The sequence below is a fragment of the Mytilus californianus genome, unplaced genomic scaffold (assembly GCF_021869535.1).
Source record: "Mytilus californianus isolate M0D057914Y unplaced genomic scaffold, xbMytCali1.0.p SCAF_2, whole genome shotgun sequence".
Classification (NCBI taxonomy): domain Eukaryota; kingdom Metazoa; phylum Mollusca; class Bivalvia; order Mytilida; family Mytilidae; genus Mytilus; species Mytilus californianus.
The window spans coordinates 75,421,388-75,485,947 of record NW_026262668.1 but is presented as its reverse complement, the minus strand read 5'-3'; the positions used below and the strand labels follow the sequence as shown (position 1 = coordinate 75,485,947).

The window sequence follows — 64,560 nt, the reverse complement described above, 5'->3', positions numbered from 1 at the left end:
AATACGAAATTAGGAGGTCCATAAAACCTGACAAAATCAAATGCTCAACTAACGGAATAAATGAAAAACAACTGTCATAGAGGGTGGTAAAGGATTATTTTCGTGCAACGTGTTTTGCCATTTTTATTTCACGTGCAGCCGTGAAAAAGGTTCGTTATTCACCGTGTTTCGTGATATCGGTAAAAAGATCAACGTGCAAGAAATTTTTAAATGTTCGTTCATCGTGAAATTGCAATTTTATTTCGCGTTCTTCCGTGCAAATACCCCCCCCCCCCCCCCTTACGCCCCTCGTCATATTCCTGACTTGGCACAGGCATTTTTCTGGAGAAAATGTGGTGGATTAAAACTTGTATGAAAGTTGTTTATAGTTCCGTGATGTTGACATAATATATAGTAAGCAACGCAAACAAACATAATTGTGTGTGTTGCTTTGTTCTGTTATTACCACAGGCACACCATAGGTGCTTGGGGACATAACAATTTATTTTTTTTTGCAGTGGCTATTTTGCCGGCGCTGGCAAAATAGAAAATATGCTATTTTGCAGGCTCTAGGTAAGCGGAAGCCAATTTTGCCAATAAAAAAAATCTTGTTTACAGATATGCATGCAATTCAAAGAACTGACTATTATTTCAAAATAGGTAAGCGGAAGCCAATTTTGCCAATAAAAAAGATCTTGTTTACAGATATGCATGCAATTCAAAGAACTGACTATTATTTCAAAAGCAAATTTAATTTAAACATTTTTTTTATTTTAAAGCTATGTGATTGACATTGTTAGATTGTATAATGTTTTATCAAATTTATATGCAATGAGATTTTTTAACTTTTATTTTTTTACAACGTAGTTAAAAAAAAATTGAGATGTTATTCTTATGCATACACGTAGCATTAGACTGTGACTGGTTTTAGAAGTTAATTCAACATGAACTACATGTTTTGATATGATTTCATTGCTACAAATGGATTCTAAATATTTGTATTTTTATTTCTTTTTACAAATTCTTACTTTTCTATTTGACTGATAAATGTTTTTAAACGATTATATCTGGGACTAATACTAGTATAATAGTAAAACGGCCGAGATTATATGTATCTCAAATACTGATAGTCCTTATTTAACTTGTAATAATTTAATTCTTTTATGTTGACAACATAAAAATAAGAAGCTGTGGTATAATTGCCAATGAGACAATTCTCCATCAGAGACCAAATGACATAGAAGTTTTACAAAACAACTATAGGTCACCGTACGGCCTTCAGGCAACAATGAGCAAAACCCATACTGCATAGTCGGCTATAAAAGGGCACGAAATGACACAAATGTAAAATAATTCAAACGAGAAAACTAATGCACATTTCCGTAGTACTTTTCAAAAGTAAATATTAATCAAAGTACTGAAGTACTGAACATCGGATGACCGCAGGTTCTTGTGGATGGTCAAAAGCACATGTCACAGAAACAGATCACATCTCTATACCTGAAATTGAGGTTAATTTACAGAGATTTTTTTTTCTTATACAAGTTCGTGCTTGGATGATGAATAAATGACAGGAAATTCAACCTCACCGTAATAACTATTATATTGTAGTGATACAAATCAGTATACTTTAGACTATTATACTAATATAATAATAGTTCCAGAGAATACACTGGTTTGTTGTTATATATTATATTAATATTACGGTTGCATGTATATATAATTTTCATCTATATGTATATCATACTATTCTACTATTATTATAGTGTAATGCAAGTGCATGGTGGACACTCTTCTGTAAAAAAAAAATCACAGTCTTAAAGGCTGTAAAAGCAATTGCTGCCATGTTAATGTTTTGTGGACTTTTATTTTTCATCCATATATATAAGAAGTTAAACCTGACAGGGCAGGAGTGTTGACTAGTGAGAAGCAAGACGGTTTTAACTTTATATCAATATAAGACTTTAGCAGGAAATCATTTTAAATATGTTTTATATTTTACAAGGAGACAACAAGTTTACCAGGCTAAAGTTGGGGTTAATTATACATGTGCTGAAACATATAACTGAAAAAAAATCATTATGGATTATCCCCTGGTAGTGTTTGTAACTGGGCAATAATTTCCTTTATTGATTTAATTTTAACCATTTTCATAATTAATTTAAATTAACCATTCAGTTAAAACATTTCAACTTTCCAGACGCAAATGTTGAAAAACGGGACAGAAATAAAATATCTTACAAGACATAAACATGTAAAAAATAAATATATATTTCAGCTTACTAAAAATATTTTCATAATGTTACTTTGACATCATTTCTTAAAACTAAGTCCCAAACATAATTGCTCAGTTGACATGTGTCATCCTCATGCGATACGAGATAACTATAATTCTGATGCAATCCCGAAAAGGGGGGTCATCACAAACAAACATGACATTAAATTGTCATTATACGAACTAGAACAAACAGCTCTATGTTGCTTTGATATTTATCAATTTTCAGGAAACATGTGAAATAAATTTCAGGTCCATTTCATTATAGTGCCTAACAAGATTGCGTGAGGTAGACGAAATTGACCTTAAAACGATCGAATTGTCTTTTGATGTCCAAAAATAGGCAGATCGGACATATAAGGACTTTATCTAATGACTACATAAATTTGGGATTTATCATTATTATAATATTCTAATGAAACTGAAAATTGTATTTTTTTTTAGGATAAACAACAATTTTACCTGGCGTAGCCGTTCATAAATGTTTTTCTGCATTTATCTTCGAAAAATGGCGTATTTAATGGAATAGAACGTTAATACAGTAAACTTTCTCTTTTTTCTCCGCAATAGGCTATCAAAAATAATTTATCTAATGTGTATGTGGAAAATTATGTGAAAAGATAAAAAGTGGCAATTGTTACCTTTCATACCTTAAGTTTCGTTCATCTGATTCTGACCAATGCTTATATACTAAATATTTATTTATATGCCGCTATTATTGTTGTTGTTACCAATTATGTAAATCAATTTTATCTGATTGTATGCCCTTTATGGGCCCTGTAATTTGGGAAATAAAAAAAAAATCTATTCATTGATAAAACGTAATATGGACTGGTCCAGTGTCCAGTTTGCAGGTCATTTAATTTTCTGTACACATTCATGCACGCTCTGATTTAGTATTAGATACAATACAAAGGTAACAAAGAAACAGGCCGGTAACAACCGTTGCCGGATAGTTTTTCTGCACGAGTAGTCAGGTCAAGGTCCGAGGCGATAGCCGAGGACCTTGACCTGACTACAAGTGCAGACAAACTATACGGCAGGTTGTTTCCGGCCTGTTTTTTGTTACCTTTGTTTTGTATCTGACTTGTACGACGTTTCAAGACTGAAGAAGTACATTTTGCATTTAGAAGAGGTAGCAAAACTAAAGATATTAGAAACTTAAATGGCCATATACCAGTTAATGTAAGTTACAGTTTAAACTCAATTTTTTTTCTCACTTCCCTTCAGCCGAGAGTTTTTTCTCAAAAATCTAATAACTTTATAAAAAGAACCATTTCAAGTTAAAGGTGTATTTTATACACATTTGAGACTTTTTGAAATGCAACTTCGCAAGTAAATAATGTATAAAAAAGATTTCAGAGGTAAGCAAGCTACCATTTGATTTTATTGGGGGGGAGGGGGGGTTAAAATAAATTTAAAATAAACAGGCTTCATCCTTTTTTTGTTGAAAAAATGCAGGATGTGCCATGTCCATGTCTTGTTATTATATATATATATATAGGCATATGTTTTGGATTAAAAAAAAAAATGTTCATGCTTATAGGTTTTTATATGTCTCTGATATTGTTGATCAGGATTAAACACGTGTCACTATATGATCCAATCAGAGCTTACCCTCCAAAATTGATTACATTAGTTGAATGATTTTCTTTACGATTTGCTGCATATTTGAACATGTATTACACGGACACTTTTTATTTATAGGATCAATCGTGCATTGGTGAGTTGATAAGGATTTTATCTTTTGATTAGATTTGATTTTTATATATATATTTCCTGTCTTTTTATTGAAATATAAACGTTGGTACCAGCATTTCTTTCAGCATTGTCCAGAATACTATTCATGTCCATATATTGAAAAAAAAATACATTAAATACATTTACGGACCGACCATTTAGCTTTAAAAGGGGGTATGTTCTTTTCTGAGTAAGAAAATTATTTAGTTTTTCAACGCTATCGCCCAAATATCTTTTTTTTCGAAATCAGCACTATTATATACGGTATTCGGAAAATCAGGAGCCAGAACATTATTTTCAGTGTCATCTGCTTGACCATTATATATTTTTTCTCATAAAATTGGGGATCAAATGTGTTTTTAGGAAAAAACCATAACCGGCCTTTTGAAGTTAAATGGTCAACCCCTTAGTGTACTAATATGAATAGTTACTGGAATTGTTTGAAAAAAAAATATAGTTATTGATGCTAACGTAAATATTTTTAATTAAAAAAGACAGGAAATATGTCGGTGAAACAAAAAGTTCAAATCTAATTGAAATTTAAAGTGCCCATGAACTCACTGATCATGCACGAGTGATTCTATTCATAAAAAGTGTCCGTGTAAAAACTAAAAAGTGTCCGTGTATCATCTAAAAAGTGTCCGTGTAACACCCGTTAATGTACTGTTTTTCTATAGCTCTGCTGGGGGCAAAGTCGTACAAATCAATATACTCGTACGAAAAAGCATGAACAGTTTGAAGGTAATCTAATAATAACTTAATCCAATCAAATTGCATAAGATTCAATAACAATGTCAAGTCCACATCATAATGAGTAATAGAGGTAAACTGGGTAGGGAGAAAATGACAGATATTTCAAGTTAATATTTATGCAATAATGAATTAAAATTTGTCAACCAAAAGTTTTGCTACAATTTCAAAAACATGTCGTTCTGTATGGGTATAGTTTTCGGATCTTTCATTAGCGTATTCAGAGACATATATGTCTCTGGCGTATTTAAGGCTATAAAAAGTTTGGGCTTCAAAAGTTCACACAATTATTGACTTTATACAGAAAATTCGTCCTTGTAAAACATTTAATAGTTCACAAATGATACGCGACTTTAAAGTAAAATTATTTCTTAAAACACTGCAAAAAATTTCATTCATATTGACAGAGACATGTCTCTGATATTGATAAAGTGGTATCGTCATAAAGCGCGTTGAAATGAACAGTGGTATAGCAAACATCGAATTCCCTCACAAAATGTTATCACACACTACAGTAAGGGGAGTCAGTTAAGTTTGTCTATTTTTAGATACTATACAGGTAATCTTTTGACACTACGTATACAACCTGTGTGACCTGTGTAGTGATTTTGATTTTACGATAAATTCATGAATGAACGATAATTTTTTGAATGAACATGGGCACCTGACCTCTTTCTTAAACACCTATTAAACATATAAAACCGTATTTAATAAGGAGATAATTCAGTCAAATTTTCAGTACTAAATCAACAACTGAAATGATTCCATTTTTTTGATGAAACATCGTACGAACGGAGAACGGAATCGCAGGTATAAAAATGCACTTTTTTCCCTTGTAATGACCGCGGATCTATAATTTTTATAGATCGGTTGAAATCCCAAAACTAATTTGCATAATGGAAATTTGGGCGATAGCAATACATCGGAGTGACCTCAAGGTCATCCTCTGTAAAAATCGCTTTCTACAAAGAACCGGCACCGGCAAAATTGCCATTTTAATCAGAGCCGTCAAAATAGCATATTTTCTAGTTTGCCGGTGCCGGCAAAATAGCCACTGCCTATATAAACAATTGCGGACCCAGAACTTTTTATTAAGGGGGGGGGGGGGGGCACTGACTCAGTGACCTAAATAGAAAAAAATTTAAAAAAGCATCAGGTGGAATAGTTGTTATTTATAGAAAGAGTTTAGAAAAAAGTTGAAATTCCATAATACTGAGAGTCAATTTGTTTTATGGTTTCAAATTTCGAAATCAATTTTGTCACTTAATTCAGATGTAATTTTTGGCTGTGTTTATGTACCACCTGAAAATTCTAAGTATTCTACTATAGAAGCTTTTGAAGAATTGGAAAATTAATTGAATATCCTAACAAACACTGAAAATTGATATGTTGCCCTAGTTGGCGATTTTAACTCAAAAACTGGGTCTTTACCCGATTATATTATACCTGATGAGTCAGTTGTTAGTATGTTTGATTTAGATTGTGATGCTGATATATTACAGTATTTATATGATTTTGAGAATCTGACTCAAAACAAAATCACCTTGCAAAGAGTGTCTCAGTGTACATGTAGACCTAATAAGTATGGTCATAGACTGTTAGAGTTGTGCAGAAAAAATAATTTATATATTGCTAATTCAAGAGTTGGATCAGATAAAGATATTGGGGAGAAAACATGTAACGATTCGAGTGTTGTTGATTATTTAATTATTTCATCAATGCTCTTCCCTATGATTTTTTTATTTTGAAATTGCTGACTTTATACCGTTATATTCTGATTGTCATTCATTTATACATTTTAGACTTCAGGCCACATTTAGTAAATCAGATTCAATTGTTACCGACAATAGAAATGATAAAACTTTTGTCAGGTGGAAAAGTGAACAGAAATTTGAATACGCTGATTCACAATGATCCCGAAGGTATTTTAACCACTGTTATGCATAAACTGGACGAATTGTCCGTAAATAATGACGCAACTCAAAATGATATAAACAATATAGTTTTAGATATCAGCAAAAATTTTAAAGATGCGGCGGCAGAAACGTATGGGAAAATAAAAAAACATAAACATTTTTACAAACATGAAAATTCAAAACCATGGTTTAATAGAAAATGCTCGATGAGTAGAAAAAAAATTCATAAAGCTCGAAAGAGATATAGTTTTTTGAAAAATGCTGAAAACAGAATTAAATGAGACAAGCTAGTAAAGAACATAAAAAACATTAAATAAGGCTTTTGCAAACTATCAACAGAAGGCTGCTGATGAGTTGCGTAACATTTCTAAAAAGGATACAAAAGCTCTATGGAAAATCCTTAATAATCTAAATGATAGTAAGAAAAAAGATAACAATGCAATATATCTCTAAAAGCATTGTATGATCATTTTAAAATCCTAAATGAAAATGTCGAGCCAGAAAATGACTTCGAACAAGATTTCGACTTTGAAACTTTATCAGACGATGTTGAGTTATTTTTAAATAGTCCAGTAACCGAAGATGAAATTAAAAAGGTCGTTTCGAATTTAAAAAATGGCAAAGCTTCAGGTAGTGATGAAATTTTAAATGAATATATAAAGAATACAATTGACGATTTAATGCCAATTTACGTTAAGCTATTCAATTTAATTTTAGATACTGGAATTGTCCCAGACAGTTGGTCTAATGGAATCATGATAACTATATTTAAAAATAAAGGATCAAGACCCAATCCCGAAATGTACAGAGGCATCACATTAAATTCATGCTTTAGTAAAACCTTTTCTGCTATGTTGAATTACAGGTTAAATAATTATGCAGATCACGTAGACCTGATTTCAAAATCACAAGCAGGTTTTCGTAGAGGATTCTCTACTGTTGATAATATATTTGTATTGTATTCTTTAATTACTATATATTTTTCATTTGGTAAGAAGCTATTTTGCACTTTTATAGACTTTAAAAGCGCTTTTGACACTGTATGGAGATCGGGATTGTGGCAAAAAATGCAAAAATCAAACATTAAAGGTAAACAATTTAATGTGATCTATAATATGCATCAAAATATAAAAACATGTGTCAAGAAAGGAAATGAATTTTCCGAATTTTTTATATCTCACACAGGAGTAAAACAAGGTGAAAATTTATCACCTTTTTTATTTTCTTTGTTCCTAAATGATTTAGAAAGTTATTTTGTGGAAAATAATATAGAAAGTCTAGATAATATTTCAAATCTGTGCTTGGAATCATTACAAATGTATGTTAAATTGTTTATTATACTGTACGCAGATGATACTGCGCTATTGTCTGAAAGTGCAGAAGGATTACAAAAAACCCTTGTGTGTTTTGAAGAATATTGTAAAAAATGGAAACTAAAGATTAACACAAGCAAAACTAAAGCAGTGAATTTTAGTAAAAAGAAAGTAAAAAGAAATCAGAATTTTATGATATATGGAGAAAACATTGAAATAGTTGCATGATTCATACTGCTACCTTGGTATACTTTTCAATTACAATGGTAGCTTTTGTACTGCACGAAAAAAACTTCTTGATCAGACACAGAAGTCTTTGTATGCTCTATACCGAAAAATAAAAAAATATATGTATTCCTGTCGATTTGCAGCTTAAACTTTTTAACTCATTGGTTAGTCCTGTTTTATTATATGCTTCAGAGGTATGGGGATTTGAAAGTAAAGATTGAGAAAATACACCTTCAATTTTGCAAAAATATTTTGAAATTAAGAAGCAGTACACCAAATTATATGGTGTATGGGGAACTCGGAAGATTCCCTTTGGAAACTATTGTTAAACGTAAAATGGTGATGTTTTGGAATAGTTTATTATTGGAGAATAACAAGTTATCTTCCATTATGTATAAATTGTTTACATTTTGTCATGTAGAACTTTACAAAAACTTAGCAATATTTTTAAAAACACTTACACGATACTTATGATTTATATTTGTCTTTTTTGAGTTGAATGTTATGGTAATTTGTAAATTGACATTTTGCTGTATTTTACCATGCATGCATGCATTATTATGTGTAGTGTAAATGTATTGAGTATAAAAATGTGTATACGTGTATATATGATGTCCTCTTGTACACCTATGTGTCTGAGGTTTAATAATAAAGTATTGTCTATTGTCTATTGATGAAAGGGGGGCCGCTCCTGTCATACTTCAGTGATTCCCTATATAACCAATTTTCCCACAATAGGTTATGTAACCGTAGACACAAATATTATTGTTACATTCGTAATTAATCGGTTCCTTACCCAACCCTTCATTCCGGCAATTAGTCTCCAATGTAACAATAATTATTTTATTATTGTTACATTTCCATGTAACCGTAGCCAGTGCCTTTTTATATTGGTCAGGACATTAGTCACAGCAAAGTTAATGTTGGTCAGGTCAAGTTTTTTAACCTTAAAATATTTTTGTTTCAATTTTTTTTTCAAATAATAATTAAATAAATGTTATTAACTTGCTTGATTTCAAATTTGAAGTCAATCCTGTTAAAAATAAAAAAAGTATTTAGCATTTTCATGTCGATCAGGACATCATTAGTTAACAACAGTCAAAATTGGTCAGGTCAAGATTTCTATCTCTTAAAAATAGTTTTTGTTAATTTTTTTCTTGTCTTTATTTCAGAAATGTTGTCATCTTGCTTGGTTCCAAATTTAAAGTCAGTCCTTTCAATAATAAAAAAGTATTTAGCATTTTCATATCTGTCAGGACAGTGTCTAAGTTGGTCAGGTCAAGTTTTCTAATTCTTACAAATATATTTTTTGAATTTTTTACTTGTATTTATTTCAGAAATGTTGTCATCTTGCTTGGTTCAAAATTTCAAGTCAATCCTTTCAATAACAAAAAATTATTTAGCATTTTCATATCGGTCAGGACATTGTCAGGACATTAGTGTAACCCACAGTGTTGTGGTATTAGGATATAACAAAATATTTCCCTCCAAAAATAGAACTCCACGTGGTGCTGAAGAAAGAATGGCAACGACAGGACAACTTGGTAAAATATTTAAATATGAGTGAAAGTAGGACATACCATACACATATTCCGTTCAAATACAAACCGTATAAAAATATTGTTTTACATATTTACAATTTTCTAAAGTGTTTAGACAAAAAACAAGTCTCATAAACCCACAACTAGCCGATTTCAATATTGATACCTTTTCTACAGACACAGTCCACATGAACCCCAAGTGAAAAAAGATACATCGGAAATGTACTTGAGTACAGACATACCTGTGCAGCTGTAAGAAATTTAAGGCCCAGCAGCACCTACATATATGCATTTTTTTATTTTAGAAATAATTGGTTTTTTTCGGAAGATTCATGTTGTTTCATCACTGCAGAGCCAGAAGATGGTAAAATGACACCTGAATTTTATTTGATACAGTCCTCTCAAGTCACACAGTTTTAATCACATAAAGTTGTGCAGATATTCCATATTATATATATAGATTCTTACATTGGTACCAGTGCCAGTGGATAAATCAGATAGTTAAATTATCGAATTTTAAAGTCTGAGCCTTGGCAAGGACTTTAAAATTGACAATTTAGCAATTGAGATTGAATAAATTCAATAATCCACAAATAACTAGGTAAGAATCTGTTTCTCTAATGATTATCATATAGATTTTCATTTTTGAAATCTAATAAGATGGTCCCCCTACATTCGTAATTAATCGAATTGCTGCATACTTAGACAGACAAAGATACTGTTTTTCGTTTCTTTGGATCTTTTGTGATTCTCGTATTTTCTTTCAGTGATACAATGGTACTGGTAGGGTTTCTTGTGTCTGTTGGTACATGTTGACTTTCAGTGCATTCTGGTGCCGGTTGAATTTCAACTTCAGGGCTTTGCTCATGGTGATGATTTTCATGTGTCTAACTACAATTTGATGAAGCAGTAGACTTATCTAACCAACTTGTCAACAAAGTTGAGCCAGTAAGGCGACGTTTCTTTGATGGTTGCTTGGACATGGTTGTTAAAATGATGATTGTTCTTCGAATTTTGCTGATAGAATGGCATCAACAGCAAGTTGTTAAATAAAACTTTGAGTATCATCATTGCTTCACAGAGATTTTACAGGAAACAATAAAAAAAAGTTTACTTGCATTAATTACAGAAGTCGTCAATGAAGAATACCTGACATACAGACATACGGATGACATATTTGGCAGTTACCTGTTTGGAAGCTTAGAGCTGACATTTTATTTCATGACAATTAACTATTTTTTATAAATACATCCCTGTCTGATTTATTTATTACGCTTCATAATTGTGCAAATCCTATCTTGTCCAAGTGAAAGAAATTTCATAAGACACGTCTTTTTCTCGGCCGGGTGGCGGTGATGTGTATTCTTTGATATAATCAATCAGCGACTAATCTAAAAATAACTGATTGTTGTGACCAATCAAAAAATAAATCATCGATGTGAATATAGCTGAGGAAATAATTGCTAAACTTTATTAAAAAAAAATGTTTTGTCCATTCTCGGTGAAATTACGTTAGTTTTATTTTACAATACCAGAAACTATACCAAATTTTAAATATCTACTTTTTAAAGATCACAGTAAAATAACGATGTCAAACACCCGTTTTAAAGGTGAAATTTATACTGGAAAAGGTTAAACTTTTTATTTAGCACTGAAAGATATGCATTGGAGATTAATCTGACTATCTATTTATCAGCTAACTGGCAACTTCTATTATGTAACGAGGTCTCGATGTATAACCAACTAATCAAGAAGATTGTAAAATCCCGGCACGTGCGACGTGATGCATCCAATTATCAGTCGGATGAGTTTAAAACACCTGTGGAGTATTGTCACTTGTCACTTCACTTTCAAAATATCGATAATAAATATTTTACAGTTATAATTTTCACACGTAGCGGGATGCATTGCGGCAATGATGAAAGCATGGTGGTCAAAATTTATGCATAGCGGTACCGCAATGCTTGAAGAGCCTAGGGAAAACACTGCATTTCAATTCAACCAGTGAGCTGATAAAGGTTATGACTCTTAAACTCATCCAATCATCTTCTGAGGTCATCGGCAACCACAGGTTTATTAAATTTTTTTATACAATGGGTTCAGAGAGGGTTAAATTGTCAAAGAATTAACAGAAATTTATATACCTGAAAAAAAGGGGCATCAGAGTTTTTACCCAACTTAGTTTATTTTTACACCTGCAGGAACAATAAAAGGCCCATCAAAATCATGAAATAACATTCTGCAACATAAAATGAATTAAACTTTTATATATCTAGGCGCTTCTAAGCTTTTTGAACATTTCCAGTTCTACAGGTTTGTCTGTATTCAGAGTATATTAAGTGGTGTAAGAACAGCCATTTTTGTCAAATAGTTTAGATGAAGCCTATTAAATTGTCATTTATGGGCTATCCTAGGTAAAATGTATGGAAATCTTTAATTTTTAGATCTAAATTATAGATAACCTTTGCTAAAAAGTTATTTCATAAACTAAATCGTCTCTACTGTCGGTATTTTAGCAATCTGCTGCTGGGTGTCAGCACAGGTAAACATGATTAGCGAGCATTTACCTAATATCCCTGGGGGCATTAAACAATAACTTGTAGGGCCCTGAGTATTATCCTACAATACAGAGTGGCAGTTTTATCACAGGAAAAGAATTGCCATCACGATTTTGTAACTTGTAAAGTAAAAATGGAATATCTGACTAAAGGGCGTTGATAATTGTGTCTGATGTTCTTTAATTTTCATTTAAATTAAATAATTCTTGGCCCACATCCTAAAATACATTGTGGTCAAGGAACTTATAGAATCTGTCATGACTGGTTATTATGACTGTTTCTGGATGTTTAATTAAATAAAATTATGCATTGTAATATAAAAATAAGAAGATATGGTATGGTTGCCAATGAGACAACTTTCAACCATAGACTAAAGGACATTAAAGTCAATGTTGTAACCAGAACACAAGATAAACTTTCCAGTCTCATTTTCTTTTTTACAATCTGTACAGAACACATTGAATTCATTGATCTAATAATTTTGGAAAAATTTTCATATTAAAGTAATCATGGTACATGTATATTGTTAACATGGTTAGGACATTCTGTCTATTGTTGCACGCCATTTGTTGACCTCTTGATGTCTTTTAGTTTTTGTATCTTTAGGTTGCTTTCTCATTGATGTTAACCCCTTCTTCTTTAATTCAAATAAACATCTAACTGTATCTAGCATGCATTCATCTGTTGTAAAATACAGTTGGCAGGAGTGACCATTAAAATAAGGTTCATCTACATGTGGTATTCAATAAACCTTTACTTATTGCATAATAAAAATTAATATTGCAGCTTTGTTGAGTGTGTCAGATAAAACAGGCTTGGTAGATTTTGCAAAGAAGCTATCTTCCCTTGGATTAGAACTGATTGCCTCTGGTGGAACTTCTAAGGCTATAAGAGATGCTGGAATTCCAATTAAGTAAGTATTGTACCTGTGTCAAGACTCTTTTGCAGAGGTTGCTGATCTGTAGTGATGTTCCAGGATGATTCTACTATGCCATATGGCAGTTTAGCTTAGTCAAGTGTCATAAAAACAAAAATGCGCGATCCCGTATTAAGCAGCCAAAATCAAAATTAAAACATGTTTAAATATTCTAATATACTTTTATATGTCCAATATGAAAAATGAGGAGATGTGGTATGATTGCCAATGAGACAACTATCCACCAGAGTTAAAATCAATTATAGGCCACTGTAGGGCCTTCAACAATGAGAAAAACCCATACCATATAGTCCGCTATAAAAGGCCATGACATGAAAAATGTGAATCAATTCAAACGAGATAACTAATGGCCTAATTTATAACAAAACAAATATGAGAGACATGAACCAACTTTAACCACTGTACAACAGGCTCCTAAATGGGGGAGGGTAAAACATGTTTCATTTTTTTTATGTTAATTTTTATCATTCAACATTTTCCAGGGATGTATCAGAAATTACAGGAGCTCCAGAAATGTTAGGTGGACGTGTCAAAACTCTACATCCAGCTGTACATGCAGGTAAGTAGATACAAAGGTTATCAGAATTCAATAATTATTAATTTATTTTTTAATTATTATCTCATTTACCATGTTTACAAAAACATACTTATACTCAAAATTTAGAGTTATTGTTTACAAGATTTTTGAGTCAGATGAGTAATATGTATACTCCCTTAGAGTCTTGTTTGACTCTGTGACAGCTTAGGTTTGACTGCATGTATCACCTTTCAATGAATGTTTTAAAGGGGCACTAGCTACGAGATATAGAAAAAAATAAAATATGTGATTTTTTTTTTTTTGTTCAATCATTCATGAAAGTGAAATAGTGAAATAAAAATTCGCTTTTAGCAGCCAGTTTGGTTCAGTTTTGTCAAAATAAGCAAAGAAACATTGCTAGTGAATTATTCACTTGCAAGTGAATAATCCGACCTCATTGAATCCGTATTCATGTGAACTTCAATTGAACCTCTTAGCTAGAGATGGGTTACGCATGAACTAGGCGTGTTCAGCTAGTAAAAGGAAAAGAATGTCAACATTGAAAGTGAAACAAGGATAAACCATTTGATTGACTGATTTGACCTACAAAAACTCATTCTTATACAGGTAAAAATGATAATTAACATATTGTTTTAACCTATAATATGAACTCAAACAGACCTAGAAAAATCCAATTGCATGAGTTCGCTATCTATTTATATCTATGTTTACGTTTACAATGGGTTATATAACCGTCAGTAGTCTTCGGAAGGTCACCTCGATGGTTAATTAGATGGAGTCTTGGACTAAAATACACACAAAATGCTGACACATAATTTCGAGTTAATGCATCGTAAATTGTTTATTTTAGCCTTTTTTTATTTGAATATACATTTTAGTATGTTATAAGTCGAATGTGAGAATTTGAGTGAAATCGGTGAACATGATTTTGACAGCTAGTGCCCCTTTAACTATATTTACCAACAGAATTTTTTCAATTCGCAGAAATGAGATGAAATTAAGACTTCATTGGATAGCAGAAAAGTGGAATCTCAAAGCTCGGTAATACCCCAAATATATAATTGACAGTGGATTTGCACTTTTTCTTTCTAAATGACTCTAAACACTTAAATTTTTGTTTATTGCCGTTTCCTATTCTTACAGGAATATTGTCAAGAATAACAGATTCAGATCAGGAGGATATGAAGAAACAGAATTTTAAAATGATCAGGTAATGGCTATTATGTATTATTCTGATTGAAGGCTATGAAGAAACAGAATTATAAAATGATCAGGTAATGGCTATTATGTATAATCTGATTGAAGGATATGAAGAAACAGAATTATAAAATGATCAGGTAATGGCTACTATGTATTATTCTGATTGAAGGCTATAAAGTACTTAATTTCTTGGATAGTATGGCTGAAGGCTATTGAAGAATTTCTCTTTGTGTTATAATCTTGCTAATGGCTAAAATTATAAATTTGCTTGGAAAGACACATAGTAATGGGGTGATTTTCAACACTACTAGAAGTTGTGTCCTATACAAAGAAATCACTACATTGAAAGCCATTGTTGAAATAAGCCACCCCTCTAAATATCATGATTATTATACCCCACGTAACACAGTTGTGTAGGGTATAATGTTTTTTACCCATCCGTCTGTCTGTCAGTCCATTAGTCCTGTTATTGTCATCGCAACTCCTCTGAAACCACACAACAGAATTTCATGAAACTTTGTAGATAATAAGGACACATTATGTAGATGTGTATATCGACAGAAAATTATGATTCAATTTTTAAAGGCAGTGCTTTAATGCCTTTCTAGTTGCCGTGTTAATCTTTCTTTACGCGATATCCAACTTATCTACGTGGGGGGTCATTAGGCTCCAAGTAGATCCGGAAAATGTTGATTCTCTCCTCTTCTTATTGTGATATAAAATGTTTTTTGTTTCATTTCATTTACATTGGGGAATAGAGAAACGATCATTGTGTTTTGTTAGTTTTAAAAACTTTTGATATATTTGTATTTTACATTATAAGCAGTCAACCGATTGACAAACTAGAATTATTTGAATTCCGTGTGTAAAGAGGTCGGGTTCTAATAAATTCTATGAATGGAACTGAAACAAAACTTTCATCTGAAATATCATTTACTTGTTTTATGTTGTGTAATTTTAGAACTTGTATTGTGCCAAAGGATGCATAAATAAAAGTGACGCAATGAAGTTTGTTCTGATATATATATATATAAATATTAGTTACAATAACATGCACATGTAAATTGTAATGCATAAAAAAATAAGGAGATGTGGTATGATATTCAGTGAGTTTATCGAACCAAAGTGCATAAGAAATGGGTTAAGCAGTTACAGGTGTTACTGTCACCGTACAATCTCCAACAAATAGAAAAACTTGTACCGTGTAAAAAATTTCAGAGATCTTACAACTAAGTTTGACTTTGGTGAATTGTTTATATCTGTTGATGTAAATATAAAAAAGAAGATGTGGTATGATTGCCAATGAGACAACTCTCCACAAGAGACCAAATGACACAGAAATTAACAGCTATAGGTCACAGTACGTCCTTCAACAATGAGCAAAGCACATACCGCACAGTGAGCTATAAAAGGCCCCGAAATGACAATGTAAAACAATTCAAACAAGAAAACTAACGGCCTAATTTATGTACAAAAAATGAACGAAAAACAAATATGCAACACATAAACAAATGACAACCACTGAATTACAGGCTCCTGACTTGGGACAGGCACATACATGTACATACAGAATGTGGCGGGGTTAAACATGTTAGCGGGATCCCAACCCACCCCCTAACATGGGACAGTGGTGTAACAGTACAATATAAGAACGAACTATAAAAATCAGTTGAAAGAGGCTTAACTCATCAGATGGATAAATACAAATACAAGTGGACGTGGCCGGGTAGTTGTACATCCAAACAACTAAAAGACACTAAGTACAGATCTGAGAGTACTCGCATTTACTGACAGCTAGTTCAAAGCCACTAACAACTGATAAAAAAATCTTGCATCTAAGACTAAATTATCAATCCGTAAGCTCCCTTTAGAATTTTATAAATTTTAGATTTTACATTTCTGAGTTGTGGGGTTTTATTCATTAAAAAAGGGGGGATTTTCCAGTTTTTGGACAACAACTCAAAAATGCTTTAAGCAGTTCGCATGAAACTTTGGTGAATTATTTATAGCTATTGATGTAATCTCCCTATTGATTTTCATAAATTTCAAATATGACATTGAGAAGAAATTGAACTTTATTTGTTTATAGTCTGGCAACAGATTTATTAAGTATTGCGCAACAACACAGTGTATTGCACAACAGCAAGAAATCTTTAATTGAATATAAATTCAATTCATATACCGTTAAATTCGTTAAATAAGCCGCAGGTTTTTTTCTCTGTCATTGTCCCTGCGTGTTATACTCAGGTGCGCTTTGTGTATGTATTTTTTTCAGTTTCAGGGCAAGCGTGAAAAAAAAATATGTATCTGGATTTTTTTTTTATGGAAACCGTCAGATTGTCAAGTGCTTGCAGTGACTTGATAAATTGTTCATGTGGCATATTTTGTTATGAATAAAAATATATATACTTTATCATTTGTTCTTTATTTCATTGTTGGCTTACGAAGTTGATAACCATGTGTTTATTACATAAACAAAGAAAGATAACCGTGTTTGAAAGAGGTACCATACAGGATATTAATTGTGTATTTACAATAAATATGTAATTGTTTGTTGTTATAATGTGTTTTTAAATAAAATCTTCTTTAGAAATAATAAAGGTAGTGATTGTGTTTCTTTCCAATATTTCAAGTCTCTTTTAATGACGATGGTGATAACCATGTACTGAAATGAACCCTTTAAAGTGTTTCATAAACAAAGAAAGATAAGCGTGTTTGAAAAGAGATACCATACAGGTTATACTATTGAGGATTAATGCTTATTGTTTTATTGTTTCAAAATGAAATATCTTTATGAAATATTGTAGCCACATATTGGTGTAAGAAATAAAAAAAATGAATATTAATTTTCATAATTCAATATGCTAAGACATTTATATATTGCCGTCTTATTTGAATTCCCCTTTCCGTGGCCCATCTCACTTTCAGTTAAAAATAGACAATGACTTGCAGAAACTGAATGGTTTTGTTGTAGTTTTCAACCAAGTTTAAATAGAAAAATGTTTGTTACTTATAAAACTTAAATTTTTATTTTATAAACAACAATAAAATTCTTTAGATTTAATTTAATAATTTTTTTTCCTGACTTATGGGTGAACAGTTTTCACACGTGGGTACAGGTAATTAAGTAGGTCATAATCAAGGTAAACAATGGCAGTTTTATGGCTTGGGTAACTTTTAATGAATACCTTTTCAAGATTAATTAAAATCCTTGATTCCAATTCAAACAATAAATGAGCAATCAACACCGAACTAATTTTAATCAAAACAACAAGGTTCAATGGACACCCAAGCTGTCAACACATGGCCATTGTTGACAAAAAACAACTAATGAATCTGGCATGATTAAAACAATAAGAAAATTATAATAATTTTATTAACATTTATTTATTTTAATATGAAACAAATAAATATATACAAAATGTCTTTCAACTTTCTCAACAATCTGAAAATAAAAATGAAACATGTTACGGAGTGAGTTACAAGAAGGAGTGAACATTCATTACGCTAAGGTCAGTAGAATGCATGTACGTTTTCTTCAGGGTGCGCTTTATATGCAGGTGCGTTTTATGTAAGGAAAAAAACAATCCTCACCCCCAAAAACGGCCGTGCGCCTTATTTAGGGGTGCGCTTTTTAATCCGGAAAATACGGTAACCGATTTCAAGTTCTTTGACTACATTTATTCAGAAACTAGAATATGTCAAATATTTAATTACAATCCAAATTCAGACCTGTATCAAGCTTGAATATTGTGTCCATTTTTGCCTCAACTGTTCAGGGTTGGACCTCTGCAGGTGTATCCAGCTGCGCTCAGCGAATCAGTTTATTTCTTAATTAAGAACTCCTTTTTGTTGAGCCTGCGACTTTTGTTGTAGAAAGCTCGACATAGGGATAGTGATCTGGTGGCGGCGTTAGCTAACTTCTTAAAAGCTTTATATTTTAGAAGGTGGAAGGTCTGGATGCCTCATACTTTGTATATGGATGCCTCATGTTACGAAGTTTCCGTCAGTCACATGTCCAATGGCCTTGACCTCATTTTCATGGTTCAGTGACTACTTGAAAAAAAAGTTAACATTTTTTGTAATGTTAAATTCTCTCTTACTATAAGTAATAGGATAACTATATTTGGTATGTGCGTACCTTGCAAGGTCCTCATGCCCGTCAGACAGTTTTCACTTGACCTCGACCTCATTTCATGGATCAGTGAACAAGTTTAAGTTTTGGTGGTCAAGTCCATATCTCAGATACTATAAGCACTAGGTCTAGTATATTCGGTGTATGGAAGGACTGTCCAACTGGCAGGTGTTATCTGACCTTGACCTCATTTTCATGGTTCAGTGGTTATAGTTAAGTTTTTGTGTTTTGGTCTGTTTTTCTTATACTGTATGCAATAGGTCTACTATATTTGGTGTATGGAATGATTGTAAGGTGTACATGTCTAGCTGGCAGGTGTCATCTGACCTTGACCTCATTTTCATGGTTCAGTGGTCAAAGTTAAGTTTTTGAGTTTTGGTCTTTTTTCTAATACAATATGCAATAGTTCAACTATATTTGGTGTATGGAAATATTTTATGATCTATTTGTCAGTCACACAGGTTTTTTTTTTTACCTTGACCTCATTTTCAAGGTTCATTGCTCAGTTTTAAGTTTTTTTGTTTTTGTCTGTTTTTCTTAAACTATAAGCAATAAGTCAACTATATTTGTTGTATGGAAGAATTGTTAGCTGTACATGCCTGCCTAGCATGGTTCATCTGACCTTGACCTCATTTTCTTGGTTCATTGGTCAATATTTAGTTTACTTGGTTAATGTTAAGTTTATGTGACAGTTGTAATAAAGCTTTATATTTAGGACTATCAACATAATATCAATGATTAGTAAAGAAGGCGAGACATTTCAGCGTGTGCACTCTTGTTTCATTCATAAATTACTTTATACTTGGAAATATAATTTTGCTTGGAGTTATAGTTTCTAAAAAAAGTATTGTCATTGAAAGAGTTGACATGTTGCAATGTACATTTATTCTACATAGTTTTATGGTACCAAATCAAAAGAAAGAAGTCAAAGTTTTTCCATCATAGTTTAGTTACATACATTTTTTGTACCTGAGGTCGTTGAATATAGATCATTATATAAATAAGGAGATGTGTCATGATTGCCAATGAAACAACTATCACCCATACATTGTACTTACCAGTAACAAACCACATTTGCAAAGTCGAATAAAATACAGTTGATAACATTTACTTATTACTAAAAAGAAAATGCCAAACTATTCTTAACAGTATTTGACTTTAAACATAGATAAAAAAGGTACAAACTGGACATAATGCACTAGTTCATAAACAAATGAGAACAATCGCCTTCATATAGTGCTCAGAATATGACATTCATAAAACTTGTTCAATATCATTAGAGAACTCTAAATCTTAAATACTGAAAGCCACCTCTGATAAGTACAATGTACTATGCAAGATAATGATATAACTGGACTAAAAATACACACAACCTGTAATTAACTGCCTTTACAGCGCTTTCGCGCTTTGATTTTATGCCCCCGCCGTAGCGGAGGGGGCATTAAGTTTTACCCTTGTCCGTCTGTACGTACGTACGTACGTCCCAAAATTGGTTTCCGTTCTCTAACTTTAGTTTGCCTCAACCAAATGTTATGAAACTTATACACAATGCTTATTACCACAAATCACAGATTAAGTTTGAATTTCGGTGGCGTCACTTTTACCGTTCTAGAGTTATGCCCCTTTACAAATGGAAAAATTGCTGAATTTTTTGTTTCTGTTCTCTAACTTTAGTTTGCCTCAACCAAATGTTATGAAACTTATACACAATGCTTATTACCACAAAACACAGATCAAGTTTGAATTTTGGTGGTGTCACTTTAACTGTTCTAGAGTTATGCCCCTTTAGAAATGGAAAAATTGCAAAATTTTTATTTTCTTCTAAATATCAAGTAATTTTTATATGACCGCAAACAAATTTTTGTGGTCCTATATTGGTATGACGTTGGCGTCGTCGTCGTCCGAAGACACATTAGTTTTCGCACTCTAACTTTAGTTTAAGTGAATGGATCTCTATGAAATTTTACCATAAGGTTCAATACCACAAAAGGAAGGTGGGGATTGATTTTGGGGGTTATGGTACCAACAGTTAAGGAATTAGGGGCCAAAAAAAAGCATTTTTGTAACTTCCAGACATAACTTGTGTGTAAGTGTATGGATCTCTCTGACATTGTACCACAAGGTTCCATATCACAAAGGGAATGCTGGGATTGATTTTGGGGGTAATTGCCTCCAAATTTTAGAAATTAGGGGCCAAAAAGGGGCAAAAAACAAGCATTTTTCTAGTTTCATGACAATAACTTGTGTGTAAGTGTATGGATCTCTCTGACATTGTATCACAAGGTTCCATATCACAAAGGGAATGCTGGGATTGCTTTTGGGGGTAATTCCCTCAAAATTTTAGGAATTAGGGGCCATAAAAGGGCAAAAAAAAAGCATTTTTCTAGTTTCAGGACAATAACTTGTGTGTAAGTGTATGGATCTTTATGAAATTGTACTGCAAGGTTCCATATCACAAAGGGAAAGCTGGGTTTGAGTTTAGGGGTAATTGCCCTAAACGTTTAGGAATTTGGGGCCAAAAAACAAGCATTTTTCTAGTTTCCAGACAATAACTTGTGTTCAAGTGTATGGATCTCTCTGAAATTGTACTGCAAGGTACCATACCACAAAGGGAAGGCTGGGATTGAGTTTTGGGGGTGATGAATCATAAGGGGGTTAAAAAAATTGGGGGGGGGGGGGATTTTTTTTTCCTTTTTTTTCTTAAAAATTTTCCATTTTAAATTGGTTATTTCTGATTTATATATAAAAGCAAATAAAAATGATATGGTTTGAATAGGTAAATTAAAAATTTTTAAGTTCTTAGACCACTTTCATTCTGTGTCAGAAACCTATGCTGTGTCAAATATTTAATTACAATCCAAATTCAGTGCTGTATCAAGCTTGAATGTTGTGTCCATACTTGCCCCAACTGTTCAGGGTTCGACCTCTGCGGTCGTATCAAGCTGCGCCCCAGCGGAGCATATTATTAAAATTGGAGTTATCTTCCTCTGTCCATGATTATAGTTGAATAAACTACAATCAATGCTTTATACAATGCAATGTTTAATTTTGACTTCCACTGATAAAACACAGATCAAGTCGAATTTGGGTAGTGTCACTTTAACCATTATTGAGTTATGCCCCTTTATAAATCGAAAGATTGCTAAATTTTTAGTTTCCATTTTGTAACTTAAGTTTGCCCCAACCAAACATTATGAAACCTATACACAATATTCATTACCACAAAACTAAAATCAAGTACAAATTTTTTGTTTTCGTTTTCTAACTTAAGTTTGCCTCAACCAAATGTTATGAAACTTATACACAATGTTAATCACTACATAATACAGATTAAGTACAAAATTTGGTGGCAACACGTTTACCATTCTTGAGTTATGTCCCTTTATAAACATAAAAATTGCTTTAGTTTGTCTCAACCAAATGTTATAAAACTTATACACAACCGTTCTAGAGTTATGCGTGTTTACAAATAGAAAAATTGCTGAATTTTTAGTTTCTGTTCCCTACTTAAGTTAGCCTCAACCAAATGTTTTGAGACTTACACACAATGCTTATTACCACAAAACTCTGATCAAGTTCAAATTTGGGTAGCGTCACTTTTACCGTTCTTCAGTTATGTCCCTTTATAACTATAATATGCAAACGGGGGCATCATCTGTGTCCACATGTGGACACTATCCACATTTATTTTTCTAGGAGTAATGCCCCTTTGAGCTTAGAAATTTGGCCTATGCTACTGCAACATTTTGTCATCTAATGTCCCTTGAAACCACACAACAGAATTTCATGAATTTTTGTAGATAATAAGGACATACTATTTAGATGTGCATATCAACAGGTAATCGTGATTCAATTTTTTTTCTAATCTCTTTGAACTTAGAATTTTGGCCTAGATATACTGCTGCAACAGTTTGTCATTGCAACTCCCCTGAAACCACACAACAGAATTTCATGAAATTTTGTAGTTAATGAGGACATGATATGTAGATGTGAATATCCACAAGAAATTATTTTCAGTTGACCTTTTTAGGAGTTGTGAATCTTTGAACTTTGGAATCTGGTGAGATTTTTGTTTGCCCAGTGACAATGTGGGGGTGTGGGGTATGTGAGCGTGCTCACAAATGTTCTTTGATTACAAATTAATTTCATTTTCTAATATTGAAAACACCTTAAAGTTATGAGACCAGGAATGATCATTCGACCCTTCTAGAAGGTGTGTTGGATGCAAGGAAGATAACCTAATATTCTAAACTTGTGGTCAAATACAGTCACGTAGTTTATCCTAGCTTCTCCTATGCATGTGGACAAAAAGTGTTTCTGTTCTCTAGAAACTACAATATGGTAAAAAAGAATTTATAGGTAGTAGATGAGACAGCAATACCTTATGTTTGTACTGTAGTGAACATATGAAGCACTTTCAGAAATAAAAGTTTTTATATATTATTGTAAGTCTTTAACAAATGACAACTATCTAAGATTGATTATGAAAGCAGGGCTCACACTACTTCAGAATCATAGGGAGAAGTGACTTCTGATAGGGAGAAGTGGTGAGATTTGAAAGAGAAGTGCTCGGTCGCTCAAGGCACTACAATGTTTCGTCTTTACTATAATATAAAGGCCCATATGTATCCTTTTTATTAGCTCACCTGGCCCGAAGGGCCAAGTGAGCTTTTCTCATCACTTGGCGTCCGTCGTCGTTAGCCTCTTACAAAAATCTTCTCCTCTGAAACCATTGGGCCAAATTTAACCAAACTTGGCCACAATCATCTTTAGGGTATCTAGTTTAAAAAAATGTGTCCGATGACCCTGCCAACCAACCAAGATGGCCGCCATGGCTAAAAATAGAACATAGGGGGTAAAATGTAGATTTTGGCTTATATCTCTGAAACCAAAGCATTTAGAGCAAATCTGACAGGGTTAAACTGATTATCAGGTCAAGATCTATCTGCCCTGAAATTTTCAGACAAATCTGACAACCTGTTGTTGGGTTGCTGCCCCTGAATTGGTAATTTTAAGGAAATTTTGCAGTTTTTGGTTATTATCTTGAATATTATTATAGATAGAGATAAACTGTAAACAGCAATAATGTTCAGCAAAGTAAGATCTACAAATAAGTTGTCATGACCAAAATTGTCAGTCGACCCCTTTAGGAGTTATTGCCCTTAATAGTCAATTTTTAACAATTTTTTGTAAATTTTTGTAATCTTTTACAAAAATCTTCTTCTCTGAAACTACTGAGACAAATTTGACCATACTTGGCTATTATCATTATTAGGGTATCTAGTTTAAAAAATTTGTCCGATGACCCCGCATTCCAACCATCATGGCCGACTTGGTTAAAAATAGAACATAGGGGTAAAATGCAGTTTTTGGTTTATATCTCTGAAACTAAAGCATTTAGAGCAAATCTGACAGGTGGCAAAATTGTTCATCAGATTTAGATTTATCTGCCCTGAAATTTTCAGACAAATCCGACAAGCTGTTTTTGGGTTGCTGCCCCTGAGTTAGTAATTTTACAAAAATTTTGCAGTTTTTTGTTATTATCTTAGATATCATTATAATATCTAATATCCAATACTATTTAACCTTATTTTACATGATTTCAAAAGCATCAGTAAATACAGGTGAGCGACACAGGCTCTTGAGAGCCTCTAGTTTATTTTTTATATTGTTCAATTCAAATCTGAGTGTACAATTAAAGTACATGTAACAGTTGTTTCAGTTTATGTCTTTAATAAATAATCATTTATAGTTGCACAATTATATTAGTCCTCTTGTCAGAAACTACCAACTAAATATCTAGCACTAAAAAGAACTTTTGTTATATCAAAAAGGAAAAAAAAAGTATCATATATCAATTAAAATTCAATTATAAAACTATTCTTTTTATCATGTTTATGAAACTCATTGTTTCTCATTAAAAAGATATTTAAATTTAACAAAGTTAAGCAACTTTAATCAATAAATTGAAACAATGCATATAAATGGAAATATATACATTAAGCAATGGGATCTAACCCAAAGTATGTTATTGCGTGTTAATGCATATTTTTCCCTTTGGGATCATTATTCTTCTGTCAGCTGTGCAATTCTTGTGTCCGTAGTTATTATTGAAGAATCCAGGTTTTAGTCATAGCTGGTCCGTTTCCGATGAATCCCGCCTCCGATCTGTAGTTCCCACAAATATTTCAATGGCGGACGAGGAAAATTTACTAAAATAAACGATGTTTGACAAGCGATTTGGAAAGGAATAGGACGCTTTTAACAGTCAGAGCTCTGACATAAACAAGTCAGAATAAAATGACTTCCATAGGTCAGATATAATTTGATGTAAGTGTTGTCTCCCTTCTTGCACTCAACAGAATATGACTTGTACAGGTCAGTTTATGTCAGACTTTAATTTATCATAAAATGACTTCCACAGGTCAGCTTTTGCACAAAATATTGTGACTTAATATCTTCATATTCTAATAAGATTTATGCCCCTTTTTAATTCATTTTGACTTCGAGAGGTCATTTTTGTTCTGATTTGAAGCAGTCATTACTACCACTTTGTTATCAATCTCCATAAAAATATGGTGATTACTAGTTTCGAATTAAAGAGTTTTAAAAAGTGGGGCTCATCTGACATCATACCTTCTCCTTTCCAGAATCTAAACATAATATATTTATCTCATCACTTTCAATTATTTAAAAATACAAAGAAGAACCAGGTGAGAAAAAATGGATCATACAATTTTCTGAATATCAAAAGATTTACAAATTACAATATTGGATACATTTACTAGTACCATGACAATACTTCAAATCTTCCAAGGAAAAACAAGACACTTATTCATGATAAGACTATGTTAATAAAAGATATATTCTCATCCACTTTAAGCTAAATGTATTAAGAGCAAAACATTTATTATTTTAATATTTCATTGAGGTAAATACTGTTGTGCAAACTGACTCAAACAAGTCACATTATGTTCTGACTTACTAAACGTATTACAACTTTTAAGTCTAGTATTGTCATATTGATTTAAAAATGTATAGGTAAGCCAGATAAAAGACTGAGGAAATTAGGTCCCCATAAGTCACAATAATGATGACTATAAAAAAGTTTATTTGGTATATTCAATATTAAATGTATTTTGTTTTAAACAGGTCAAATCATGTTCTGACTTAAAAGAGTCAGTCCAAAACTAAAATAAATTTATTGAAATATTTAAGCCGGGCATTGCCATATGATATTAAATGAATGTATGGGAACGTCAGATAAAAGACACAGGAAATATATGTTAAGATCCCCTAAAATAAATAACCATTTGACTTAATTGTTTCTAAAAAATTATCAAATAATAAACTCGAAAATGGCAGATTCAGAAGCAGTCTGAAAGCAAGGACTTTCTTGGAATAAAGGAAGTACACCTAGCTTTGATTGGAAATTTTGTTCTGTAAACTGACTTTAACAGGTCAAATCATGTTCTGACCTCAAAGAGTCAGTCAAAACTAAACTTATTACAACTTTTAAGTCTAGTATTGTCATATTGATTTAAAAATGTATGGGAGAGCCAGATAAAAAACAGAGGAAATAAGGTCCCCTAAACAGTCAGAGCTCTGACATAAACAAGTCAGAATAAAATGACTTCTTAAAGTCAGAAAGTGTTTTGAAATTCTGACCTGTACGCGTCAATTTTTGTTTTGCGTAGTTTTCACTCGAGTCCGTCAAACCAGAAGTTATTTTGAATTTGCCGCCGATCTACGACACATACGATCACGTGGTTTTTTGCAAGAGATCACGTGTTTGAGAGTCGTTGTTTTGGAAGTGTCTCGAACGAGAAGTCATTGAATATTATATTGATTATTTACGATTTTTAGTGAAAATCTAGGTCATTGTGGGCATTTTTAGAAAGGTAATTCATATTACCTCCGTATTTTCATGGGCATTTTTATATTTTTTGCCTATAAAGAAGTTCCTTGCAAGTGATTTTTTTGCTGTTTCATGAAGGCGCGCGACCTGTAAATACGGACGCGTGGTCTTTGAGATGACCTGGTGTTTGACAATTCTGACTTGTTCAGGTCAGAAAATGTTGTTATGATAATGAATTGTTATTTTCGGGAGATAACTCGTGTTGTCTTAAACAATATTAACATTATTAACCAGTCAGTGCAATTTAAAAAGTAAAATTATTGCTTCGAGCTGAACATCGTCACGTGATTTTTCTATTTTTAAACTCAATCACGAATTGATTTTAACCTTTCCGATTCGTTTCTCCCTATGAGAAAAACAATCATTGTGAATATTGATATGATGATAATGAAACGAAAATGGAAAAAATTTTAATAAAAGAAAAAGGAAGGGAGGGGTTTAACTAAAGATTTTTTTTTTTATTTTTAAAGTTATAACTTAAGAACAATAAGTGATGCACACACCTGGTCTTCATTTATGATCATGGGACATGATAAAACAAATCAAATGAAATGTAGGGCAAGTCTCCAGGGATCACCCCTATCCCTGTCATTTCTCTATTCCTCTTTATAATGTCAAATTGATTTGAATGAAATATACCGGGCTAGTCTCCAGGTTTACCCCCACCCCCTGCCATTTGTAAACGGTAGAGATCCCCACCCCTAAACCATATATATTCTTGTATGGGACAATTTAACAAATCAAATGATATGTTGGGGAGGTCCCTGGGGGTCACCCCTACCCCTCCTGTTTGAAAACTTGTAAACGGTCGAGATCCCCACCCCTAAACCATATATTTTCTTGAATAGGACAATAAAACAAATCAAATGAAATATAGGGGAAGTCCCTTGGGGTCACCCCCAACCCCTCCTGTGTTAAAACTTTTTAACGGTCGGGATCCCCACCCCTTAACCATATATATTCTTGTAAGGGTCAATAAGACAAATCAAATGAAATAAAGGTGAAGTCCCTGAGGGTCACCCCACCCCCTCATGTTTGAAAACTTGTAAACGGTCGAGATCCCCACCCCTAAACCATATACATTCTTGCACAGGACAATAAAAAAAATCAAATGAAATATAGGGGAAGTCCATTGGGGTCATCCCCATCCCCCTTTTTGAAATGTTCTGGATCACCACCCCTAAAGGTAAACCATATGATATTCCTGTTCGTCATTTCAAGAAGATTTGAATGACATGCAGGGTCAAACCCTAGGCGTCACTTATGCATATCACTTTACTAGACAAAACCAATTTGTACTGGAACTTGCCCAATGTCAGGCAACCATGGGAATGACGAATTATGGGAGCTTTGTTTGGGAGACTTCGTAATAGCATCCTGTTACAATTATTTCTTGTTTATTTTAATCTGCTGAGAGACCACCTTTACATATTATATTTATCAGTGTTTGTGCAAACAGAATTGTCTATTCAGTATTATTTTCCTCTCACATGCATCACATCTTATTAATTACATGGATATAGGAAGATGTGATATGAGTGCCAATGAGACAACTCTCCATCCAAGTTACAATTTATAAAAGTAAACCATTATAGGTCAAGGTACGGCCTTCAACACGGAGCATTGGCTCACACCGAACAGCAAGCTATAAAGGGCCTAAAAAAATTACAAGTGCAACACCATTCAAACGGAAAAACCAACGGTCTTATCTATATAAAAAAAAAAAATTTTGGCATATTTGTTTTCCTCTGAAATTACACATCTATAATTCTTACCCCAGATGCTTAGCCACATGAAGCATTTACCTCTTATTTAAGACATAGATAGTCTTTGTTTCTACAGAAGTGAGAAGAACATTGGAAGTCAGAATGTTCTGACTTAATAAGGTCAGAAAGACTCAGAATGATCTGAAAATACTGACTTTTTTTAATGTTTAGAGTATTTTAGACTATGAATGCACTTGTCATGCTAGTACCATAAGAAACCCTGACAAGATTTTGTTCCCAAACAACAATTTTTAAAGATATTAAGAATAACAAGTGTACAATGGAACATAAATTACAAAGGTATAAGTGTTGTGAAAAAAGCTATTTAAAAAAAAAATCAATAGATAGTTATCTTTCAACTTTTACATGTATTTAAAAAACAGTGAAAATATTATGGATTATATGTACGGCTTCTTGAAGGACAACAAAGTCACCATATTTGGTCTGAATTTGTATGTTTTTTCTCCTCAAAATTTTTTTAACATTAATAATGTCGGCTTTTTTCTTAACTAATTTTAAACATTCTTAATTATAATTAAATTTCCCAAACATTTTGCTTACAAACTCTTTAATTTCTAAAGTCAAATTGAAAGTTGTCTTCACAGATTCAATGTGTCTGAAAATGTTATATTGAAAAAACAATACTTTTAAATCCTCAAATAAAATGGGCATACCATGAGTTTAATGGTCATGCAGATATGCAATCCAGGATGTTAACAATCAGAGTTTAGATTACAGTCATATAGTAATAGGCAGAGTTTTTCTTATATAATCAATAACCAGAGTAAAGATAATTGATTAATAGAGGTTTAGTTTAATATAAGTAATAAACAAAGCTATTTAATACACTTGCAATCACATACATGTAGTTAAATTAGTAAATACAGAATATTCATACAAAATTCAGACAGAAATACTGTAATAGGTCAAGTCATTAGGGACGACATCAAAAGTTCAATGTAGGATAAAAAACTTAACTCACATCACATAGTTTTTTCACTGACCCACCTACCCCCCTCTTAACTTAATTTGGGAAAGATTGATTGACCATTATGGATTTATGTAAAATCGATTTTGGATAAACAAAACTTGCAGCAACTTTAACCCCACCCCCACCCCCAAACTATTTGATTTAAGTTTTTTTATCCTACATTGGTCTTTTGATGGCATCCCTTAGAATGTGCTGACTTTGTACATGAATTGTAGTGATAGTTATGGCACCCATACAACATGTAGGAATCAGTCAAAAGGAGAGAAAAATTCCCAAAATTTGTCACATAGTGACATTTGTGAGTCGGAATAACAAAATATAGACTCATTAATCTCTCCATCTTTTCAAAAATTATGAACCAGATTTTATGCATATCCATATAGTTTTTGACGGACTCTTTTAAGTCAGAACATGATTTGACCTGTTTGAGTCAATTTGCAGAACAAAATTTCCAATCAAAGCTATGTGTTCTTCCTCTTAGCCCCCTTCTGAATCTGCCACTGTTGAGTTTATTAATTGATTTTTCCATACATTATCATTAATATCAAATGGCAATGCCTGACTTAATAATTTCAATAAATTTAGTTTTTGACTGATTTTTTAAAGTCAGAACATGACTTGACCTGTTTAAGTCAATTTGCAGAACAAAATTTCCAATCAAAGCTAGGTGTACTTCCTTTAAGCCCTGCAATGCCCAGCTTAAATATTTCAATAAAATTATTTTAGTTTTGGACTGACTCTTTTAAGTCAGAACATGATTTGACCTGTTAAAGTCAGTTTACAGAACAAAATTTCCAATCAAAGCTAGGTGTACTTCCTTTAAGCCCTGCTTCTGAATCTGCCATTTTTGTCGAGCCTTCGACTTTTGTCGAAAAAGCGAGACATAGCGATCCTACATTCCGTCGGCGGCGTCCACAAATATTCACTCTGTGGTTAAAGTTTTTGAAATTTTAATAACTTTCTTAAACTATCCTGGATTTCTACCAAACTTGGACAGAAGCTTGTTTATGATCATAAGATAATATTAAAAAGTAAATTTTGTAAAAAAAAAATTCCATTTTTTCTGTATTTTACTTATAAATGGACTTAGTTTTTCTGCCAAGAAACATTACATTCACTCTGTGGTTAAAGTTTTTGAAATTTTAATAACTTTCTTAAACTATCCTGGATTTCTACCAAACTTGGACAGAAGCTTGTTTATGATTAAAAGATAGTATCCAGAAGTAAATTTTGTAAAAAAAAAATTCCATTTTTTCCGTATTTTACTTATAAATGGACTTAGTTTTTCTGCCAGTTAACATTACATTCACTCTGTGGTTAAAGTTTTTAAAATTTTATCAACTTTCTTAAACTATCCTGGATTTGTACCAAACTTGGACAGAAGCTTGTTTATGATTAAAAGCTAGTATCTAGAAGGAAATTTTGTTAAAATTTTGTTCAATTTTTTCCGTATTTTACTTATAAATGGACTTAGTTTTTCTTCCAGTTAACATTACATACAGTCTGCAGTTTAAGTTTTTAAAACATTTATTAGATTCATAAACTATCCTGGATTTGTACCAAACTTGGACAGAAGCTACTTACAATCAAAAGATGGTATAGAAAAGAATATTTTTATTAATTTTTTTCCTCGTTTTTGTTGAGCCTGCGATTAAGAGCAAAAGTAGGCGAGACACTGGGTTCCGCGGAACCCTTACAAATTTTCAAGTTTATTATTTGATTATTTTTTAGAAACAATTAAGTCAAATGGTTATTTATTTTAGGGGATCTTACATATATTTCCTGTGTCTTTTATCTGACGTTCCCATACATTCATTAAATAACATATGGCAATGCCCAGCTTATATATTTCAATAAATTTATTTTAGTTTTGGACTGACTCTTTTAAGTCAGAACATGATTTGACCTGTTTAAAACAAAATACATTTAATATTGAATATACCAAATAAACTTTTTTATAGTCCTCATTATTGTGACTTATGGCGACCTTATTTCCTCTGTCTTTTATCTGGCTCACCTATATATTTTTAAATCAATATGACAATACTAGACTTAAAAGTTGTAATAAGTTAAGTTTTATTTGACTCTTTGAAGTCAGAACATGATTTGACCTGTTAAAGTCAGTTTACAGAACAAAATTTCCAATCAAAACTGGTCTTTTCCTCTAAGCCCCCCCCCCCCCCCTCCCCTAATCTGAATCTGCTACTGTTGAGTTAATTAATTGATAAGTTTGTTTAGAAACAATTCAGTCAAATGGTTTTTAAAATAAGATTTTTTATAACCAAAATTTCCATATGTTAACTTAACAGAAAAATAAGTCATGAAAATGCAGAAATAGAATAAAATTTTAAGATAATTTGATGAAATTTGTAAACAAAATACATTTGAATATTAAATATACCAAATAAACTTTTTATACTCCTCATTATTGTGACTTTATTATTGGGTGTCTTTTATCTGATTTTCCCATACATTCTTAAATGCATATGACAATTCCAGACTTAAAAGTTGCAATAATTAGTAAAAGTATAGTTTTTGACTGACTCTTTAAAGTCAGAACATAATGTGACTTAATGTTCAAGTCAGTTTGCACAACAGGATTTACCTCAATGAAATATTAAGATATCAAATATATACCAAATAAACTTTTATATAGTTCTAAAAATTGTGACTTAATATTTGTGATCTTTTTTCCTACTTGTATCCATACATTCTAACAATCACATCACAATCATGACAATGCCTGACTGTTACAGTTGCAATCCATTTAGTGTTTGACAGACTCTTATAAGTCAGAACATGATTTGACCTGCTTGAGTCAGTTTACAGAACAAAATTTCCAATCAAAGCTAGGTGTTCTTCCTCTAAGCCCCCCTCCTAAATATGAATCTGCTACTGTTGAGTTAATAAATTGATAAGTTTTTTTAGAAACAATTCAGCCAAATGGTTATTAAAATAATTTTTTTTGGCAACCACAAGTTCTATGTGTAAACTTAACAGAAAAGAAAAGTCATGAAAGTACAGAAATAAAATAAAATTTTAAGATAATTTGATGAAAATCTTTAAAAACAAAATGCATTTGATATTGAATATACCCAATAAACTTTTTTATAGTCCTCATTATTGTGACGTAAGGGGACCTTATTTCATCTAGCTTTTATCTGGCTTTCCCATACATTTTAAAATCAATATGAAAATCCTAGACTTAAAAGTTGAAATAAGTTTAGTTTTGTTTGACTCTTTGAAGTCATAACATGATTTGACCTGTTAAAGTCAGTTTACAGAACAAAATTTCCAATCAAAACTAGGTCTTCTTCCTCTAACCCCCCCCCCTTTTTTCCCTTTATCTGAATCTGCTACTGTTGAGTTAATTAATCATGTTAATTGATAAGTTTTTTTTTAGAAACAATTCAGTCAAATGGTCTTTAAAATAATATTTTTTACAACCAAAAGTTCCATGTGTTAACTTAACAGAAAAGAAAAAGTCATGAAAATACAGAAATAGAATAAAATTTTAAGATAATTTTATGAAACTTGTAAACAAAATACATTTGAATATTACATATACCAAACAAACTTTTTTATAGTCCTCATTATTGTGACTTTATTATTGGGTGTCTTTTATCTGTTTTTCCCATACATTCTTAAATGCAAATGACAATGCCAGACTTGGAAGTTGCAATAATTAGTTAAAGTATAGTTTTTGACTGACTCTTTGAAGTCAGAACATAATTTGACCTGTTTAAAACAAAATACATTTAAATATTGAATATACCAAATAAACTTTTTTATATAATCCTCATTATTGTGACTTTAGGGGACCTTATTTCCTCTGTTTTTTATCTGGCTCTCCCATACATTTTTAAATCAATATGACAATACTAGACTTAAAAGTTGTAATAAGTTTAGTTTTGACTGACTCTTTGAGGTCAGAACATGATTTGACCTGTTAAAGTCAGTTTACAGAACAAAATTTCCAATCAAAGCTAGGTGTACTTCCTTTATTCCAAGAAAGTCCTTGCTTTCAGACTGCTTCTGAATCTGCCATTTTCGAGTTTATTATTTGATAATTTTTTAGAAACAATTATGTCAAATGGTTATTTATTTTAGGGGATCTTAACATATATTTCCTGTGTCTTTTATCTGACGTTCCCATACATTCATTTAATATCATATGGCAATGCCCGGCTTAAGTATTTCAATAAATTTATTTTAGTTTTGGACTGACTCTTTTAAGTCAGAACATGATTTGACCTGTTTAAAACAAAATACATTTAATATTGAATATACCAAATAAACTTTTTTATAGTCATCATTATTGTGACTTATGGGGACCTAATTTCCTCAGTCTTTTATCTGGCTTACCTATACATTTTTAAATCAATATGACAATACTAGACTTAAAAGTTGTAATACGTTTAGTAAGTCAGAACATAATGTGACTTGTTTGAGTCAGTTTGCACAACAGTATTTACCTCAATGAAATATTAAAATAATAAATGTTTTGCTATTAATACATTTAGCTTAAAGTGGATGAGAATATATCTTTTATTAACATAGTCTTATCATGAATAAGTGTCTTGTTTTTCCTTGGAAGATTTGAAGTATTGTCATGGTACTAGTAAATGTATCCAATATTGTAATTTGTAAATCTTTTGATATTCAGAAAATTGTATGATCCATTTTTTCTCACCTGGTTCTTCTTTGTATTTTTAAATAATTGAAAGTGATGAGATAAATATATTATGTTTAGATTCTGGAAAGGAGAAGGTATGATGTCAGATGAGCCCCACTTTTTAAAACTCTTTAATTCGAAACTAGTAATCACCATATTTTTATGGAGATTGATAACAAAGTGGTAGTAATGACTGCTTCAAATCAGAACAAAAATGACCTCTCGAAGTCAAAATGCATTAAAAAGGGGCATAAATCTTATTAGAATATGAAGATATTAAGTCACAATATTTTGTGCAAAAGCTGACCTGTGGAAGTCATTTTATGATAAATTAAAGTCTGACATAAACTGACCTGTACAAGTCATATTCTGTTGAGTGCAAGAAGGGAGACAACACTTACATCAAATTATATCTGACCTATGGAAGTCATTTTATTCTGGCTTGTTTATGTCAGAGCTCTGACTGCTAAAGTCACAATAATGAGGATTATATAAAAAAGTTTATTTGGTATATTCAATATTTAAATGTATTTTGTTTTAAACAGGTCAAATTATGTTCTGACTTCAAAGAGTCAGTCAAAAACTATACTTTAACTAATTATTGCAACTTCCAAGTCTGGCATTGTCATTTGCATTTAAGAATGTATGGGAAAAACAGATAAAAGACACCCAATAATAAAGTCACAATAATGAGGACTATAAAAAAGTTTGTTTGGTATATGTAATATTCAAATGTATTTTGTTCACAAGTTTCATCAAATTATCTTAAAATTTTATTCTATTTCTGTATTTTCATGACTTTTTCTTTTCTGTTAAGTTAACACATGGAACTTTTGGTTGTAAAAAATATTATTTTAAAGACCATTTGACTGAATTGTTTCTAAAAAAAAACTTATCAATTAACATGATTAATTAACTCAACAGTAGCAGATTCAGATAAAGGGAAAAAAGGGGGGGGGGGGGGGGCTTAGAGGAAGAAGACCTAGTTTTGATTGGAAATTTTGTTCTGTAAACTGACTTTAACAGGTCAAATCATGTTATGACTTCAAAGAGTCAAACAAAACTAAACTTATTTCAACTTTTAAGTCTAGGATTTTCATATTGATTTTAAAATGTATGGGAAAGCCAGATAAAAGCTAGATGAAATAAGGTCCCCTTACGTCACAATAATGAGGACTATAAAAAAGTTTATTGGGTATATTCAATATCAAATGCATTTTGTTTTTAAAGATTTTCATCAAATTATCTTAAAATTTTATTTTATTTCTGTACTTTCATGACTTTTCTTTTCTGTTAAGTTTACACATAGAACTTGTGGTTGCCAAAAAAAAAAATATTTTAATAACCATTTGGCTGAATTGTTTCTAAAAAAACTTATCAATTTATTAACTCAACAGTAGCAGATTCATATTTAGGAGGGGGGCTTAGAGGAAGAACACCTAGCTTTGATTGGAAATTTTGTTCTGTAAACTGACTCAAGCAGGTCAAATCATGTTCTGACTTATAAGAGTCTGTCAAACACTAAATGGATTGCAACTGTAACAGTCAGGCATTGTCATGATTGTGATGTGATTGTTAGAATGTATGGATACAAGTAGGAAAAAAGATCACAAATATTAAGTCACAATTTTTAGAACTATATAAAAGTTTATTTGGTATATATTTGATATCTTAATATTTCATTGAGGTAAATCCTGTTGTGCAAACTGACTTGAACATTAAGTCACATTATGTTCTGACTTTAAAGAGTCAGTCAAAAACTATACTTTTACTAATTATTGCAACTTTTAAGTCTGGAATTGTCATATGCATTTAAGAATGTATGGGAAAATCAGATAAAAGACACCCAATAATAAAGTCACAATAATGAGGACTATAAAAAGTTTATTTGGTATATTTAATATTCAAATGTATTTTGTTTACAAATTTCATCAAATTATCTTAAAATTTTATTCTATTTCTGCATTTTCATGACTTATTTTTCTGTTAAGTTAACATATGGAAATTTTGGTTATAAAAAATCTTATTTTAAAAACCATTTGACTGAATTGTTTCTAAACAAACTTATCAATTAATTAACTCAACAGTAGCAGATTCAGATTAGGGGAGGGGGGGGCTTAGAGGAAAAGACCAGTTTTGATTGGAAATTTTGTTCTGTAAACTGACTTTAACAGGTCAAATCATGTTCTGACTTCAAAGAGTCAAATAAAACTTAACTTATTACAACTTTTAAGTCTAGTATTGTCATATTGATTTAAAAATATATAGGTGAGCCAGATAAAAGACAGAGGAAATAAGGTCGCCATAAGTCACAATAATGAGGACTATAAAAAAGTTTATTTGGTATATTCAATATTAAATGTATTTTGTTTTAAACAGGTCAAATCATGTTCTGACTTAAAAGAGTCAGTCCAAAACTAAAATAAATTTATTGAAATATATAAGCTGGGCATTGCCATATGTTATTTAATGAATGTATGGGAACGTCAGATAAAAGACACAGGAAATATATGTAAGATCCCCTAAAATAAATAACCATTTGACTTAATTGTTTCTAAAAAATAATCAAATAATAAACTTGAAAATTTGTAAGGGTTCCGCGGAACCCAGTGTCTCGCCTACTTTTGCTCTTAATCGCAGGCTCAACAAAAACGAGGAAAAAAATTAATAAAAATATTCCTTTCTATTCCATCTTTTGATTGTAAGTAGCTTCTGTCCAAGTTTGGTACAAATCCAGGATAGTTTATGAATCTAATAAATGTTTTAAAAACTTAAACTGCAGACTGTATGTAATGTTAACTGGAAGAAAAACTAAGTCCATTTATAAGTAAAATACGGAAAAAATTGAACAAAATTTTAACAAAATTTCCTTCTAGATACTAGCTTTTAATCATAAACAAGCTTCTGTCCAAGTTTGGTACAAATCCAGGATAGTTTAAGAAAGTTGATAAAATTTTTAAAACTTTAACCACAGAGTGAATGTAATGTTAACTGGCAGAAAAACTAAGTCCATTTATAAGTAAAATACGGAAAAAATGGAATTTTTTTTTTACAAAATTTACTTCTGGATACTATCTTTTAATCATAAACAAGCTTCTGTCCAAGTTTGGTAGAAATCCAGGATAGTTTAAGAAAGTTATTAAAATTTCAAAAACTTTAACCACAGAGTGAATGTAATGTTTCTTGGCAGAAAAACTAAGTCCATTTATAAGTAAAATACAGAAAAAATGGAATTTTTTTTTTTACAAAATTTACTTTTTAATATTATCTTATGATCATAAACAAGCTTCTGTCCAAGTTTGGTAGAAATCCAGGATAGTTTAAGAAAGTTATTAAAATTTCAAAAACTTTAACCACAGAGTGAATATTTGTGGACGCCGCCGACGACGACGCCGACGGAATGTAGGATCGCTATGTCTCGCTTTTTCGACAAAAGTCGAAGGCTCAACAAAAATGGCAGATTCAGAAGCAGGGCTTAAAGGAAGTACACCTAGCTTTGATTGGAAATTTTGTTCTGTAAACTGACTTTAACAGGTCAAATCATGTTCTGACTTAAAAGAGTCAGTCCAAAACTAAAATAATTTTATTGAAATATTTAAGCCGGGCATTGCAGGTCTTAAAGGAAGTACACCTAGCTTTGATTGGAAATTTTGTTCTGCAAATTGACTTAAACAGGTCAAGTCATGTTCTGACTTTAAAAAATCAGTCAAAAACTAAATTTATTGAAATTATTAAGTCAGGCATTGCCATTTGATATTAATGATAATGTATGGAAAAATCAATTAATAAACTCAACAGTGGCAGATTCAGAAGGGGGCTAAGAGGAAGAACACATAGCTTTGATTGGAAATTTTGTTCTGCAAATTGACTCAAACAGGTCAAATCATGTTCTGACTTAAAAGAGTCCGTCAAAAACTATATGGATATGCATAAAATCTGGTTCATAATTTTTGAAAAGATGGAGAGATTAATGAGTCTATATTTTGTTATTCCGACTCACAAATGTCACTATGTGACAAATTTTGGGAATTTTTCTCTCCTTTTGACTGATTCCTACATGTTGTATGGGTGCCATAACTATCACTACAATTCATGTACAAAGTCAGCACATTCTAAGGGATGCCATCAAAAGACCAATGTAGGATAAAAAAACTTAAATCAAATAGTTTGGGGGTGGGGGTGGGGTTAAAGTTGCTGCAAGTTTTGTTTATCCAAAATCGATTTTACATAAATCCATAATGGTCAATCAATCTTTCCCAAATTAAGTTAAGAGGGGGGTAGGTGGGTCAGTGAAAAAACTATGTGATGTGAGTTAAGTTTTTTATCCTACATTGAACTTTTGATGTCGTCCCTAATGACTTGACCTATTACAGTATTTCTGTCTGAATTTTGTATGAATATTCTGTATTTACTAATTTAACTACATGTATGTGATTGCAAGTGTATTAAATAGCTTTGTTTATTACTTATATTAAACTAAACCTCTATTAATCAATTATCTTTACTCTGGTTATTGATTATATAAGAAAAACTCTGCCTATTACTATATGACTGTAATCTAAACTCTGATTGTTAACATCCTGGATTGCATATCTGCATGACCATTAAACTCATGGTATGCCCATTTTATTTGAGGATTTAAAAGTATTGTTTTTTCAATATAACATTTTCAGACACATTGAATCTGTGAAGACAACTTTCAATTTGACTTTAGAAATTAAAGAGTTTGTAAGCAAAATGTTTGGGAAATTTAATTATAATTAAGAATGTTTAAAATTAGTTAAGAAAAAAGCCGACATTATTAATGTTAAAAAAATTTTGAGGAGAAAAAACATACAAATTCAGACCAAATATGGTGACTTTGTTGTCCTTCAAGAAGCCGTACATATAATTCATAATATTTTCACTGTTTTTTAAATACATGTAAAAGTTGAAAGATAACTATCTATTGATTTTTTTTTTAAATAGCTTTTTTCACAACACTTATAACTTTGTAATTTATGTTCCATTGTACACTTGTTATTCTTAATATCTTTAAAAATTGTTGTTTGGGAACAAAATCTTGTCAGGGTTTCTTATGGTACTAGCATGACAAGTGCATTCATAGTCTAAAATACTCTAAACATTAAAAAAAGTCAGTATTTTCAGATCATTCAGACTTTTATAAGTCAGAACATTCTGACTTCCAATGTTCTTCTCACTTCTGTAGAAACAAAGACTATCTATGTCTTAAATAAGAGGTAAATGCTTCATGTGGCTAAGCATCTGGGGTAAGAATTATAGATGTGTAATTTCAGAGGAAAACAAATATGCCAAAATTTTTTTTTTTTATATAGATAAGACCGTTGGTTTTTCCGTTTGAATGGTGTTGCACTTGTAATTTTTTTAGGCCCTTTATAGCTTGCTGTTCGGTGTGAGCCAATGCTCCGTGTTGAAGGCCGTACCTTGACCTATAATGGTTTACTTTTATAAATTGTAACTTGGATGGAGAGTTGTCTCATTGGCACTCATATCACATCTTCCTATATCCATGTAATTAATAAGATGTGATGCATGTGAGAGGAAAATAATACTGAATAGACAATTCTGTTTGCACAAACACTGATAAATATAATATGTAAAGGTGGTCTCTCAGCAGATTAAAATAAACAAGAAATAATTGTAACAGGATGCTATTACGAAGTCTCCCAAACAAAGCTCCCATAATTCGTCATTCCCATGGTTGCCTGACATTGGGCAAGTTCCAGTACAAATTGGTTTTGTCTAGTAAAGTGATATGCATAAGTGACGCCTAGGGTTTGACCCTGCATGTCATTCAAATCTTCTTGAAATGACGAACAGGAATATCATATGGGGGTGGTGATCCAGAACATTTCAAAAAGGGGGATGGGGATGACCCCAATGGACTTCCCCTATATTTCATTTGATTTTTTTTATTGTCCTGTGCAAGAATGTATATGGTTTAGGGGTGGGGATCTCGACCGTTTACAAGTTTTCAAACATGAGGGGGTGGGGTGACCCTCAGGGACTTCACCTTTATTTCATTTGATTTGTCTTATTGACCCTTACAAGAATATATATGGTTAAGGGGTGGGGATCCCGACCGTTAAAAAGTTTTAACACAGGAGGGGTTGGGGGTGACCCCAAGGGACTTCCCCTATATTTCATTTGATTTGTTTTATTGTCCTATTCAAGAAAATATATGGTTTAGGGGTGGGGATCTCGACCGTTTACAAGTTTTCAAACAGGAGGGGTAGGGGTGACCCCCAGGGACCTCCCCAACATATCATTTGATTTGTTAAATTGTCCCATACAAGAATATATATGGTTTAGGGGTGGGGATCTCTACCGTTTACAAATGGCAGGGGGTGGGGGTAAACCTGGAGACTAGCCCGGTATATTTCATTCAAATCAATTTGACATTATAAAGAGGAATAGAGAAATGACAGGGATAGGGGTGATCCCTGGAGACTTGCCCTACATTTCATTCGATTTGTTTTATCATGTCCCATGATCATAAATGAAGACCAGGTGTGTGCATCACTTATTGTTCTTAAGTTATAACTTTAAAAATAAAAAAAAAAATCTTTAGTTAAACCCCTCCCTTCCTTTTTCTTTTATTAAAATTTTTTCCATTTTCGTTTCATTATCATCATATCAATATTCACAATGATCGTTTTTCTCATAGGGAGAAACGAATCGGAAAGGTTAAAATCAATTCGTGATTGAGTTTAAAAATAGAAAAATCACGTGACGATGTTCAGCTCGAAGCAATAATTTTACTTTTTAAATTGCACTGACTGGTTAATAATGTTAATATTGTTTAAGACAACACGAGTTATCTCCCGAAAATAACAATTCATTATCATAACAACATTTTCTGACCTGAACAAGTCAGAATTGTCAAACACCAGGTCATCTCAAAGACCACGCGTCCGTATTTACAGGTCGCGCGCCTTCATGAAACAGCAAAAAAATCACTTGCAAGGAACTTCTTTATAGGCAAAAAATATAAAAATGCCCATGAAAATACGGAGGTAATATGAATTACCTTTCTAAAAATGCCCACAATGACCTAGATTTTCACTAAAAATCGTAAATAATCAATATAATATTCAATGACTTCTCGTTCGAGACACTTCCAAAACAACGACTCTCAAACACGTGATCTCTTGCAAAAAACCACGTGATCGTATGTGTCGTAGATCGGCGGCAAATTCAAAATAACTTCTGGTTTGACAGACTCGAGTGAAAACTACGCAAAACAAAAATTGACGCGTACAGGTCAGAATTTCAAAACACTTTCTGACTTTAAGAAGTCATTTTATTCTGACTTGTTTATGTCAGAGCTCTGACTGTTTAATGCAATAAATGGATTAAACAATAAATAAAGGCAATTTTCAACACGTTTTAATGAAGAAACAAACTTAATTTGCCGAAAATCAGAATGTTTTGATGTACGCTCTCGAGTAACGAGGACCGGAAGTGATAAAAAGTTGTCCGAATGAAATAACATACAACCAATCTGTAAAATCCATGCTTTCACCTTTTTTCTAAAGAAATAAATTGTTTATGTCTTTGAATTTCTTTACTTATAAATGAAAAATTGCTGTTTCGTTGACTTGGTAAAAATTGAAAATTGCCGATGACGAAAGCGATTATGGTGAAGACTAGGGCGACTAGATATTGCTTTTGACTTTCGGGCAAAGCGAAGTGATGGACAAGAAAGTGACTTCGTCGCCTGCTAGCGTGAGCCCTGTGAAAGCAATTCCTGATAAACAGTAAAATATTTTGGGTATCGGCCATATTATTAGCTCACCTGGCCCATAGGGCCAAGTGAGCTTTTCTCATCACTTGGCGTCCGTCATCGTTAGCTTTTACAAAAATCTTCTCCTCTGAAACCACTGGGCCAAATTCAACCAAAAATGTAGATTTTGGCTTATATCTCTGAAACCAAAGCATTTAGAGTAAATCTGACATGGGTACAACTGATTGTCAGGTCAAGATCTATCTGCCTTGAAATTTTCAGACAAATCTGACAACCGGTTGTTTGGTTGCTGCCCCTGAATTGGTAATTTTAAGGAAATTTTGCAGTTTTTATACGACCGCAAAAACATTTTTGTGGTCGTATATTGGTATGACGTTGGCGTCGTCGTTGTCGTCGTCGCCCGAAGACACATTGGTTTTCGCACTCTAACTTTAGTTTAAGTGAATGGATCTCTATGAAATTTTACCACAAGGTTCAATACCACAAAAGGAAGGTTGGGATTGATTTTGGGGGTTATGGTACCAACAGTACAGGAATTAGGGGCCAAAAATAAGCATTTTTGTAACTTCCAGACATAACTTGTGTGTTAGTGTACGGATCTCTCTGACATTGTACCACAAGGTTCCATATCACAAAAGGAATGCTGGGATTGATTTTGGGGGTAATTGCCTCAAAATTTTAGGAATTAGGGGCCAAAAAAGGGGCAAATAACAAGCATTTTTCTAGTTTCATGACAATAACTTGTGTGTAAGTGTATGGATCTTTCTGAAATTGTACTACAAGGTTCCATACCAGAAAGGGAAAGCTGGAATTGAGTTTGGGGGTAATTGCCGAAACATTTAGGAATTGGGGGCCAAAAAGGGGCATTTTTCTAGTTTCCAGACAATAACTTGTGTTCAAGTGTATGGATCTCTCTGAAATTGTACTGCAAGGTACCATACCACAAAGGGAAGGCTGGGATTGATGATTGGGGTAATTGCCTCAATATTTTAGGAATAAGGGGCCAAAAAGGGGCAAAAAAACAAGCATTTTTCTAGTTTCAGGACAATAACTTGCGTGTAAGTGTATGGATCTTTCTGAAATTGTACTACAAGGTTCCATATCACAAAGGGAAAGCTGGGTTTGAGTTTGGGGGTAATTGCCCTAAATGTTTAGGAATTTGGGGCCAAAAACACATTTTTCTAGTTTCCAGACAATAACTTGTGTTCAAGTGTATGGATCTCTCTGAAATTGTACTGCAAGGTACCATACCACAAAGGGAAGGCTGGGATTGAGTTTGGGGGTGATGAATCATAAAGGGGTTCAAAAAAATTGGGGGGGGGGGGGGGGGGGTTTCCTTTTTTTTCTTTTTTTCCTTTTTTTTTTCTTTTAAAATTTTCCATTTTAAGTTGGTTACTTCTGATTTATATTTAAAAGCAAATAATAATGATATGGTAGGAGATACACACCAAACAGGATGTGTAAATTATTATATAATAAGTATTATGCAATAGCAAGTAATTTTCAATTGCACAGTATTGCACAATAGCAAGAAATCTTCAATTGCACAGTATTGCGCAATAACAAGAAATCTTCAATTGCACAGTATTACGCAATAGCGAGAAATATCCAATAGCACAATATTGCGCAATAGCAAGAAATTGTCAATTGTACAGTATTGCGCAATAGCAAGAAATATTTAATTGCACAGTATTGTGCAAAAGAAGATACTTCGTATAAATTGCTTATTTCTTGACCAATTTCAATGGGGTTTTACTCTTGAATTCTTGGGGTTCTTTAATATGCTGAATCTAACCGTGTATTTAGTTTTTGGATTTTGGGCCCCGTTTTTAAATTGGTCCACATTGAGGTCCAAAGGGTCCAAAATTAAACTTTGTTTGATTTCATCAAAAATTGAATTATTGGGGTTCTTTGATATGCCAAATCTAACCATGTATTTACAGGCCATAATCTTGCCGGCGAAATGACGATTTAAGTCGCCAAAGAATTTTGAAAATCGCTAAATCTCGCCGGCCGAATGACTTCATAGCGAAGTCAAATCGCTATCAAAATCGGTAAAAGGGAGACAACTTGTGATTGACAAGTCTCACAGGTAAAAAAAATGGCGACTGACAAGGAAAATCGAGATTTTCGAAACGACCCAGGACTAATACTGTAAACGATCAAATTAAATAAATACAACGGCGACTTTGAACATCCTCGGATACAACTTTCAAAACTGTTCAAACGGAAAACTGACCGTCTGTTTAAGTTATCGTTTTACGATGATTTTCATCTGAGGATGTTGCGTAATCACTCAGCTGATTTGTTTTATTTTTATTACCTACACGAGTCGATCAATTTTACTATTCGGTAGGTATAGGTAGGGAATTAACGGTAGATTTATTATATTCATTATGATTGAATAAAAATTGAAATATAAAAGATAGAAAGACAGCTGATGGATAATGTGATTGCAAACGTACGACAATCGACCAGATATAGTGATCAGCAGTGGATTTTTTCTCATGACCACTTCGTTGATATGGATGATATTTTTAAAAAATGACAGAAATTAGCTGTTTATCGGATAATTAATTTGCGATTGAAAGATATTTTCATTAATAGACTTACAATCTTTAACGATAATCTCAATTTACAACTAATATAAATGCATTAATGTCCTGGACATTCAATAATGTTTTACAAAATAATGACAAGTGGTGGTATAAATTAAATTCCCAGTCATGTGAAATTCATCAGGTAAACTGGGAGTCATATTTTTCTGGAGTTTTAAAAATAAATTGAGGCAGATGCACATGAATTTAATGAATCATAATCTTGAAAATATTACTAGGCTACTCCCTCTGAATGTCCTAATCAACAAATTTTATTTAGAACACATTATGGTATCAATAAATAAATAACAACTATATATTGTCTAAACCTTTTTATTAAGAACTTCTATATATACATTGTGTGCAATAGCATATGAAAAAAACTGCAAGTATATCTTTTATTGAATATAAAACAATTTCCGTAGTGATAACAAGGATTTCTATACAAATCCTTTGTGATAAGCATGAAAACATGATGCAACCGAAACGGTAATGGAATCTCACTTCTCCAAGAAGTTGACCACTTCTCCCTTCTCTCTCATGGAAGGAGAAGTCACTTCTCCCTCTTCAAAATCCTAGATTAGGCCCTGTATTTAGATTCTTAATTTTTGGTTCCGTTTTCAAATTGGTCTACATTAAGGTCCAAAGGGTCCAAAATTAAACTTAGTTTGATTTTAACAAAAATTGAATTCTTAGGGTTCTTTGATATGCTGAATCTAAACATGTATTTAGATTTTTGATTATGGGCCCAGTTTTCAAGTTGGTCCAAATCGGGGTCCAAAATTAAACTTTGTTTGATTTCAACAAAAATTGAATATATGGGGTTCTTTGATATGCTGAATCTAACCATGTATTTAGATTTTGGATATTGGACCATAATAGGTGAATGTCCAATTTAAAATTTTTAAGTTCTTAGACCACATTCATTCTGTGTCAGAAACCTATGCTGTGTCAAATATTTAATCACAATCCAAATGCAAAGCTGTATCAAGCTTGAATGTTGTGTCCATACTTGCCCCAACTGTTCAGGGTTTGACCTCTGCGGTCGTATCAAGCTGTGCCCTGCGGAGCATTTTATTGGTTATTATCTTGAATATTATTATAGATAGAGATAAACTGTAAACAGCAATAATGTTCAGCAAAGTAAGATCTACAAATAAGTCGTCATGACCAAAATTGTCAGTTGACCCCTTTAGGAGTTATTGCCCTTTATAGTCAATTTTTAACAATTTTTTCGTAAATTTTTGTAATCTTTTACAAAAATCTTCTTCTCTGAAACTACTGAGACAAATTTAACCATACTTGGCCATAATCATTATTAGGGTATTTAGTTTAAAAAATTTGTCCGATGACCCCGCCTTCCAACCATCAAGGCCGACATGGTTAAAAATAGAACATAGGGGTAAAATGCAGTTTTTGGTTTATATCTCTGAAACTAAAGCGTTTAGAGCAAATCTGACAGGTGGCAAAAATGTTCATCAGATTTAGATTTATCTGCCCTGAAATTTTCAGACCAATCCGACAACCCGTTGTTGGGTTGCTGCCCCTGAGTTAGTAATTTTACAGAAATTTTGCAGTTTTTTTTTATTATCTTAGATATCATTATAATATCTAATATCTAATACTATTGATAACGATTTTAACCTTATTTTACATGATTTCTAAAGCATCAGTAAATACAGGTGAGCGACACAGGCTCTCCAGAGCCTCTAGTCATTGTTGCATTAATAATTAATAAAAACGTTCTGAATTTACTGTATTGTTTTGTAAATGAAAACAAAACTAGTTATCTACCATGAATGTATCAGATGACTTTATTATCTTTTTTTAGGATAGTAGTCAATAATTTATATCCCTTTGTGAAAACTGTAGCTGATCCAAGTGTACTTGTAGAAAAAGCTGTGGAACAAATTGATATTGGTACGTATCTATAATCATGATAGGTGTTCAGTCATTCCCAAGGTCACTGAACATTGGGCAATGAATGGCAAGTAAAAAGTTGATTTGGACCAAATGACCAGTAAAATTTTTGATTTTGTCCAAATCATAAGTGTAAATGTCCTGTAAAAAAGAGTGATCCAGTTAAGAAGAACGGTTTACTGGACCAAATGTCTAGTTGAATTCTCAAAGCCTTGGAAACCACTGGGTGTTAACTTTAATGATTACAAAGGTGTGATTTTGATACTAGTGTCACAAGATAGTTATCATTTCTAGATCAAGGAAACCTACAGGCTATTTTACTATAGCACAATATTCAAATAAATATATGCAATATCATACATTATATATAGACTTGAAAAACGGCACCACATTTTAAATTACAGATGTCTGGTAATTATATTATATATACAAAGAATGTTAATAAATGTTTGACATCTTAATAATTCTATCTGATTAATAACAACAGTAGGAACTTTGACAATCAAAATGATTTAGCAAAAAAAAAACAACAATGAACGAAAACAACATACAAAAAACATAAGAATAAAAGCTTGGACTAATTCAAGTTATGTATACAATTTAAATGGTGAATTTGTTCATTTTACAGGCAATGATATGTAGAAATTTTACTGCTCATTGATGTTTGTTCTTTTTATTCATGTGCAAAAAGGCACAATAATGTATCCATACTAGTGCTTTTGACTTTTTTTTAGGGTACCCGAAAAAGTAGGTCGTTGAGTTGTAACGTGTATGCACTTTCGGATCTGTTTGACGACAATATGAATTTTACAATATTTGAATGAAAATAAATATTTTTGTCCCACTTCTCTCATGAACTGCTAAACAGAATGACTTCATATTTATGAGCAGCTTGACATATGCCAGACATCTACTTCAAATGTTTGATTTCTTGTTTTCATTGGAGATCTTCTCAGAAGTCAACTTTTGAACCTTTCATGAAGGATCTTTTTGAGGGGCTCAGTGTAGCATGAATATGCTATGTCTTGTGTGTTTATTTTTAAGTAATTAAATGTTTCACTTGAAGGTGGTGTAACATTACTGAGAGCTGCTGCTAAGAACCATGCAAGAGTGACAGTAGTTTGTGATCCAGAAGATTACAATAGGTAAGGATATCATGAATAGTTCTTTACTCCTACTTATTTATAAACAAAAATTCTGGTATAAATCTGTTTTATATATATATCATTTAAAATAAATTTGTTCTGTAATATTAATATTCAGCTGAGGTCTGTTCTATTGAAACATGCATGGTTCACAGGGAAGGCACTTTAAAATGGTAACCATCTATAGAGGCAATTTCAGAATTTTCTTACATTTTTACTTTCGGTTACACTCATGAAAAGTTGAAAACTAGAAGAACCTTCCTTGGGTCTGATGTATGTTTTTATGGAACAGACCTAAACCACTAAAACCAATATGTTTCCATATATTAATCTGACAGTATGTTTGAATAGATACTACAGATTAAAAGGATATGGGCTGTTCCATTAAAACACACATGGTACCCAGGGAAGGCACTTTAAAAATTGGGTAACCACCTATAGAGGCAAATCATTTCATTGTTATTTCCATTCTATTAAAGGGTAATTGATGAAATGAAGAGTTCTAGTGACAAAGACACATGTTTGGAGTTGAGGAGAAAGTTGGCTGTAAAGGTATATTATGTAGATTGATGAGGTTTGCTCAATTTTGCCCTGCTATGCTTCATTATTGTTTTTCTTATGAATGTTTAAAAATTAAATAAACCTGATGTACTTATTATAAAATTTCCCTTGTTAATTTGAAAATGGATGAGTTCTAAGTGACGAATTTTTTTTATTGAGAGTTGCAATATCATCCATAACAGCTTACATAGGATGAATATTCCTATACAGTTCATTTGGTGCATTTATACTACACTACAGGCTTTGTTTGGAAATTTTTTAAAAACCGCAAGTCCCAACAGTTCCCTTGAAAAATAATTGATGCCTCTCTTGCCAACGTTATACAGAGTTGGGAACGGGGCATTTCTGTCCGAAGGACACATAATTTTATTTGAATTCTTTTTTAATTCTTAAATAGACAGGAAATTATAAAGCATATTGCCTTAATTGTAATATATGTTTAATTTATAAGGCCTTCAACCACACAGCAGAGTATGACAGAGCTATTTCAGATTACTTCAGGAGACAGTATAGTGCAGGTGAATCTCAGCTTACATTAAGATATGGTATGAACCCTCATCAGAAACCTGCTCAGTTGTTTACTGATATGGCACAGTTACCTCTGAAAGGTAAGTAAATCTAAAAAAATCACAGCAGTACTCTTATCTATTTTAAATAATTTCTAGCAGATTAAAATGTGCTTGACCTTTAATAGTTGTTATTGACAATCAGACTTCGTAGTTTCTTTGAAACAAAGTAAGCCAATGTAAGGTCAAGTGCTTTAAAAAGTTTTAAAGTTTTCTCACCTCTACAAATTTTAATGTGCTTGCAACATTTTTAATTGATAATTGTTGCCATCTTTTACTGTATAAACCATGACCATTTTTATCTATATATTATCTGTATTCCTAGTTATTTCCTTAACCAAAGCTAGTATTGTAGTATTTTCTTAATCTTCAACTTAATCACTAAAAACAGCCTTTGCTTTACAATTTTGTAAATTTGTGAAAGAGTCCACATTTTTATTGCTTAAAATTTTGGTAATCTGATTTATATAAATGTAATGGCAATTGTTTGCTTTACAACATCAACATCATGAACATGGCAGCCTTCATTCAACAGTGTAAACGTGCAAGTGCAACTGTTGTAAAAAAAGAAAATTTAACGCTTTTAGATTCACTTCTATATACATTTTTCTTCTTATTGTCTTTCTTACTGTAATGAGGAGTTTGTCCTCTATTAAGGTAGATCATTTATGGCATGGTAAAATAGACCCTGACATTAACTTGAATAGTAATAACTTACTACAGCCAAACTATTAAAAGATTAAGAGTACTAAAGGATGATATGGTCTAGATGTGCTTGTTTGAAAAAATTGTTTTGAAGTTTTTCTAGTTATAACTTCCTATTGTCTCTATATTTCAACTAAGCACAACTATTTGATATATACAGGTTAGATATAAGTATTTGAAAATTTGATTGTGATTCATGGAACTACCGTTTTTGAAAACAAGATTGAAATAGTAATTTATTTGAATTGGATGCATGACTTCGGAATGAAAATATTAAACTGATCTTCCCCTAGTATACTGTACAGAAAGATAGAAGTTTTTAATTGTAAAGTGTATATGCTTTTATTTTGTAAAAATATTTATCACATGTAAATCATGTTAATTCACAAATCTTTCATGGTTTTAGTTGTAAATGGATCTCCAGGTTTTGTCAACCTATGTGATGCCCTGAATGGTTGGCAGCTTGTGAAAGAATTACGAAAAGCTTGTAACAGACCTGCGGCTACATCATTTAAACATGTCAGTCCAGCAGGTAAGGTTAATTGTGTTTGTTTGTGAGATTGTGTTTTAACAAATAGAATCATCTATGTCAATTTAATATAATGGATGAATTCATGGTGTGTGTTAAATTTTAACAAGTATCAAAATGACAAATTCTATCTAAAACCATTTGATCAAGCTTTAGGGGGCCCTTTGATTTTTAGCTCATCTGACCTAAAGGGTCAAATGAGCTATTCTCATCACTTGGCATCCATTGTCTTTTGTTAACTTTTAAAAAATCTAAACTACTGGGCCAATTGGAACCAAACTTGGCAGAAATCATCATTTCGATATCTAGTTTAAAGCATGTACTAAGATCCAGCCTGCTAACCAACATAGCCAACATGGAACATAGGGTTAAAATACAAGTTTTGTCTATAATCTTTTGAAAACCACTATAGTCGGAGAAAATCTCACAGAAGCAGTAATGTTCATAAGGTTGAGATCTACCTTCTCAAGGCTTCTGTCCTTTTGCATTATAACTATCAGACAACTTCTGTAAGAAGTAGCCCTTAGATGACAAATTTTAACAATTTTTATATGAAAGCAAAATTTTTGTGCCTGTATAATGATATAACATTGTCGTTGACCGAAGACATTTGGTTTCCAAACAATAACTTGAATATAAGTGTATGGATATCTTTGAAATTGTACCACAAGGTTCCATACCACAAAAGGAAGGTAAGAATTGTTTTTGAGGGTTATGGCCTTAACCTTAAAAACTATAAGCAGCAAAAAGGATCAGCAAGATCTGGGCTTAAGAGTCGTAAAATTTTGGGAGTATGCATATCATACTCAGAAATCAACCAATCAAACACATATTTGGTGTTTCTAGCACAAATTTCGTATTCCGCATACTGAGTAAGATTTGGACTGAAAGGCCAGATCCACAAATTAGTAAACATGGCGGAAATCATTGGTCCACTCCTTATAGGAGTTATTGCACTATAACAACAATTTTTACAATGTTAAGTGTTTTGGGTTATTGTCTTGAAAACTATAACAGATAGATAGAAACTTTAAAAGGCAGAATATTGATCAGCAGGATAAGATCTACAAATATATCAGTATGGCCAATATCAATTTTACAGGTGCTGCAGTAGGTGGTCAGGGGCTATCAGAGGCTGACAGAAAAGTGTGTATGGTGGAGGACATGGACAATTTATCTCCCTTGGCTGAGGCCTATGCAAGAGCAAGAGGTAAACAAATATTTCATGTTCAGTTACATGTTTTGATGTAAAAATGACCACTAAATGACTCGATACTTTTAATAACAGTTTTAATGCATGAGATAAGATTAAGTATGGTACTACAGGTGTATTGAAATAATTGTATGATGGAATATCCATGGTCATTCTGTAGTTAGCTATCCATCCAATATTAATGTGCCATTTCTCGAGTTTCCTATATTATATTTTTATTAAAGGGAAAAATAATAATATCTATTTTCTTTACTGATAGAAAAAAACCAAAACAAAATTTCAACTTCAAATTACATGTCAGTCTAATGAAAATTGTGATTTTGATAATCGTTGATACATAATTATTTTTATACAAATAGGAGCAGATAGAATGTCATCATTTGGAGATTTTATAGCCTTGTCGGATACATGTGATGTTCAAACAGCTAAAATAATATCCAGAGAGGTAATGTTTTCAGGCACTTATTTCACGAAATAAGAAATTGATATTAATATGGTTTCTGTTTTTGCAGTCAAATGGAAATTGTCTATTGACTATTTCTAAAGATCCAAATTGAATTTACAATCAATCAGGCCCATGCGAATAAAAAAAGACAAAGTTTATGGACACTTGTGGTATTAAAGGCCATTTGGCTCAGATGCCAGTATATATAATAAACAAGACAAGAGGTATGATAAAAGCCATTATATTTGACCCCAAAAATAGTAAAAAATTCCCTAATCCGTTCAAAATTACCTTAATGAATAGGATGATATAATTTTGAAACTTTAGTACAAAAAAGTTAGTTTTGATGTAACTATGTGGTTGTAAACATGTTGAAATTGACATATTTGACTAAATACAGTTGAAACTTGTTGTGTTGTTATCTTTGATAAGTCTAGGTGTTTTATCAGTCGTGGTAAAATTCCTGTCTGTTCATTTCATTTCTTATTCTTATGTCAGAGTCAAACTCAATTGTTTTTTTTACGCCCGTTTACGGGACGTATTATGGTATGCCGTTGTCCGTCCGTCCCTTGTCAACATGTCGGACATTAACTTAAAAACGCTTGAACCAATTTGCATAAAACTTTAGTGAATTGTTTATATCTATTGACGTGAGCTCCCTTTCAATTTTTATAAATTTCAGATTTTACGTTTCCTTCGAATTTCATAAATTTCTGATATGATATTGAGAAGTGATTGAACTTTATTCTTTGAAAATGCGACGGGCGTATCATGCGCTCATGGCGCAGCTGTTTATTGTGTTATTTTGGGGCTCATCCAAAATCAGATCTGTCCATATTCATCCTATATGAAAAGCATACTTGAGCAGGCATTGGCTTCATGTTTTCTGTAATAATAATATGTGTGTGTTTCCTTCATTTGTTTTGCCGAAGAAAGTCAAAAGTGATGAAATGTAAGGGCTTACAGGCTTTTTTTGAGCTTCTACTTTTTCTAACTATAAGTTATGAAACTGTTGCCAGCTGTATGTAACTTTTCAGTGAAACAGAATTAAATAACAAATGATATTACATTGAAGGTATCAGATGGGATTATAGCTCCAGGATATTTGCCAGAAGCTCTAGAAATCCTCAAGAAAAAGAAAGGAGGAAACTACTGTGTTCTACAAGTAAGATTTTGCACAAGGAAGTCTTGTTATTGATTTTTAGCTCGCCTGTCCTACGGACACATTATCTTTTGATTACCAGGATTGCCTAAAGTTAAAAAATAAAAAAGGAGTTTGGGAAAATTGACCTAAGAATGTCCCTCTAGCCTAAATTTTGTAGAAATCTTAGTTTGTAATAAGGTATAAAAAGGGGTATAACTTGTACCGGTTCACCAGATAACAACTCAAATAAGAAAGTTACTTTTAAAATGATTGCTTTTTCTTTCTTTCTTTTTAGCTCACCTGACCAAAAGGCCAAGTGAGCTTTTCTCATCACTTGTCATCCGTAGTCTATTAACTTTTAAAAAATCTTCTCCTCTGAAACTACTGGGGCCAAATTTAACCCAACTTGGCCACAATCATTATTGGGGTATCTAGTTTTAAAAATGTGTCCGATGACCCCGTCTGTCAACCAAGATGACTGACATGGCTAAAAATAGAACATAGGGGTAAGTCTGATCTTGAAAACCGCTATGAATAGAGAAAATCTGACAGGGGCAAAAATGTTGAGATCTACCTGCTGTTCATTTATGTCAAAACTGTCAGGCAACTTCTCAGGAGTTATAGCCCTTAAATGACAAATTTTATTAATTTTTTTCAAGCTTGTCTATTTTTTTCAAAACTATAATAGATGAAGAGAAATTTTTATTACGAATTTTCCAGTTTGTCTATTTTTTATTTCAAAACTATTATAGATGAATAAAAAATTTTATTATGAAAAATGATAAGCAAGACAAGATCTACAAGGAAGTCAAAATGGCTGAAATCATCAGACGACTCCTTATTGGAGTTATTGCTCTTAAATGACGATTTTTACCAATTTTTTGCGTTTTTGCCTTATATCTTAAAAACTATAATAGATAGATAGAAACTTGAAAAGCCAAAATGATCAACAAGTCAAGATCTACAAATAAGTCAACATAATGGAAATCGTCAGTTGACTCCTTATTGAAGTTATTGCCTTTTAATGACAATTTTTCACAATTTATTGCATTTTTTGCCTATTATTTTGAAAACTTTAATAGATGGATAGAAACTTTATATATACAAATATGTCAAACATGACTGAAATTGTCAGTTAAATCTTCATAGAGATATTGCTCTTTCATGATGATTTTTACCAAAAAATGGCTATTGTTGAAGATGCAGGTGAGCGACACAGGCTCTTTAGAACCTCTAGTTTGGAGGAAAAAAACAAATAGCAGGACTTTACAGCAGATATCTTGATGTAGAGAATTTAATATTATTTTATTTTCAGATGGACAGTGAGTATGAACCTTCTGAAATGGAGACTAGAACATTATTTGGTTTACAAATGGAACAGAAGAGAAATGATGCAGTAATCAACTCAGATCTGATGAAAAATGTTGTCTCTAACAGGAAGGAGGTTAGTAGCTTATATTGATAAATTATACATTTTTTAATTAATTAATTTTTCAGTATAATACAGTAGACTCCAGCAAATCAGATGCCCAAAATGTCAGCAAAAAATATCCCATTACCCGATATATTCAATTAGACGATAAATGTATATTCATTGAATATTCTGCAATAACAGGTAGACCTATTCATGAGATGCTACTAGCCCTGACCACTGCTATATATATAAAAGGGTTGGAGTGATTATTATTAGATACATCACCACAATGTTTGTGTAAAAAAATTATCAGCTGGTTATGTAATGCTCATATTTGTTTTCAGTTTTTAAATCCTATATTTATTAAAATAAATCAAATGTCCTGAAATATTTATGTGAATAAATATCTACCATCCATAGTTTGTGTCCTTATTTGTTTTATAAACAAAGTAATATCCACATTTACATTTATCACAGGTAAGCTAATTGGGCTATAAATAGATGACAGTGTACAGTGTATCCTTGTGTACAGTCTCTAAACTGAAATATTTGTTATATATTTTTTTTCTTTGAAAAATAGAATTTATTTGAATATCAATGAAAATATTCATGATTGATTAAAATATTATTGCATCAAGATTAAGTTCTTTGCAGACTGTTAATGTTAAGGTCATGGTTCCCAAGGCTTTTTCACTTTATGTAAACAAAACAAAATGGCGTCCATGACGTGGTCATGCACATGTTACAAAATTATATCTGACAAAAGTCAGATTTCTCTTGTCAAAAGGGATTTATATGTATATTGCAATAAATTATTCAGAAGGAGGTACATTAAATTTGAATTATATTTCTGATTCTGTGAGCACTTAGAGTTTTATCAAAATTCTCCCAACGTACCTACTTGTAAGTTGTATATATTTTATAGATAAATTCAAACCATTTTAATTTTAAGGGCATCTAATTCGCATAACAAAGGAAAACAATGAATAAAGACAACAATTTATTAAGAAATAGTCCCTTTTATTAAGTAAAAAACAAAATTTTCTTGTCTGTAAGATTGTAATTGCGTAACTTCCGGGTTCATAACCTGTCAGAAAAACATTGAAAATATCCGATTGTGCATGGTTTTGACTAAATTTTCTTGAATATTCTTATCCTATTTGCCTATATATTCTTATATCAGATATTCGATTACACGATAAAATTAACATTAAACATATAGGGAAGGGTTTGGTGTTTTGAAATAATATTACAATAGCCGATATCCGATTAGGTGGAGTCTACTGTATATGTAAACTGAATGGTATTTAAATAATATTTTCTTATAAACACCATGAATTTTTTTAAAAAGTCAATAGACCATTATTTGTCAAGTCCTGTGACAAAACATGAGGTAAATTTCCTTAAATTGTTTTATTCTTGAAGAGATAATAAATTGTTACACTAAGGCCATACAGAGAGAAAAACCACAACGATTTAAAATAGTTATTATTGGAGACAGGATTTTTTTTAACTGGTGCACAGGAAACTTATTGGCATGACACAAACTAAGATGCCCTCTTGGCTCTAGGCCACACACTTTTCAATAAACTACTGAATAACATTGGATATGCAAGTATAAGTGCCATAAACCATCTACAAAAATGTTTTACTGACCAAGACCCTGATTTGTCATATATTAAAAGATTGGAATCTGAAAAGAAGAATTTTTGATATGCATATTTAAGAAAAAGCTAAAAAAAACATTGGACACTATAATGCCTGAGAAGCTTATAATCAATATGGCCCAGTCATGTTTAAAGTTGATAGAACATGGCAACCTACCAATAAGCCTAGGGCTGTTTTATGTTTTAGCCATATCACCTACAAAATATTTGTCAAAATAATACTTAGCAGTTCCAGTTTTCTGATCAGGAGAAGTAATATAGAGTTACATAAGTTATTTAATGTGATATCTAATTTTTCCTGTAGCTTACAAAGGAAGCTGTTCAGGACTTGATTGTAGCAAGTATTACACTCAAGTATACCCAGTCCAACTCTGTGTGTTATGCCAAAGGTGGACAAGTTATTGGAATAGGTGCAGGTCAGCAGTCCAGGATTCATTGTACAAGACTTGCTGGGGACAAGGCTAACAACTGGTTTGTTTCTATTAGAAAATATTGATGTTTTTTTCCACCATGATTTATTTATTTCAAGGGAAGTTTTGCTGCCTCTGTGGTCTCGTGATAGCATGTTGACCTTGAGTATGGGTTTAATCTCAAACAGGGTTAAACAGCTTTTATCTTCAGCCTTCTAAATTTCAAGATTGTTTATTAAATGTGCTTGTCTGATTGTGAACAGATTTGGAATATATTTGTCTGTTTTAGTGATACTATAAAAATAAGAAGATGTTGTATGATTGTCAATGAGACAACTCTCTACAAGAGACCAAATGACACAGAAATGAACAACTATAGGTCACTATACGGCCTTCAACAATGAGTAAAACCCATACCACATAGTCAGCTATAAAAGGCCAGGAAATGACTAGACTAGTTTTGATGGATTTAAGAAATCAACAGATATAATCTTTCCATAATACTGTTCAGATAAATGATACCTAAATCATCTCAAATACTAGTGCCACAGCCTTTATCAGTCTTCCTTTCTATTTATTAACCATTAGCATCACAACCTGGCCATTTGTGTCTTTGATCAATTTTAGATGTAAAACTGCCAAATAGAAAATTTATGTCTTGTAGCTACCTGCATTCTAGATGATCTAGTTTGAATATATAATAAGGATGGTCCAATTGCCTGGCAGGTGCCCTATGTAAGTCGCTCAGTGAATCTGTCACCATGTTCAATAACTTAAGTTTGCTTGAAAAAAGTTTTTTTTAAGATTTTTATATTTCCATGTAACTTTTTGTTTTTTAAGAATTATCTGACTTTATATATGTCAAAAAGTCAAGAGATTTTTATGATCAGTACTAAAACTAAATTTTTTGTTGCTGTTTTTTTTTCACAAATTGGAGATTGGAGAAGTATAAGCTCTCACATGAATTTTAATATTTTCCAAAAAAAATTAGCAGGACAATTTTAAATTTTTTTTTTTATTACAGTATGAAACTTTTAGAATTTATGTTATTTGTAAAATGAAAAAAAAATTATATTGCAACTTAACTTCATACAGGTGGTTAAGACAACATCCAAAAGTGATGAACATGAAATTCAGAGATGGAGTGAAGAGAGCAGAGAGGAACAATGCTATCGATCAGTATGTTTTAGGAACAGTAGGAATTGTAAGTTATATACATTTTGCATCTGAATCTATTTTATTTTTGTCCTGTCCTGTGAAATTTTATAATGTGAATAGTCTTAAAATTTGAAAATATTAAATTCTTTTTTTTTATTTTTGGAAAACTGTTTTGAATATATGTGACTCTTATTTACCTTTAGCTCACTAGTATAAAAATGATGAATTTGAGTACTTTAATATAATGAAACATAAATGGATAAACTTTTGCGATTTTAAGAAATTGCATTTTCCTGTTCCACTCAGGGACCCCTTTAAAAAATGAATTCGATTGTTGTCATTTATGTATAGTAGTAGTGTCCACATTTAGTTTTTAATATATTAAAAAGATAAAGCATATTCAGTAGCCTTTTTCATCTTAACACTTGCTTGTTTCTTTGTGAAGGACCAAGATAAAGAATCATGGGATACTTTGTTTGAAAGTCCTCCTACTCCTTTAACAGAGGTAAGAATTTCTTTCTTTCTTATGTGTGACAAATGTTCAGAAGGCAAGACAGATGGTTGTTTTTATTTGTTTACGACTTTATTGCCAACACCTGATGTTCATTTCATTATTGTGATATGGGTGATATGTATTTCAGAAATGTATTGCTCCTAGAACTTTGGTATTTGATATAGAAATAATTATGAAAAACAGTATTTTACACACCTTTGCATTTAAGAATATTAGGGGCTATAAACAATACTTTTCTAATACTTTGTATAAATTGCTTATTTCTTGACCAATTTCAATGGGGTTTAATTCAAAGTCTTGAATTCTTGGGGTTCTTTAATACGCTGAATCTAACCGTGTATTTAGATTTGGGATTTTGGGCCCTGTTTTTAAATTGGTCCAAATTAAGTCTAAAGGGTCCAAAATTAAAATTTGTTTGATTTCAACAAAAATTGAAAATATGGGGTTCTTTGATATGCCAAATCTAACCGTGTATTTAGATTTTTAATTGTGGGCCTGGTTATCAAATTGTCCACATTGAGGTCCAAAGGGTTTAAAAAATTTTGTATGATTTCATCATAAATTGAATTCTTGGGGTTCTTTGATATGGTGAATATAACCATATATTTAGATTTTGGATATTGGAGCATAATAGCTAAATGTCCAATTTCAAATTTTTAAGTTCTAAGACCACATTCATTTTGTGTTAGAAACCTTAGCTGTGTCAAATATTTAACCACAATCCAAATTCAGAGCTGTTACAAGCTTGAATATTGTGTCTTTACTTGCCCCAACTGTTCCGGGTTAGACCTCATCGGTCGTTTAAAGCTGAGCCCTGCAGAGCATTTTAGTTATAATATCAGCAGAAGCCTACAGAAACTACAAGGATTTATTTGAGTTTTAAATTTTGACAAAGATCTGCACTTTCAAAATGGACCATCAGATAAAAGGCCTTCCTTCCAAACAGATGTACCCCTTAAAGAATATTAAATTTCCATGCTGTAGTTACGTGGAGTGCCATAGATATACAGGATAAGGATTTTTATTTTTGTTTGCTGCATCTGAAATGTGTAAATTTGCCCCCTCCCCCTTTTTCCACCTCAGAAACTTGGCCATAAATCCTGGGTTTTTTTTCTATTGAAACATTCATGAGTAATGAGTATGCCAAATTTTTCATCCTAAAGAATTAAGGAAATAATCAGTCAGCTTGTTAAATATTTGCTCACAGGAATCAAGATCTCTTTTGGACTTTTCACTTACAATTAAAAAGACTGATTATACATTTTGACAAAACTGGAACAATTTGGCATGTACTTTTTCACAAAATAAATATTAAAGAATGCTACTGGCCTAGGCTTAAATGAAGACAATATAAATCAGTAACATTTTATCAACTTATGTGCACATTAATGTAAAATAGAGCAGGGTTTGACACTAACTAAATGTATATACTAGCCTGCAGGGCTAGTGAAATTATTATTCTACTAGTCCTCTTATCAAATCACTAGACCTCCCAGTGCCAAAGGCACTTGGACGGTCATACCAAAGGCACGACCCTATCTAGGAGGGTCTGGGGGTATGCCCCAAAATTTTGATACAAATGAAGCAAAATCCTGTGTTCTGGAGCATTTCCAGAGGGTTTTGAACATGTTTTATTTCATGAAATTTCACTGGTCTGCTAATAGTAAATACCCTAAAAAAAAAAAAATTTCATATTTTAATCATCTATATTAAGAATGTGTTCCACTTATTTTGAAGACCACTTTAGATCATTACTTCATCATCCTCCTCATTTTACTTATCATTATTACTAGTGTCTTTAATGAAGATGGGTAAGTAAGGGATTTACAAATACACCAACAAAAGAGGAAAGGTTTGCCCTTGCTGTTTTTTGTCATAATTCTTCATGGACTCCTTCTTTTCCCTTGTTGTTTGTCAGTTGTTTTTTTTTTTTTTTTTGCAGGACAAAATTTTATTCCTAAAAATCTGTATATTTTTATCAGAGACCTATAATTTAGTATATATTATATGTCAGTGATATTGTTTGCCTCAAATTACATCCGAAATACAGCTTTTTCCCCTAAAGAAAATTCCCAATTACTAAAAAAAATGGCTTAAAATTCCTACCAATGAGTTGTACAATTTTCCCAAACAGTGATGGCATCGGTAGTAATGTATGTAAATTTCGTATTCATGTTATTATTTTGATATTCTGAAAGCAGTTTTGAGATCCAGGTTTCTGATCAGAATCATTACGGATTTGTAACACACGTGGTTTTCAATGTATTAAGTACCATCATTGTTTCAGTATCTTTCCCCTCTCCAAAAAGTACCTTTCATGTTAAAAATGTCTGACAATCAAAATATACGTGAATAAACCTGTACAATAAAGACAGCAAAGGTCAGCAAAAAATCTGGGATTTGTTGACAATTTTGTAAAATTCCTAGTTATAAACAAAATTTTGACTAGCCAGCCGGACTACTGTGATGAAAACATTACTAGCCCTCCCTAATGTTTACTAGCCTCGGGCTAGCGGACTAGCGTTAGTGTCGAACCCTGTAGAGTTAATGTTGAGCTACTGAAAGTCTAAAAGGAGGTATAACATCTGAATAAGAAGACTATTTTCTTGTGAACATGTCTATCAAAGGGGATATAATACATTTGCAATTCATTTAAGAAATTTGGTCAACAACCAACCCATGCTGCAATTAGACATGACCCCATTATTATTAGAAATTTGTTTTTAAAAATCTGTAAATGAAGTGATTAGTGATCCTTAATATATGGCCTAAAATTATGTTGACTGTTACAAAAAATCAACAATTTAAAACAAAATCATGTAGTAGGTAGGCTAAAAGCTACCAAAGTTTGGAGCATTGATACATTTGCGATCTCTTTTAATAATTGTGTTTCTTGCCCATAACCGCTATGATATTGGTCACAATTTATACTAAATATTAAAAACAGAAATTCTATTTAAAAATTGTAAAAACATCTTGTGAATAGTTTTATCTAAACAAGTTATTATTTGAATCTGGAATACTTTTGAATTCTGGAAAGTTGATAAGAATGTATGATGAAAACTAACCGAATTTAGGAGGATAAGCCATGCATGCATGGCTAAGGGGGGTTATTTAGTTCATACTGAAATATCAGTGAAAGTAAAATTAACCTTGGAAATGCACGCTTTGCTAACCCTCCTAAATTAGGTTAGTTTTCATCATACAATTCTGATCAATTTTCCAGAATTCAAAATTATTTCAGATTCAAATAAGTCCTTGTTTCTACTAGGCTGAATAGTATGTATTAGGGTGGACGACAGCCATTCTTGACATAAGACATGCCAGCCAAGTAATTTCTTTAAGGCATTTTTGAGCCTTTGATAGAAAAAAATAATTTTGTGGTTAGTCCATATTTGTAGAATATGTTTTTCATTTAGTATTTGCATGCATTTTTGTATGTTTCAAATTGTTTCGCTGATCTTTTGGTCTATGGTGGCAAGTTTTATCATTGTCAGTCATGCCACACCTCTCTATTTTACAATTTAAAACATTTGAGTGTTTTTATTTGCAGGAGGAAAGAAAAAACTGGATTTTACAACTGAAAGGAGTTTCTCTGAGTTCAGATGCTTTTTTTCCATTCAGAGATAACATTGACAGGGCAGCTTTGGTAAGCATTATAATTATACTTTACTCTAGGAGTGGGGCTATGTTGCATTCAACTTGTCTGTCTGTCAGTCTGTTCGTCTAACAAATATTTCCATCACACTTTCATCAGGTGCTACTGTACAGAATTACTTTGTATTTGATCAGTAACTTAACATTTATGAGTTGTAGCTAGTGAGCACTTTTCCAATCTGTCCAACACCTACTTCCTGTTTAGGTACTTTAAATTTTTCAATATCTTTAATGAACTTGAAATTTTTACTTTTCTCAATTACTACTGAACAGAATGACTTCATTGCTGTTTTTCATCTTAAAGTCACATTAACCTTCAATGTGTAGCAAAATGTTACCTGTCTGCAAGATTAGAATTATCTGTATAAACACTTGGAGCAGAATTCTTAATTTAAACATATTTTATTGTTCAGAAATTAAACCATTGGCTGAGACACACGTTTTACAACTTAGTAATGTCTTCTCCAGAAAAAAAAAAATAATATGTCAAACCTTCAGAAATCATGTATCATGCTTCACCTGAGCATTAAAGTACACAGCTTTGAGGTACTATTAACAATTATAATTTATATTAGGCAAAGAAATTTAACAAATACTGTCATAGATTGTACAAAAATCTCTGAAAAATCTGAATCATTATAATATTAAAACAACTATTGGACACATCAAGATAGTTGATGGATAACTTTGCAGGAAATTACATATGAATATAGCACACAATTAGGGTAGTCCACCCAAATTATTTCCCAGTTTGCACAAATGTTTGAATGCTATTGCTGCTGTCAGTGTAAAAATATTATGTTGACTTAAAAGTGAGTCTTTTATCAGTAAAATAAAGAGTTTTTAAAAAAAACACAATTTTTTTCTTTAGATGCTATTTCTTGATATTGAAGATTAGCTCCTGATCAAGTTTCATAACAATTCATAAAGGTTTACAAATTTATCAAGTCAAAAAAATTCACCCCCAGAGTCTGTAAATGTTAACTGCGAAAACTAAGTCCATCTATCAGTAAGATACTTAAAATTTAAAGAAATATATTTTCAAAATTTGCTTCAGCCATCTCTTAATCATAATAAAGCTTCTGCATAAGTTTCATAAGTTCTATGAAGCTTCGACAAATTAATTTTAACCCCAGACTGTATCTACTGGAAAACTGCAAAAATTAAGTCCTTTTACCAGTAAAATACGGAAAAATGAAAAAGAAAATTTTTTGGATGGAGAGTTGTCTCATTGGCACTGATACCACATCTTATTTCTATATCCTCCCAAACCTTGCATCAGTTTAATGCAGCCTTTCAAAATGTGCACAACTCAACAATTTAGGCTTTAATCTCTCTAAATATTTTTTTTAGTAGAATTGAACTTATTTTAATTATAAAGTTATATTTATATATTTTTCAGAGTGGAGTGGAGTACATGGTCTCACCTGCAGGATCTACCAATGACGGTGGAGTCATCCAAGCATGCAATGACCACAATATGGTATTTGTTCATACCAATTTGAGACTATTTCACCATTGAGATTTAAAATATTTATTTTAATTTCAGTTTGGGACCAATGTTATTTTCTTTGTTAATGATCTCAGTTTAAAAATGCATAATATGATAATCTATGTAATTATAATTATAATACTCAAAGTGTCATGCACTATAACTAGGAGTAGAAATTGATGCCTCTTTTACATTATCAGGTTGTTTAAAACATAAATATCAGAGACCATACAGGCTTAGTATATTGTGACTTAAGGTTGTTCAGTTACAAATGTTTTGTACATATTTTAGAAGCAATATTATTTACTGTAAGATCTACATTCCTATTTTTGCCAGATTTGTTTTTCTAAAGGAATTTGACTAAACGCATAACTGGTATTCCATTGACTGTCAATAGCTATCATGCTCAAATAACTATGTATCTTGTCTTAAAAATTGTGCCATATTTTCGAAAATTTACTAGATGATTTTTTTAATAAATTTTTGTATACAAGAATCTCATTTTGTGAATTTTGGTGCTTAATTGTAATTTTTTGATTTCATATTTTTATATTTAGGAAGTGTTAATCCATACAATAAAAAGTTAAAATAATATTAACTGTTTCTTTTTTTATGCTATATATGTGAGTGAATGGATTAATTTGTGTAATTTTTTGGAGTCTTCTGAAATCCTTTACTGCCAGCTGTTTCAAGACTAAACTCCTTGAACTGTTCTCAGGAGTGTTGCCGTTGCCCTTTCTGTGCAACTTTCCATGCCTCATCTCGACACAGATTTGTGATGATCAGTTACCAATTTGTAAAATAGTGTCTGCATCATTTTATGAAACAAAGATAGAAAAACAAATGTATAGTTAGGCTTAGAAAAACAATCACTAACATTTGTGTTCTTTCTCATGTTTTAATATCTCCCTTTCTGTTTACATTAATTTTTTATATCCTATCTTACAAATCTATCTTATTTAATTCAAAATTTTCTATTTACTGTAAACATTGGACATTGGCAAAAGTCCAGTAATTTTCTGTTGCATCACTGACCAGGTGTCTGAAATAAATTTATTAAATAAAATAATTTAAAATTCAACCGTCAGCATCCCTTTTCCATTTTTTTTTTTTTTTGTCTCATTGTGTAGTTTACAAATTGTCCAACAGATAACAGGTGTGGTAAAACAATTGATCAAAAGCCTGGGTAATTATC

General features: G+C 31.9%; 1 protein-coding gene across 3 annotated transcripts; it reads left to right on the top strand.

Annotated features, from left to right (window-relative positions):
• Positions 1-9,666: 9,666 nt before the first annotated feature.
• On the top strand, positions 9,667-63,959 carry LOC127728203 (bifunctional purine biosynthesis protein ATIC-like). Of its 3 annotated transcripts, XM_052235428.1 has the most exons (18): positions 9,667-9,745; positions 13,087-13,213; positions 13,720-13,796; positions 14,919-14,985; positions 46,657-46,745; positions 47,812-47,890; positions 48,370-48,442; positions 48,903-49,059; positions 50,129-50,254; positions 51,354-51,461; positions 51,824-51,909; positions 52,985-53,074; positions 54,369-54,497; positions 56,439-56,605; positions 57,640-57,748; positions 58,148-58,207; positions 61,770-61,865; positions 63,276-63,959. In XM_052235428.1, the coding sequence occupies exons 1-18, from the start codon at positions 9,724-9,726 to the stop codon at positions 63,393-63,395; spliced, it is 1,782 nt and encodes a 593-aa protein (XP_052091388.1). In that variant the 5' UTR covers positions 9,667-9,723; the 3' UTR covers positions 63,396-63,959. The 3 variants fall into 3 exon arrangements, with proteins under 3 accessions (XP_052091388.1, XP_052091390.1, XP_052091389.1); XM_052235430.1 differs by lacking the exons at positions 9,667-9,745; positions 13,087-13,213; positions 13,720-13,796; positions 14,919-14,985 and adding an exon at positions 15,026-15,049; XM_052235429.1 differs by lacking the exons at positions 9,667-9,745; positions 13,087-13,213; positions 13,720-13,796; positions 14,919-14,985 and adding an exon at positions 15,085-15,112.
• Positions 63,960-64,560: the final 601 nt, after the last annotated feature.

What these genes read in the sequence shown, in the direction of transcription:
- LOC127728203 (XM_052235428.1), top strand. Translation starts at nt 9,724, where the DNA reads ATGGCAACGACAGGACAACTTG. An exon ending in GGGGACAAGGCTAACAACTG is followed by an intron (nt 56,606 to 57,639) that starts GTTTGTTTCTAT and finishes AACTTCATACAG; the next exon opens with GTGGTTAAGACAACATCCAA. An exon ending in CTCCTACTCCTTTAACAGAG is followed by an intron (nt 58,208 to 61,769) that starts GTAAGAATTTCT and finishes TTTTATTTGCAG; the next exon opens with GAGGAAAGAAAAAACTGGAT.